We start from the raw sequence: 72,089 nt of genomic DNA, 5'->3' as shown, positions 1-72,089 counted from the left end.
GTCCCGTGGGCTACACCTCCCTCACTTGCTGCTGCCCCTGCTCCTCTGCCAGATGGTACCAATACACACATGGACAGGATGACAAAAGGAGAGAAGGTGGGGGAGAAAGAAAGTGAGCACAGGGTCAATCATAGCACTGACAGCACAGATGGCCTACACATCACAATCACTCCCTGGGACTTACATTGCACCATTGCAGTATGGACCACAGTGACAAACCATCACCTAGGTATTACAGCAGGAAGGAACCCAAACACTTCCATCTGCACACCTACTGGGACAAGCTAAGCCCTGTCTACCATGGTATGCTAGCTACCTAGCAATACCAAAAATGCATTCCACCCTACACAGCTAAGCAGGACCATGGAGGAATGGCTAAACCAGCATATTGCGGCTTCCACTAACTAGAACCCTGCACCTAAACCCCATGGCAGGCAACATATACAAAATACCACACAGTCTGTACTTACCCCTTGTGGTTGATGTTCTGCCCTCAAGCGCCCATCCAACTCAGGATTGGCCACCGCCAGTATGCGGGCGATTAGAGGGGGGTCAGGCTTCAAAGGGCACCCCTCCCTTATTGGGAGGCTGTCCCCAGCTGGACCTCCACGGTCTTCCGGGCCCAGCATCCTAGGTCCTCCCACTGTTTCCTGCAGTGGGTTCTCCGCGGCTATGGACCCCCAGGGTCCGCACTTCCTTGGCAATGGCACACCACAACCCTTTCTTCTGATGGGTGCTGACCTGCATAGAAAACACAGACAGAAGGGCACCATGAACCAAACAATCCAGCCTGTCACATAAATGGCTTACATACTGCATTTGCCCCTCATCAAGCACACACAGGACCTGTACATCTGCATTCACATTGCCTGCAGCCATATCCCCCAAATGGCACACTGCTAGCACACACATACATCAGACATCTACCCATGATGTACTCACCTGTTGGTCTGGAGGCCCATACAACTGCCAATTCACAAGCTTCTCCAACTCCTCCGACATGAAGGCTTTCCCCTGTCGCATGGGCCCTGGCAGGTTCCAGACACAGGTCACAGCAGCACACACAGTGGAGATGTTGTTGAGTGGAAAGTCAGGAATCAAGTGAAGTGGTAGATAGAAAATGGCACTTACGTCTGCTGGTGTTGATCGTCATTGGTTCTTGTACTCCACAGAGCCCCATGTTAGCCAATGAGCAATTGTGCAGCAGTGCAGACCGCCTTCTGCAATGACACCTAATGCCAGTGGAGTGAGGTCACTTCCCCTTGTCCCTGCACACAGGACAGGCGGTCGCCATTTCCTACTGCTAGTACTCATGTTTTGAATTTATATGTGTGTCATTGGTGTTGACCGTACACACCTAGTCAATACTAGTGTCCTACATACATACATGCTCTGTGTACTATGATGTTGTGTGTCCACAGGTCCAGTAGTCATACCCTTATTACTTTCGGATCACTAAGATACCAACCACTGCGGAGCAATAGGAGGAGCAGACAAGCACCCATGTACAGAACCCTTGTGGAATTGGTAGTCTGCTGCATGCTACACAATTTGGCCCTCAGATGCCATGTTCCCTATCTTCAGGAGGGGGGGGTGACAATGCACCTGTGGCAGCAGTGGACACTGAGTACAGTGAGGAGGAGGAAGAGGAGAAGGATGTGGACAACAGGACACACATGTGCTTCCAATGACACGCAGGTAAGACTGTTAATCTATACATGTCTCCATTGTAGTAAAGTGCTGTGTGGCTGTTGTCTTGTGCCAGTCGTTACCTTTGCAATAGAATTGACTGTCACCTATGCCTTCCCTTATTGCAGATGTTGGTGTGGTTACAAGTGTGATGTGATAACTACACACTGCTGAGACACAATGTTTGGATGGATTTACACATTACAGGACATTTCACAGGATAATGCAGTTCAGTACAGTTCAATGCATTGCACATTTCTTTCTGATAAAGCACTATTACTCAAGTTGTGTTCAAGGATGCTTATTTGAATAACATAAAAACAATGGATACTGCAATAGAGTGAGGTGATGGTTGGGCAAAGTCCAGTGTAGTGGCCCAGTCTGTTTGTAGCACAGGTCCAGTATTCATGGGGCCATGGGAAGAGGAGCAATGGAAGTCTAATGTGAACAAGGTGACTCAGTGGAACACAAGGGGGACATTCTGGAGTTGCTCATTTCCTAGTGGTGGTCCTGGTCTTGACAAATGTCTCTGGTGTCTGTCTGAGTCGCAGGGAACATTTGTGGGGTGCTTCACCTTCTTCAGGGGGAGAGGTGCTGGTGGCCTATGAGTCCTGTGACAGGGCCTCCTGTCCACTGGCTGCAGCAGATGTGGAGGGTTGGTCAGTACACAGGCCAGTGGAAGGTGCTCGCTGGTGTGTTGTGTACTCATGCATGATGTTCGCCATGTCACTCAACACCCCTGCAATGGAGGCAATGATGGTAGGGAAGGCCTGCAATTATTGCATGACCTCCTGGTGGTGTTCCCCCTGCAGCAGCTGGTTCTCCTGCATGATATTTATCACCTGCCCCATCCTGTCCTGGGATTGTTGATATGCCCTGAGGACATCTGTGAGTGCCTCCTGTGCAGTCGGTTCCCTGGGCCTGCCCTCCCCTGACGCACAGCTGTCCTCCGACTGTACCTGGCCCCCTGTGCCTGTGTCCCTTGAATGGTGTCTCCACTCTCACTTACACCAGGACCTTCATCGTCTTGCCTGTGAGGTGTCGACTCAGGTCACTGCACAGGTGGGCACACTACAGATTGACGTCTCCTGGGGTCAGAGGTTTTAGGGCATTGGCTAGCTGCTGTAGGGGCCCTGTTGGGGACTGACTACGGGATGTGGTAGCTGACTGACCAGTGGTCCCAGAGGGGCCAGGGATTTCACCCAGATCAAGACCTCCAGAGTTGTTGTCATCATTGTTGGGATCTTCTGGTGGGGACTGGGTTGCCATGGCACCTCCTCGTGTCAAACATTGCCTGGGGCACCTGTGGGGATGTAAGTGATTTGTTAGGGTAATTGTCTGTCACATAATCTGCATTTCTACCTTTCCCAATGATATTGGTGTTGTCCTCCAACCTTTGGGAGTGTATGGTGATGGATTGTGGGACTGGTAGTTCTATATGCTGCCTATGCATTGCTGGTGGGTGCGCAACTGCTGGCCAACCCAGCAAAGCATGCACAGCAAAGGGGCAGTACTCCTTCTCCAGCTCTTCAGCTCCTCTCCTTGGCAGAGGTTCCTCTTGATCCAGAAGTATTCTAAAAATCTCGGTGTTTGGGTCCACTACTTATACTCATTTCTGCCTTTGAAGTAGACAAACATCAAAGGAAAGTCTCTGTTGTGCACAAGATCCTGCCTTGCGCAGACCTGGCCCCAGATACTCACAGGGGTTTGGGGACTGCATTGTGAGAGGACAGGCACATCCCTTTCAGGTGCAGGTGTCAGCTCCTCCCTCCCCACTCTAGCCCAAGAGACTGATCAGGACATGCAAGACACGCATCAGCTCACTTTGGGCCAGATGCAGGAAACACTTAGCGACTCGCAAACAGCAAAATTTGCCGTTTGCGACTCGCAAATGCGTGTTTCCAATGCAGAAATGCATTTTGCGAGTCGGGACCGACTCGCAAAATGCATTTCCGAATCGCAAATAGGAAGGGGTTTTCCCTTCCTATTTGCGATTCGCAGTGGTATGCAATACCATGCGGTCGCAAATGGTGTCGCAGTTACCATCCACTTGAAGTGGGTGGTAACCCACTCGCAAATTGGAAGGGGTCCCCATGGGACCCCTTCCCCTTTGTGAATGGACCACAAATTATTTTTTCAGGGCAGGTAGTGGTCCAAGGGACCACTACCTGCCCTGAAAAAATACCGAAACTAAAGGTTTCGGATTTTTTTAAAAGTGCAGCTTGTTTTCCTTTAAGGAAAACGGGCTACACTTAAAAAAAAAAACTGCTTTATTTAAAAGCAGTCACGAACATGGAGGTCTGCTGACTACAGCAGGCCTCCATGTTTGCGAGTGCCCATAGTCGCTATGGGGCCGCAATTTGCGACCCACCTCATGAATATTAATGAGGTGGGTCTTTGCGACCCCATAGCGACTCGCAGACGGTGTCTGAGACACCGTTCTGCATACCAATTTGCGAGTTGCAAATTGCGAGTCGGAAGGACTCGCAATTTGCAACTCGCAAATTGGATTTTTGCTACATCTGGCCCTTTGTGTCACTGTCTAGAGGGACTTCACACACAGCCCAACTGTCAGTCTGAGCCAGACGTGGATTCCACAGGCAGGCAGAGGCACAAAATGGTTTAGCAAGAAAATGGCCACTTTCTAAAAGTAGCATTTTCAGACAGACAATTTAAAAACCAATTCTACCAAAAGATGCATTTTTAAATTGTGAGTTCAGCGATCCCATACTCCAAATCTCTATCTGCTCCCAATGAGAAACTTCACTTAAAGGGTATTTAAAGACAGTCCCCATGTTAGCCTATGTGAGAGACTGGCCTTACAATAATGAAACTCAAATGTGGCAGTATTTCACTATCAGGGCATGAAAAACACTTGTAAAACACACCAGTACATGTCCTATCTTTGATATTCTCTGCACCCTGTCCATGGGGCTACCTAGGGTCTAACTTAGGGGTGACTTACATGCAGTAAAACGGAAGGTTTGGGAAGGTTTGGGTCTGGCAAGTGGGTACAATTGTCTGGTTGCATTGGCAGTGTTAGACTGCACACACAGACACTGTAGTGGCAGGTTTGAGACATGTTTACAGGGCTACTCATGTGGGTGGCACAATCACTGTTGCAGGCCCACAAGTAGCATTTGATTTACAGGCCCTGTGCAACTCTAGTGCATTTTACCAGGGACTTACTAGTAAATCAAATATGCCGATCAGGGATAACCCAATCATAATCATAATTTACACAGGGAGAACTTCCACTTTAGCACTGGTCAGCAGTGGTAAAGTGTCCAGAGTAGCAAAACCAGCAAAAAACGAAGTCCAGCACACAGTCACAAATACAGGAACCAGAGGCAAAAAGACAGGGGCTACCATGAAAAGGATGCGGAGTCTAACAATTTCAATTCACTAATAGGCTGAACAATGATCATTGCCTCTCTCATTGAGCCAGACAGTACCCCGAGATTCTGCCTTGTATACTTATATCAAATAGTTTGCAATGGTGGCATAACAAGTGCCATAGAACTATGTAGGTAAGCCACCCAGGCTTAGGGACCTGTTATATGGCATCTGTACTATTTCTGCCTGATCCTTCTTTATCTGGATTGGATCCTCTAGAGTGTGTTATTGAAGAGGGTTTTTCAAGGGGTAGAAGAATCTCATTTTGGTGCGTAGATTGTGTGGGTTAAGTCAATTTCCTGGAGTGTATAGTGCTCTATTGTAGCTGCAAATGCTTATTTATTATTACTTCATTTACAGACTTGACCGCTCCAATTAGAGTACTAGGAAACGTGTTTTTCAGTAACCAGATAAGTATTCTGCCTGATCTGTCCCCTTCAGTGTGCTGCCTCACTACGTGTTCCCTGTAGTGCATTCTGGCTGTGCTCTCTAGTAATTTTCACTGCTTCCATTTGAGCGTACTGAACCTCTGCCCTTTAGCTGATTGAGAAGATCATTATTTTCTGTGTGCCTAATAACCTTCCCTGCAATCAGTAGCTCCCTGTTCAATGTATATTTTAGGCTCCAGGTAGTCTTGATCTATTGCCCCCAGATAACCACTTTGAAAACATCTCATTCTAAGAAACCATCCATGGCTGGCTCTTCGCTCTCTGCAAAGTATTGCAGTTTATGTGTGCTTATGGTTTCCCTGAATGGATTAGCAGAGAGTGCCATGGGCTGCAATTTCTAAGTTGGCAGTCAAGCTCTGCAACAGGATATGATCAACTTAAGTTGGATATGGTCAGATAGTACGCGCCCCAAAATATTCTGCATCTGCAAGTCTAATCCATATTGCATGGATGCATAATATCAAGTTTATTCACCTGTATAATTGATGTACTGGAGAATAAAAAGAGTATTACCTGGATTCAGTTTGTATGAGTCTCCACACCTCATGAAGTCACCTGCACTCTACTCATTTTGGAACTGGTGTGTTACTTTAGTGCCCACATTGTTTCAGAATGTGGTTTGATTTACGTCTGGTGCATGAATCGCTATTATTATCAGCAGATTCCCAATCAAGAGCCCCTCAACAACCAAGAATTTGCTCCCTGGGATCAATGTTGGGGCAAGTCACTGTAACTAGGACCCCAGAAGTGATCAATATTACTGTTCCACTTGCATTTGCAGGATATAAAGTACCAAACAAATGTCCCGTCCACCTTTTGGCCAGCTTATTGAGTACTGGCCCCATGAGGTGTGTTTCCTGTAGGCAATCTAGGTGCATGTTCTTAATCTTCATGTATGCGAAAATTGTATGTTGATTCACTGGAGTTGCCTTCCCTGAACATTCCATGTTAAATATTTTTATATCTAGGGCATAACTATTTGGAAACATCTTCCTCGCTGCTCCATAAACTATGGTTCCAATTCTAGAGAAAGACCAGTGCCAAATCCCTATATGCTAATATGTGTCCACTCTTTTTTGATGTTTGTAACCAAAGAAATCAGCAACTCCAACTCCCAGCCCCAGACTAGGAGCACAGCATTGCCCATGCCAACATAATACCGAATGTCGATCCACAATTAAATGTGCCTTTTCCAGCTAGACATTTTACCTACTGCTATGGGGCGCTCAAAATACTATCCTTACAGCTCTGCAATGGGCGTGCCCCCTGATTAAATCTGTGCATACTCTATTCCAGCGCAATAATCAGATCATGCATCCCCCTAGTTACTTTATAACTGTTCCAATCAAAGCTGATCACCAGTAAACATTACAAGCATTCTTGCAGACTGCATTAAACTACATTCTCCCCTGCTATCAGTGTAAGTGCAGGAACGCAATTACATTCAGATCTCGAGTGAATTGAGAGTTCCCTCTCCAATTCTGATCCATTGTGTCATCATATACACACATCTGTAGTTAATGTACATCTTGAGAGAGCACATTTGGCAGCACTTGTTTCTTTTCTTTAGTGGTCTGTTTCTCTGTGGATCTACTATGAGATTACCAGGTCTGAAATCTCCTTGGATGTTAGGTATTTCAGCCAGCTGTCTTCCCTCTCTTATCGAATGGTATACTGACCTCCTTCCACTACAACCACATCCAGGTGGCACCTGGTGTTTGGAAGAAGTTTATTTGGTCTTTTACTATTGTCGCGTGGGCTCTCATTATTCTAAATGAGACTACTGGATTTCTAGGTAGCAGGATCGATAACGGTGTGGGGGACTGAGTCTGACCAACGTGTAAAGAACTCTGTCACCCTAAATCCGGTTTTTGCTCCGGCTAACTAGCAGTGCCTCATTTCTCCCATGTGGAAGGAATGATTTGGCAGCCGAGCGCATGACATCTTTGGAACTTCTCAGGGAAGTCGTGGTTACTCAGATCCAAACCAACTCTCTTATTTCCAATATGATCTCATATACAAATGACAAAGACAGTATAAGTTTTATATAATGTTTTAATAAAACGACTGTATTTTAGATATTAAGGCGTGAGCCGCAATAACCAGAACGATACAACACAGTAGGATTGTAATAGTTACCAGGAGAGTAAAACATAAAAACAAAGCTATCATATTGTCAAACAGTTTCTACTCTCCCTCTGCTTGTTCTATCTAGAGCACAGCATGTTAAGCTTCTAGCTTGCCTATTAGAATCACTGTGGAGATATCAGCCCTCATACCTGAGCAAAGACCTGTGATCTTGGTTCAGCATCTGCAACGAGGCAGTCAGCGTCAAGTTGTGGTTCCCTGGTCGGAATCTCCCTCTTGTGTGTATTGGGACAAGGAAATGATTTTATAACTAACATGTCAACGTGATCACAAAATGTCCCTATGCAGGAATGCCAAGTCTAAACTCTTACCACGTCTATCGGCAATGTACCAGACTGTATCCTTGACTGAAGCACAGAGTAAATATGTTATGGAGAACTCCAGTGCTGAAGTATGCAAAACAGTGTGATATGAATAAAAAACAACACCGTAGAACTGGCTATTTGAAAAATAACAGTACGAAGCCTAATAAAAAGCATGTAGAGCAGAGTGCACAGAAGCTCTAAGCTGTCAGCAAATGAATAAAATATATTCAGGGCAAAATGCACAAAGGCCTAAAGCCTGAAGCTAAAGCGCAATGAATACGTAAAACTAACCACACTACACTATCACCTGTAGCTTTAAGGGTGTAATGTTTGTTCAATGCCCTTAAAAGTCTCTTGACCACAACAAACTTACATTGTTGCTGCTGGACCTCTTTGATGGAGTTCAGGTTAGTGTTGCCTGTATTTCCTTCTATGGCCCACTGTCCCTTGTTGCAAACCATTTGCAGAATCAAGTTCAACATGGCTCAGTGGGGCCATACATTGTGGTGACGACTTCAAGTGTGATATATTGCTTTTAGAAGAGAGCAGTCATGCTGCCTTTGGCTTGACCATTATCATGCATCAGCCTCGGGCCCCAGGATCACAGCTTGGATGGCATTCTGAAAGAAGATGATTGTGTCTACCACCAGAATTCCACACTGGTGACACACTGCGATACTGCCCCATAAGCCAGAGGTCTCCCTTTAGGCTTCACTGCTCTGCCACTCCTGCATTAATTTGTAAGTACTGGTGATCCAACCCGATAGTGAGAGCATGCTTTTGATGCTGTCTGCCCTGCCATCCACACTCAGAGGGTGAGGTGGGTGGCTGTTAGTAATTTTAGGTTGTTTCTAGTTGGCAATGTGTAGTTGGATGATCTGTGGGAGGCTCACAGATTGGAGCATGCTAGTGAAAAACAAAAAGACTCAAGTCCCACTTTCTGTGACTCATTTCCCGCACATTAGGTGTACAGCGCAATCTTCTTTTCCTGGCACCATTGGGTTGGAGATGTGGCAGAATATATGCACACAGATGAGAGAGAAACGTCGGTTGTGCACCCTTATGTGTTCTCAGTTTACACCACATCCTAGTCGGTTTATGCATACTTTAAGTAGCGCCTGTCCAGTAGAAGGCCTATAAGATAGTGTTACAGTCTTGCACAGTGATGTCATCAATAATAATACTAATAATTTCAGATGTCATCAGTAATGTTATAAGTGATGCCATAAAACATCTCATGAGTGATGTATTATGTGAGATCATAACTGGTGTTTCACGAGGGTGTGAGTTATCGTTACTTCCGTCAACTCTAACTGATGAATTTCAGTTTTTTTTTTGTTTAAAATGTTATGTTTAAACTGGCATTTTTACCTAACTGTAACATCACTTTAACCTTTGAGTCCTTTCCGTTAATTTTTTAGTTTTTGTAAAAATGTATAGTAAGATAATATTATCATAGCTAAGGTTAACATTACTTAAACCTTTGTTTTTCTCAGTGAATTCATGGATTTTTTTTAAAAGTAAATTAGGATTTTCATACCATACATAACTAAGCCAGCCCAACAGCCCTGCATCCAAGACCACACATCTTGCCAACCCTCCACCACACACGTCTTAACTCCACTTGCACACCCTTCCACCCCATGTTAATTCCCATAGGGTCTTTAGACATTCCTACAACCTGAATCGCTGGATGGAAGAACACCACATTTGTAATAGGATAGCTTTTGGTACACAGATCATGCTTTGTTTATTTGGTGTAAATCTGTTCAGTAGTTATTGAGATATTGGAGGGAACAGAAATTTGTGTCTTTAGGATCACTGATCCAGGGAGTTCTACTGCGGAAATTCTGATTGGCTGCCAACACTTAAAACAAGAAGTGTTCACAGCCATTCTGTGACTCAGCTTCAGTCCAGTCCTAAAAAAACATAAAGAAAAATAGCCAGGGTAGGGATGCTGTGAGTTCTTACCCTTGGTCCAGGGTACCCCTGAGCCCCCAACAAAAGGTTTTTCTTTAATTCTCAGAGAAATCTGTAGCTGGAACTGAGGATTTTTCAGAGATTTAAAAATAACTGCAGTCTCCCCTGCTTGTAAGTGAGCCAGGTCCTGTGGCCATTGACAATATAGGGGGGCTCACAGGTCCCCTTCTGGGGCTTTTAGAAGCCCTGGGAACTACCACCTCCCCGGGGCTAAATACCTTCACTATGCAGAGGGACGGCGCGGACCCCCTGGGCCCCAGGGACCACCACCTCCCAGGGGGTACAAAATACCATGCATGGGGGGGCTTGCATACTCCCTTGGGCCCTAGGGAGCACCACCTCTCTGGGACTAGATGCAATAATTAAGCAGGGGGGCCGTGCGGCATCCCAAGCCCCAGGACCACCACCTCCCCATGGGTACAATACTAAATTAGGCGGGCCATGCAGACCACCAGGTAGGGCCCGCCACCTCCCCAGGGATATTGTAAACTAAAGGTGCAGGGGGCTGTGCAGACATCCTGGGCCCAGGGGAACACCACCTTCCCTGGACAACATATTGTATGTTGGTTGGGGGTCGTGCGGATCCCCGGGGCCCCAGGACTCCCACCTCCCCAGTGCTCCCAAGAAATTTAAAGAGGGGAGTTGAAGCAGACCCCCTGGCCCTGGGGACCACCATCTCCCCCCCCAGCCATGGAAATTTTGAAAAACGTGAAGCAGCCTCTCCTCCTGGTTCATATATGGTCCAGAGGGCTATCGCCTCCCCAGGGTTGGGCCTTGCCGATCAAAGGAGAGGGGCTGCGCAGCCCCCCTCCGAGAGCCACATATGGTCCTTGGGACCGCCACCCCCCAGTGCCAGCTTTTGCTACCTCCTGAGGTGCCCACCCTGACAGCTCCCACCAAGCAAAAGCAAACAGAACTCCGCTCCCAACATGCAGGAGTGTCAAAAATGCTACCGCTTGCTGGGAGCAGAGTTTTCATCTCTTTCCCTGCCCGCTGTAATGGCGGCAGGGAAAGAGATGAACAGATTGTTCCTGCATACAGGAAGCTGCAGTTTCAGCTACTCTCTGCATGCAGGAGCAATGCCGGCTCCCACTGAAGGTGGAGAGCCACCTAAGACTGCAGGACCCTTGAGGCTCCCTCCACTTCCCTTGGGGTCTCCATCAAGGAGTAGTTATTACCCTGGGTGGGGCCAGGAAACCCACAAGGATGTGGCTGGGCCTTGGGGGATGGGGTTCCTGAACCAAAATTGGCCTAGGGAGGGGGACCACCTGGCGGTGCCACCTGGCGCCCCTCCCATTTTAAAAATAAAAAATAGCCCTGGGAAGGTGGTGGTCCCTGGGGTCTGGGGGGTCTGTGTGTTACCCCAAATATGTTCTTTTTTTTTTGCCAGGAAGGTGGTGGTCCCTGGGGCCCTGGGGGGCCCAGTGGCCTCCGCCACTATTTATTTAAAGTAGCCCCAGGGTGGTGGTGGTGTCCAGGGCCCGAGGGGTCTGCTTAGCCCCCCCTATATTTATTGAATGTAGTGCTGGGAAGGTATATATTGCTGTTCCAGGGAGGTGGTCACGCCCGGGGACTGGTTGGGGCCGTGTGTACCCCTATATATATATTAAATGTTGTCCCAGAAAGCTGGTTGTCCCTGGGGGGAGCATCTGTGAGGCCCTCTAACATTTTGTATTATGTAGCCCCAGGGAGGAGGTTGTCTCCAGGATCCAAGGGGTCAGTGCAAATCTCCATGTATTTATTTAATGTTGCCCCGGTGAGGTGGTGGTCCCCAGTGCCCAGGGGGTCAGGGTGACCCCCTAACTATTTTTAAATTGTTTCTGGGGAGACTGTGCGTGGCGTGTGGTTAGGTGGTTATAGGGGGTCGGTCACAAGGCCTGGTCACGGCTCATGCCTGTGGCCAACCCCCACCGTGTTCCACCAAAGGCCTTGCATGCCATGGGGTTGGGTTATTATAATGAGTTGGACTGGAATATGGATTTGAATGTGGCCCGAGTGATTGCCAGTGACTGAGGAGATTAATTCAAGCCTTCAATCCACCATTTTATTATTGCTGCAGTTGAAGCCCTAAGAGAAACAGATTTGCTGAGATGTGGGTCCTGTGCTCACTCTACCATAGGGCTGAAGCTAAACGCTTCTGAATGCTGAGGTAGGTTGAAAGCGGACTGGATTTGCTTCTTGTATCTTCTGGAATGGGCCTTATCTGGAAGTTTAAGACAATCTATTCCCAGGATGAGCAGGGTCAGTACTGATTTGCATAAAGTGTGCCTTTATCCAGAGTGGCATGGAATGTGAAACCATAGACTAGAATGAAGCCTCAAGCGATTGGCAGATGCTGGAATTAATTCAAGCATCCTATCTATCACCTCACTGTTATTGTAATTATTATGGTGGTGCTTGCAGCACAGCACTCACCCACAGTGAAGTTGGTGCCCTGCCAGGCTGCAAAACTTGCTGGTCCTGGGCATGCCATCAACAGTGGAAAAGGAGATGCAGCACATAAAAAATAGGTACCAAAACCTTCTCTCAGAAAAAGTTTGTGTGCATAAAATACTTGTAGAACCACAGAGAGAGAGATACACTGATCTCCTTAACCTGTTGACGTGATGGTCCATAGACTGGGGAAATGAGAACAGACTCTAAAAAAAAAAAAAAAAAAGGAAATCTAAAGGAAAAATAAACCAACACTGCAGTTGCATTACGCACTAATCTTGCAATATTTTTGATCTCGGAGTGCTCTTTTGCATCTCCTTTTGGACATGAGGTACCACCAGTCAGATATTGACGTGATTATGTGTAGTTTTCAGGAAATTTGATGAAATTAGTTAAAAAAATATATGGATTATGTAATATATTATGTAATGTATTAAATTGGTCATTGTAGCTGTATTCTGCCTTTAGGACTTCTGGGGACGCGCCTGCAGAATCTTGTGGTGACTACCTTGACCAGCATTCCGAGGGGCAGAGAGGAGCCCTCGTACATTACACTTGGCCTGAGTTGAGCGCTTCATAAGCGCACTCTGACACCCACAGCTCAGGATGTGCCAGCAGCATCTTGTGGGGACTACCTTGACCAGCATTCCGAGAGGTAGAGGAGGAGCACTGGTACATCACACCTGGTCTGAGTTGGAGTACTTCATTAGTGCGTTCTGACATACCTGATGTGGGATGCGCCTGCAGCATCTTGTGAGGACTCCTTTGACCAGTATTCCGAGGTGCAAGGAGGAGCCCTGGTACATCACATCTGGCCTGAGATGCAGCGCTTCATAACCATGATCTGAGAACCCGTGGAATTCCAAAATATACCCTCTTTATGTAACTGTGAGAGGAGGCCTCTTTTTGCATGGTTATCCCCCACTTTTTGTCTGATGTAGATGTGTTCTAGGAGTTGGTAGTGCCCAGGGCCCCTGCTAACCAGGTTCCCTGGGCCAGAGCTCTTTCCCTAAATCTGTTGTGATGATTGGCACAATTGGATACACTCTTAAATATCACTATAAGTCCATAGTAAATGGTTACCCTATTACCCAGGGCATGAGATATTAAGAGTAGACCCCTAAGGGCAGCAGCACTGATTGTGCCACCCTCAATGGCCCTGCACCCAGATGCCATAGCAGGCTAAGTGTCTTGGTGCAAACCGAAAATACAAACTGGACATGCCCTTTTCACCCTACACTGCATATGTTATGGGTAAGTCGCCCCTTTAGCAGGCCATACAGCCCGAAGGCAGTGTGCACCATACTCTATGTGAGGGCATAACTGCATGAGCAATAATCTCCTACTGTGTCCTTGCTAAACCTGGGACATGGTGAGTGAACAGAGCAGCCATTTTAAGTACATGTATTGGACATTGGTCAAACACAGGTTCTCCTGCTACATGATGGCCACTCTGCCCCCTGAGTTGTTTGGCATCAAACAATTCAGAAAATTAAATCCAAACTGGTACCAATGTTGGATTTAAACCTAAATGTACCAAGGGGGAACCTTAGATGTACCCCCTGCAAAAGCTAACCCTAACTGGCATTGTTGCTGACTGGTTCCATCCAGCCTGCCACTCCAGATGGCCAATATACAAACCTGAGGGAGAGCAATGGCTCTCTGGTTTGTAAGACAATGCCCTTCCTGGGTGGAGGAGCTAACACCCTCTCTCTCAGGAATGTGCAACACCCTGGTGGTAAGCTTCAAAGGGCTACTGCCCGTGAAACCTGAGCCCCAGGCCTCTGCTAGCAGCAGAGGGCTTCCCCCTTCGCAAACCCCCACTTTTGGAGGGAGCAAAGGTGGGAAACCACACAAAGGGTAGGAGGAGGGATCTCACTGAACATGCACCCCCCCATATGGGCTTGCAGGTGAAGTGGACCCTTTATTTCATTTTCCTCGATATTGGATGGCAGGAAAATAGCCAATTAGGTTTAGGCAAATGACCCTCACCACAGGAAGTGGTCACTGTAGTGGGTGCAGCCACCCAAGGGTAAGTGTCCTATTGGACACTACCAGGCTCCCTAAAAAACGGCCACTAAATTAAGTATTTCATGGGCTCCCCAGACCAAGAGTTTAGATTGGAAGAAACAAAGAAGACCAGCACCAAAAGAAGACCACAGCAAGAGAACTGAGGACCTGCTGCACAAGAAAAGGCACCAAACCCTGACTGCTGCACCCAGGACCCGACAATCACTGCTGTTGCGGAGCTGGATGCTGGACTGACCCCAAGAAACCCAGGGTACCTCCAGGCTTCAAGAATTACCTCAGATCTCCCTTCTGAGTGGAGGCACCACTCAAAAACAAAGCAAGACCCAACAAACTGGTGAGTGTGACTTCACACAATGACTGATATGACTGATATGTCCACGACCGGAAGTTGTAGCTGGACAAAACAACATGTGCCTGTTGGAAATGGCCCTTTTTGCAGGGTTAACCCCAAACTTTTTGCCTTCTTCCTCCTATTTTTTCAGGTCTGTTTTTGCTGGTTTATTGTCTCTGCGCACTTTACCACTGCTAATCAATATTTGATTTACTGGTAAGTCCCTAGTAAAGTGCACTAGAGGTGCCATGGGCCTGTAAATCAAATGCTACTAGTGGGCCTGCAGCACTGGTTGTGCCAACCACAGAAGTAGCTCTGTAATAATGTCTCAGACCTGCCACTGCAGTGTCTGTGTGTGCAGTTTTGACTGTAACTTCGACTTGGCAAGTGTACTCACTAAACCTTCCCTTTTCTTACATGTAAGGCACACCTAAAGTAGGCCCTAGGTAGCCCCAAGGGCAGGGTGCAGTATATGGTTAAGGTAGGACATACAGTAATGTGTTTTCTATGTCCTGACAGTGAAATATTGCTAAATTAGTTTTTCACTGTTGCAAGGCCTGTCCCTCTCATAGGTTAACATGGGGACTACCTTTAAATCTGATTAAAGTGTAGATTCCCTTTGGGAGCGGATTGACATGTGGAGTTTGGGGTCTCTGAGCTCACAATTTAAAAATACATCTTTTAGTAAAGTTGATTTTAAGATTGCACGTTTGAAAATGCCACTTTTAGAAAGTAGGCATTTTCTTGCTTAATCCATTCTGTGACTGCCTGTTTGTGGATTCCCTGTCTGAGTCAGTTTGACAGTTGGGCTGTTCACGCCTCTCCTCTAGACAGTGATACAAAGGGGGCTGGGGTGTAGCCTGCATATCTTGATTAGCCATATGTGCTGGAGGGGAGGGGAGGAGAAGAGTGGTCGCTCACACCTGAAAGGACTGTGCTTGCCCTCACACAATGCCGTCTCCGACCCCCTGGTGAGTGTCTGGGGCCTGGCCTGGACAAGGATGGATCTTGCAAACACTTGAGACTTTACTTGGAAGTTTGCAAACTTCAAAGGCACAACTGGGTATAAGAAGCAGACCCAAAACCCCAGACTTTTAGAAACTTTCAGGAATCAAGAGGAACCTCTGCCCAGGAGAAGAGCTAAAGAGCTGAAGGAGGAGTACTGTCCCTTTGCTGTGTTGCTTTGCTGGACTTGCCTGCAGTTGCTGCTTCTGCCTGAAAAGAGTGCAAAGGGTGAACTTTGCTGTGTATCCTGCTTGAGAAAATTCTCCAACGGCTTGGAGTAGAGCTTGCATCCTGTTGGAAGTCTCAGGGACACCAAAGACTTCTGTGTCCTCGACCTGCAGCACTGGGAACTGTGTGTTTTGTGCTGTCCAAGAGGAGAAACAACTGCGATGCCGCCAATGACGCCGCTGGCCTGCACCGTGACCTGCCGACGCCGCATGGAGTCGCATGGCCCCGCTTCGCACCATAACCCTGGTCTCACCGATGCCATCATCGGACGACTTCACCGAGCCGCTGCTCGCACCGCGACCTGTTGGCCCCGCACTCCGGCGTCACCTGCTCACACCGCAGCCTGGGCATCCCCGACGATGACGCTCCTGCTGACACCGGCGCCGCTGCCTGCACCGTGGCCTGTGGACACCGCCCATGAGGAGCACGAAGCACCGTCCCGCGCCGCAGCCCCGGTCCACCGACGCCAGCACCATCGGCTCCAGTGTCGTCACCAGGCATCCTTGCCTGCACATGGCCTGTGGACACCGCTCGTGAGGGTCACAAAGCACCATCCCATCCCGCACTGCTGGCTTGGGCCTACAGATGACAGCGCTTCCGCAATGATGACGCCACTCCCAGCACCGTGACCTGTGGACACAGCACATTGCACTGCCCCGCTTCACACCGCAGCCCAGGTCTCACCGATGCCGCTGGACGCCATCACGAGCCGTTGTCTGCACCGTGACCTGTGGGCACTGCACGTTGCATAGTCCCGCTTCGCACTGTGGCCCGACGCCATCCCCGCCAGCGCACCTGCTTTCATCAGCCCAGAGTTCGAGCCCCAAGGTGCGTGACTTCAAGGGCCTGACGACTCCTGCACCGACTCCGGAACCAACACCAGCGACGCCGCTCTCCAGAGCTCACTGCGAGATCACAATGCCCTGCGAATTCAAGGTACTGTTTGTGGGTCTTCCCGACACCGCAGTCTGAACTTTTGGTTTTGTTGTTCACAACGCCGTGATAGCCCCATGTGGAGTTATCGACTTCAAGGAACTGTATTGGTAAGTACATCTTGCAGCATTCATATTTGTATTACTGTATGTTGGATTTTTATCGCATTTGGTCTTGTTTTATATAGATAAATATTGGCTATTTTTCTAAAACTGGTGTGGTGTCCTTTTGTAGTGTTTTCACTTATTACTGTGTGTTATGTGCAAATACTTTACACATTGCTTCTGAGATAAGCCTGACTGCTTGTGCCAAGCTACCAAGGGGGTGAGCAGTGGTTATCTGAGCGGGTATCTCCATTATCTTGACTAGAGTGAGGGTCCCTACTTGGACAGGGTGCAAACCGACTGCCAACTAGAGACCCCATTTCTAACAGTGCTCTATGAGTGTGCCAAGTTTGGTGGCACTGCACCCTTTAATGCCTGAGTTACACCAATACTCTTGGTACTGGTCAGCTGACATTGGACATGCAGAAAATGAGCTCCCCCAGAGCTCAAAAAGTATGAGGAGGATGCCCCAGTCAACGAACTTCAGGAACACCCCGGACCTCCAACCAGAGTACCCCAGTTGTCTCGTAAGCAGCCCTCGAAGAGACTCACCTCCAGCTCCAAAGGACTCCATTGTGCACAGCTCCTGGATCTCCAACTCACCCTGCAGCTGGCCACCCTGGGCCTTGCATTGTGGGATCTGCTGTGTGCTCCGGGGCCCCAACCCCTTGCGACATCAACAGACCGAGGGGACCCCAAAGCACAATCTTTAAATCTGTAATCAGCTCCTTTTCCAAGTGGCCCCTTCAGGTGGCCCACTGCCTGTGCCAAGAACCTCTCCAAGGCTGCTCCCACCAGAACAGGGTGCCGCCAAAGACTCTCCCACTAGCACAGTGTGCCCACTGACCACTCCGGCACCCTGCAAAAGAAGATACTGGTAACTCAAATGTGTGATTTTTACTGCATGTTTCAAGGTGACTGTGTATTGATTCCAGTAGTGTGTAATTACGCACAGAAAGAATAACTTTGCCAAAACTTTGAAAAGCTATGACTTGAAAAATACTTAACGTATTCTAAAAATCTTGGTCTTAAAATGTATATAAAAGTCTGAAGTATTTTTATAAATTCTGGTCTCAAGTTATTCATTGAGTGTGTGTGGTGCATGATTGAATTTGTGAGTACAGCAAATACTTAGCACATCTCCTGGATTAGCCTAACTGCTCAACCATCTGCCTTAAAAATTGGAGCATTAGGTGGTCTAATTTTTACATCTGGAAACCAATGTGTGGTTGCCTGGACCCTGTGCATAGTGTACTCGATTCTGTACACTACATAGGGGGCCAGCCTCCCACATTAATGATTCAGATACTTGCAAGAAGGACACTCCAAACATTACTCGCAATGATGGTAGGAGGATAATGTGGCCACAATTTATAAAAAATAGGGATGATGTAGCACATCTATAAATCGCAGTGGAGAAAGTAATTCTCTTACGTGAGAATCCTGGGTTAGAAGTCCAACTGGTTATGGGAATACTTGCTAATTTTGTTAATACAAAAAAGGACCACTTTTTCCAATCAGCTTCTAATTTTATTGCACGTCACAAGGTGGCAGAGTGGTTTAATGAAGATGGTAAGCGAGCTAAAGCTAAACTGGTTCAGGCTATAAGAGGAGGTGGTCGATCGGCATAATAAAGGCAAGAAGAATGTAGAAGGAAACTCAGGTGATTGCTAAAAGGCTGTAGGAGGAGGAGCAATTACCGGATCTGGCCAGTGCAGTTATTAAAAGATTATCGTCATGCTGGCTTTTACTTGCAAAAGGTGTTTCTCATGTAGTATCTGAAGAGGATTTTTACATCATGCCAGACACTTGGATAAAACACTTTACTAAATTGTACTCTTCTCGGATGGACAGCCAGGTACATAATGGGAGGGGCAGTGAGGTAACACCAACTCAGGGTAAGGAGAGTGGATGCCCAGTGATATTAACAATTGACGAGACCCTCCAAGAACTTCTTAACATAAAAAAGGGAAAGATCCAGGATTGGATAGAATCTCAGTTGATCTATATACTTCTGAACCCTTAATTTGGGGATTTATTCTTAATACGCTAGCAAATGCCAAATCCAGGGGAGCTGAAGGAGATAAAGGGGATCCTGCTAACTACAGGCCTATTAGTTTAATTGATTCAGCCCACACAATCTTTAGGAAGCAATTTCTGATAACGATACAGGAGTGGATGATGGAGAATCATATCTTATCCGATCTGCAGGCAGGTTTTAGAGCTCACACAAACCACATTGATCAGGTGTTTTCTTTCCAGTTAATCATCTGGAAATGAGCTCAAATTAATAAAGGTGACATTTACGTAGTATTTGTAGATCTCAAATCTACCTTTAATCTGATTCTCACAGCTAAGTTATGGACAGCTTTAAATAGGCTGGGTATGCCTATGGACTTATTTGATTTAGTAATCTACCTACATATTGGAAACTATGCTAAAGTAAAATTTAAAATTTAGATACAGGGATCTTCCGGTGAATGGATAAAAAACAAAATGGAAGTCAAATGTGGTAACACCGAATTGCCCAGCATGCAATGTCCCTTGTGAAACCCTGGGTCATTTCCTATTTTATTGCTCGGCTTATACAAAAACTAGGAGGAGGAGGATAGTTCCAACCTGTCAGTTGTTATCAATCACTCACCCTGCAGAGGCCATACATATTTTTAAATCAGATTCAACGGAATGGCTTGTGTATGCAATCTCTCAGTACTTAAGGTAAGCTTGGCAAATTTGCTCCATAATGTCTTCTACTATTTGATTATTGATTAATTAATCATGGTAACGTGGAAGTTTTTGTCAATTGCATGGAGCCAGCTGTGTTTTACAGAATCTCCTCACACGCACACAATAGTAAGGAACTCTTCAGCCTCATCAAGAAGTTCGCCCAACCCAACATTGAAACTGTGGACATTCCACCCTCACAGGACCTCTGTGACAGACTGAACACCTACTTCCACCACAAAATCAAGACCATCTCTGACAGTTTCAGCAAGGACAACCATCACGCAGAACCCCCTCCATCTAAACCTGACACCAGCTAACCAATAATCACCACCTGGACCCCCCTCACCACCGAAGATACTCTGAGAACAATGAGGTCCATATACTCTGGGACCACCATGGAACCATCATCCACCATATTTTCAACAGAGCCACAGACACCATCACCCCCAATCTTCGCCTCACCATTAACAGCTCACTAGCTGCCGCCACCTTCCCCGATGACTCGAAACACGCTGAGATCAACCCTCTTCTCAAGAAACCCTCGGCAGACCCTCCGACCTCAAAAACTTTAGGCCCATCATCCTACTACCTTTTCCAGTAAAAGCCAACAGAAAAACAGTCAACAGCCAACTCGCCACGTTGATAGAAGACCAAAACATCCTCGACATCTCCCAGTTTGGAATCAGGAAAAACCATAGCACCGAAACAGCCCTCCTGGCCACAACAGACGACATCCACTCCCTGCTAGAAAAGGGAGAGATGACGGTACTTATCCTACTAGAATTCTCAGTGACCTTGGACACAGTCTCCCATCACACCCTGATAAGAAGACTCCACATATCCAGTATCAGAGACATGGCCCTCGACTGGATCCAATCCTTCCTCTCCGGCAGGACTCAACGAGTGAGACTTGCTCCCTTCCTCGCAGACCCCACACCCACCACCTGAGGAGTGCCCCAGGGATCCTCCCTCAGCCCCACGTTGTTTAACGTCTACATGGCCCTCAGGCCAACCTTGTCAGAAGCTACGGTAATCAACATCATCTCCTACACCGACGACACCCAACTCATCCTCTCCCTCTCCAACAAACCCAACAAAGCCAGACACAACTTCCACGAAGGCATGGAAGCAGTCGCTACCTGGATGAGAAACAACTCAATGCAAACAAAACAGATGTACTCATCATGGGCCCTCATCCCATTGCGCAGAACAACTCTGGGTGGTCACCCTCCCTTGGAAACCCACCCACCCCCACCAGCCAAGCCTGGAACCTCGGAATCATCCTAGACTCCAACCTCAGCATGAACCATCAAATCAACTCAGTCACCTCCACCTGCTTCCGCACCCTTCACCTCCTACGCAAGTCCTTCAACTGGATCCCCTTCAAACATAGAAAGAACGTCACACACACCCTCATTACCAGCAGACTGGACTATGGCAACGCACTTTATGCCAGAATCAGCAAGAAACTCACTTTCAAACTACAAAACATCCAGAATGCAGCTACCAGACTGGTCCTCAACCTACCTCAACACTGCCACATCTCGCAAAACCTGCATACACTGCACTGGCTTCCCATAGAGAAAAGAATCACCTTCAAGATCCTCACCCATGCACACAAAGCCCTTCACAACACCGGAGCAGCCTATCTGAACCAGCGACTCAACCTCCACGTATCCCACAGGACCCTACGCTCAGCCCAGGTCTCTCTCGCAGGAGTACCCCACATCAGGAAAACCTAAACAGGAGGACCCTCCTTTTCCTACCTCGCAGCAACCGCCTGGAACGCCCTCCCTCTCCAAATCAGACAAACCACCTCCCTTCTCAGCTTCATGAAGGAACTGAAAACATCGCTTTTATAAGAACCACCTCACCGGTAAGTGCTACACTTTCCCCCCCACCCCAAGTGCCTTTAGACCCTAACGGGTGAATACTTGCGCTATACAAGCTCTGATTGATTGATTGATTGATTGATTGAAATTTTGATAATTCTTTAAAGGATGGATTGATATATAATAAGCAGTATTTTAAACTTTACATTTTATATATATTGATTATTTTTATGCAGTTTTATGATCCATATTTGATCAACAAAAAATGCCATTACATCTGAAATAGAGCTAGTTCGGACTAAATGAGTTTGTGAACAATTTAGACCATTTTTTAGAAATAGGAACATTAGTTGGGACTCTGATTCAATTATACTCATTTTTTATTGAACAGTGGGAACACATTTTGGTGTTTTGGTGTTTTGTGTTCATTAAGAATGTGAGTTACGAAGGAAGGCTAGCTATTTGCACCCATGAAAATTATAGCTTGCCCCTTAGGTGAAGCTGTTAGTAAATGCATACTATTTGAATCCATGCTATTGAAACTACCACACATTGATGTTACTGTCTTTTGACTAATCGGTTCTTTAATTGCACAAAGAGATAACATTATGTAGTAGATCTAAGAGGAAGATGATATAAAGCCCCACCAGTGACGTTACAGAAAAAGGTAGGACCCCACTGCAGCATGTGACAGGGGACCACGAGTATCCCATATCTCTCAGATACACATTTGTATGGGGCTCAGTGGGGTTCCTTTGAAGGGCTGAGGTACCCTGAAGGGTTGGACCCCCCTGCACAGCAGGGACTGCAGAGACCTGTGCTATGCCCCTGTGCCCCACCATGAACAACACATGACTTGTTCTACTCACATCTTTGCCAGCTCTTCCATCTGTCTCAGATGACTACACCACATCAGTGGAACACTCTGGATTCCACTATCCTCACAGACAGCATGGATGCAGAGGCTAGTTCCAACATTCACACAACATAAGACAACAATACATTGTGATACAAACATACTACTCTGTTAAGTAGTTCACCAAACTACATCATAATTTTGCATTCTTACTGCTTCCACAAGCTGTGGCAAAACATTCTGTGCCTCCTTACAGCTAATTTAAAGAAGAAGTGGTTGGAGATATGACTAGATTATGAAGGGTAAACTGAAGGACACAGTTGTCACTAGTCAGACCAAGTGGGAGAGTGCAGCAATTCTCAGACCTTAAACGCATATTCAACATTTTAAAGACACTCATCCAAAAATACCTTCCAATTCAAAATTTAAAATGAGTGGTCAGATTCCGGCTAGATTACAGTGCACAAAATCGAACAATCTCACATATAATCTCATACCACATCGGACATAATTTACGTGGCACCAGAAAAAAAGCAACTAAGCTTCGTGGTCATCTTTTTGCTATTTCTGGCCAAACTCTTACTATATCATTACTACACAATTTCACAACGTATACTGATAGTCATAGAATAGTACTGATAGTTACAGACATAACACCAAGGCCCGTATTTATACTTTTTTAGCGACGCATTTGCGTCACTTTTTGATGCAAAAGCGGCACAAACTTGCAAAATACAATTGGGGCATATTTATACTCCGTTTGCGCCGAATGTGCGTCAAAAATCTTGACGCACATTCAGCGCAAACGTTGCCCCATATTTAAACCCTGACGCCCGAGCCGGCGCACAAGGAAAATGGGGCTATGTGCGTCAGTTTCTGGAAGCGGCACCCTGCCCTGCGTTAATGACATGCAGGGTAGGCGTTCCCGTCCAAAAACCGACGCACACAGCGGTGCGTCGTATTTATGCTTCCGTGCAAAAATGTCTCCCGCGCGGCAGGCGCGCAAAAAAATTACGCAAAGCACGAATATTGTGAAATTTTAACGCCTAGGTCAGGGCAGGCGTTAAAATGGGGCAAACACACCTGTACTTAATCAGAACACACAGAACAAACAACAGAGCAGCAGAGCAGCAGAGCAGCAACAGGGAGACATGGAGGTGCTTTTTCTTCAGCGTGCACGTAGACGCAGAGCCCTGCAGCAACAACAGCAGCTACAACAACAACAGCAGGGACCCCAAAGACAGCGCAGAAGGCAGGAGAGGATATTCCGCCCAAGAACAACCCTGCATGGCCTCAGGGAACAAGACATCATCCAGAGGTACCAGTTGAACTGGCAGGCCATTCAGCAGCTGCTGACAAATATTGAACAGCAGTTGGCCCCCACTTTAGTGACTCCCCGCACTATCCCAACCGAAACAAAGCTGCTTGCCGTACTTGACCTGCTGGCAAGTGGCTCGTTTCAGACAACTGGTGCCCTGGTTGGTGGAATATCACAACCATCTTTCTCCGCATTCCTGCCTAAAGTACTGGATGCCATCATTCGCCTGACACCCCGCCACATCTTCTTCCCTAACACACTGCAGATGCAGCAGGAAACTAAACAGGGGTTCTACGCCATCAGTGGCTTCCCGCACGTCCTTGGTGCAATTGACTGCACACACGTACGCCTTGTGCCACCTGCTGCGAGTGAACACCTCTACCGCAACAGGAAGCACACACATTCAATCAACGTGCAGGCCATAGTCGATCACCAAGGACTGATCAGCAACATTGTGGCTAAATATCCTGGGAGTGTACATGACGCATTCATCTTCCGTCACTCCAACATCAACCAACACATCCAGGATGGACGGTATGGCAATGGACTACTTGTTGGTAAGGACAAAAAACAAAGTCATATACACACTGCTCAGAAACCCTCTAGGATAAACAACACATACACCACAATAGCAACACCTAGCCAGGAACACACTGAGGTACTCACATCACTAGCCATGTATCACAAGTCACCATTGAACCTCTCACATATTGGAATTTACTCTACAGCTTAGTGTGAAGACATTAATGACTGTGGTTGCCTAAATGTCACCTTGCAAATTGGAAGTCTCACAATAACCTGTACACTAATACAATGCATAAGTTTGAAGGTATGGGATGGCCTGGGTATGTTCATATGAACGTTTCTAATACACTTTCATGTTTCAACTCTACATGGAACTATCATCACACCCCCAGTGAGGACACACGGACACCTGTATCACAAGTCACAATGCAAGGGAGGGCACACTGTACTGGAGAAACCAATACATCCTGCTGACACACAGTTAGCCAACAAACACTTGCTCAGCCAAGGAAAAAAAATCAATGCAAAAGTTTTCACCAACAACCATAGGTTGTCACAGTGCACAAAATAGTCACAGACAACACAACACAACTACTGCCATCAAAGATACGTACAACAGTGCCTCCTACATCTAATTGATACCATTCTGTGTTTCTCTTTCAGCTGATCAGGGGTATGGCATCCAGCCTTGGATAATGACACCATATGGGAACCCAAATACTGCTGCTGAGCGGGCATACAATGACGCCCACAAGAGGACACGCAGCATTGTGGAGCGGACCTTTGGGATCCTAAAGTCAAGGTTCCGCTGCCTTGACATAACTGGCGGTAGCCTACTCTATTCCCCAGAGATGGTCTGTAAGATCATACTCACTTGTGCCATATTACACAATATTTGTGTTAAAAGGAATATTCCCCTTCTTGACCTGGACCCAGACATGCCTGAGGATGACGAAGAGGAGGATGCTGGCCTGCAACAGGAGGGGGAACAACCTAACACGGCAGCAGGAGTGCGTAGGCGCCAACAGCTTGTCAATATTTTTTTTCTTAATTTAATATAATAACTTGCATTCCACACTTGTAAATAAACACAGATAACCAACACCACATCATGCTTTTGCCTATGCATTTCTGACCACCTTTAGTTTGAAATTGCTGAAGAAGAATGTCGTCTCATTGAGCAAGAATGCTATAACAGTCATCACACCAAAAATTAACATCACAAATGTATGCACAGAGGGTAGGATGTGACATGATACATTACCATACACAGAGCCCAACAGGAGTACAAATGTGGCAATTACACATGCCGGATCCAAACACCTGAAACAGTCTCTCATCCAGCCCAAAATTTTAGATCATTTGAAAGTCAAATCACACGTGTTCAGAGACAGGGTGGGACCATCCATGTGTACGTGACCATGTCATCAATGGCTTCTCTCAAGTGTGTGATATGAGCAATACACAATTGGAACAACATCAGCTGCCACTAACTCAGGAGGAGACCTTGAAGTCACAGTGACAACATACACCCAGACAGGTGATAGTGGATCCACATTCCAACACACATGTACACATATGTCATACAATCAACCTAATATTTGAAAGTAGACCATCACAGTTGTGTCCCAGTTTGAACCTAGCAGGAAGAATGTAACATGCCACTTGTAGGAGGCTGGACTGGCTTGTAGTGAGTACCAAGGGGTACTTGCACCTTGCACCAGGCCCAGTTATCCCTTATTAGTGTATAGGGTGTCTAGCAGCTTAGGCTGATAGATAATGGTAGCTTAGCAGAGCACCTTAGGCTGAACTAGGAGACGTGTGAAGCTACTACAGTACCACTTAGTGTCATATGCACAATATCATAAGAAAACAGAATACACAGTTATACTAAAAATAAAGGTACTTTATTTTTATGACAATATGCCAAAGTATCTCAGAGTGTACCCTCAGTGAGAGGATAGGAAATATACACAAGATATATATACACAATACCAGAAATATGCAGTATAGTCTTAGAAAACAGTGCAAACAATGTATAGTTACAATAGGATGCAATGGGGACACATAGGGATAGGGGCAACACAAACCATATACTCCAAAAGTGGAATGCGAACCACGAATGGACCCCAAACCTATGTGACCTTGTAGAGGGTCGCTGGGACTATTAGAAAATAGTGAGGGTTAGAAAAATAGCCCACCCCAAGACCCTGAAAAGTGAGTGCAAAGTGCACTAAAGTTCCCCAAAGGACAAAGAAGTCGTGATAGGGGAATAAGGCAGGAAAGACACAAACCAACAATGCAACAATGCTGGATTTCCAATCTGGGGTACCTGTGGAACAAGGGGACCAAGTCCAAAAGTCACAAGCAAGTCGGAGATGGGCAGATGCCCAGGAAATGCCAGCTGCGGGTGCAAAGAAGCTTCTACTGGACAGAAGAAGCTGCGGTTTCTGCAAGAACGCAAAGGGTTAGAGACTTCCCCTTTGGAGGACAGATCCCACTTGCCTTGTAGAGTCGTGCAGATGTGTTTTCCCGCCGAAAGAACGCCAACAAGCCTTGCTAGCTGCAAATCGTGCTGTTAGCGTTTTTGGACGCTGCTGTGACCCAGGAGGGACCAGGAGGTCGCAAATTGGACCAGGAGATAGAGGGGACATCGATCAAAACAAGGAGCCCTCTTAGCAGCAGGTAGCACCCAGAGAAGTGCCAGAAACAGGCACTACGAGGATGCGTGAAACGGTGCTCACCCGAAGTCGCACAAAGGAGTCCCACGTCGCCGGAGACCAACTTAGAAAGTCGTGCAATGCAGGTTAGAGTGCCGTGGACCCAGGCTTGGCTGTGCACAAAGGATTTCCACCGGAAGTGCACAGGGGCCGGAGTAGCTGCAAAAGTCGCGGTTCCCAGCAATGCAGTCTAGCGAGGTGAGGCAAGGACTTACCTCCACCAAACTTGGACTGAAGAGTCACTGGACTGTGGGAGTCACTTGGACAGAGTTGCTGGATTCGAGGGACCTCGCTCGTCGTGCTGAGAGGAGACCCAAGGGACCGGTAATGCAGCTTTTTGGTGCCTGTGGTTGCAGGGGGACGATTCCGTCGACCCACGGGAGATTTCTTTGGAGCTTCTAGTGCAGAGAGGAGGCAGACTACCCCCACAGCATGCACCACCAGGAAAACAGTCGAGAAGGCGGCAGGATCAGCGTTACAGAGTTGCAGTAGTCGTCTTTGCTACTATGTTGCAGTTTTGCAGGCTTCCAGCGCGGTCAGCAGTCGATTCCTTGGCAGAAGTTGAAGAGAGAGATGCAGAGGAACTCGGATGAGCTCTTGCATTCGTTATCTAAAGAATCCCAAGAGACAGAGACCATAAATAGCCAGAAAAGAGGGTTTGGCTACCTAGGAGAGAGGATAGGCTAGCAACACCTGAAGGAGCCTATCACAAGGAGTCTCTGACGTCACCTGGTGGCACTGGCCACTCAGAGCAGTCCAGTGTGCCAGCAGCACCTCTGTTTCCAAGATGGCAGAGGTCTGGAGCACACTGGAGGAGCTCTGGGCACCTCCCAGGGGAGGTACAGGTCAGGGGAGTGGTCACTTCCCTTTCCTTTGTCCAGTTTCGCGCCAGAGCAGGGCTAAGGGGTCCCTGAACCGGTGTAGACTGGCTTATGCAGAAATGGGCACCAAATGTGCCCATGAAAGCATTTCCAGAGGCTGGGGGAGGCTACTCCTCCCCTGCCTTCACACCATTTTCCAAAGGGTGTAACACCCTCTCTCAGAGGAAGTCCTTTGTTCTGCCATCCTGGGCCAGGCCTGGCTGGACCCCAGGAGGGCAGATGCCTGTCTGAGGGGTTGGCAGCAGCAGCAGCTGCAGTGAAACCCTGGGAAAGGCAGTTTGGCAGTACCAGGGTCTGTGCTACAGACCACTGGGATCATGGGATTGTGCCAACTATGCCAGGATGGTATAGGTGGGGCAATTCCATGATCATAGACATATTACATGGCCATATTCGGAGTTACCATTGTGAAGCTACATATAGGTAGTGACCTATATGTAGTGCACGCGTGTAATGGTGTCCCCGCACTCACAAAGTCCGGGGAATTGGCCCTGAACAATGTGGGGGCACCTTGGCTAGTGCCAGGGTGCCCACACACTAAGTAACTTAGCACCCAACCTTTACCAGGTAAAGGTTAAACATATAGGTGACTTATAAGTTACTTAAGTGCAGTGTAAAATGGCTGTGAAATAACGTGGACGTTATTTCACTCAGGCTGCAGTGGCAGGCCTGTGTAAGAATTGTCAGAGCTCCCTATGGGTGGCAAAATAAATGCTGAGGCCCATAGGGATCTCCTGGAACCCCAATACCCTGGGTACCTCAGTACCATATACTAGGGAATTATAAGGGTGTTCCAGTAAGCCAATGTAAATTGGTAAAATTAGTCACTAGCCTGTTAGTGACAATTTGAAAGAAATGAGACAGCATAACCACTGAGGTTCTGATTAGCAGAGCCTCAGTGAGACAGTTAGGCATCACACAGGGAACACATACCTATAGGTCACAAACTTATGAGCACTGGGGTCCTGACTAGCAGGGTCCCAGTGACACATAACAAACATACTGAAAACATAGGGTTTTCACTATGAACACTGGGCCCTGGCAAGCAGGATACCAGTGAGACAGTGAAAACACCCTGACATACACTCACAAACAGGCCCAAAGTGGGGGTAACAAGGCTAGAAAGAGGCTACTTTCTCACACCACTAAACCAGTTTATGCAGAAAGGGACACAGACACCAACAAAATTATTCTCATTATCACATCGGGAACGCTGAGAGTTTTGCAAACATAGTCATTGGAAAATGGTATGCAAGTTTGCTCCAATTCATCATTACAGCAAACGTCAAATGGGCTAATGAGATGAATGAATGGTCAACAGTCATTCATACCATATGGCCTTACATTAGCCTGCTGCTGCAGGTTTGCCATGATATAATAAATATACTCCATGGATACAGTAGCTATTCTGGATGGTCAAATCCTAGGGTGCTGGGGGCGTAAGTCCACCTCTACCGCCCCCAAAACATACAAGAATCTTGTACTTGTGAACTAAACACATGCATAAGGCACATATGTGGGCTACATGTCAAAAGTCCAACACAAATCTGAAACACAAAATCATAATGGGACATGGTTACCCCCATAAAAACTATAAGTGACTGTTGCACTCCCTGTTAGGACTACAGATAAAAGCATCACCATCATAATTGTGGACACATTTTGGAGAAGGAATACATCATGGTATCCCATCCATCATTTCAAAATAGCCATCAGCAATTACCCCAAATATGTTTACAAATATGGTCAATACATTAGTTAACGTATCCAAAACATGACAGTGTGAATGCCTTCTATACATACAACAACGGACATGTGTCATATCCAAACACAAATGTGTATCACATAGCACCGTTTGACCATGACAAATCACCTTTCCAAAGTTAAAAACATGAAGACATAAGGATAAATTTGCTCCAAATTCTACGCATACAGCATGGGCGTCATAATTTGTTCACGTACATGAGTGCACAGAATGCAGAGTCAAATAGAAATGTATCCAAAAGTGTCACATATTTAACTATCAAAGTATAATTTACATCATCATTTTTTTTGACTCAGCATCATGTGCACTACTGTACGTGGAAAAAAATGACGCCCATGATGTATGCGTGGTAAAATTGACGCTACATGGACAATATGTTGGTCATCTCATGTACATTAAAATTTATTAATATTCATATCATATTTTTTGACTCAGCATCATGTGCACTACTGTACGTGGAAAAAAATGACGCCCATGATGTATGCGTGGTAAAATTGACGCTACATGGACAATATGTTGGTCATCTCATGTACATAAAAATGTATTAATATTCATATCATATTTTTTGACTCAGCATCATGTGCACTACTGTACGTGGAAAAAAATGACGCCCATGATGTATGCGTGGTAAACTTGATGCAACATGGACAATATGTTGGTCATCTCATGTACATTAAAAATTATTAATATTCCTATCATAATTTTTGACTCGGCATCATGTGCAATGTAATGCGTAAAAAAAAAATGACGCACAATTGTGTATGCGTGAAAATATGACGCATAACGGGAAAATAAAAACGGCGGCCATTTTATGCAGGAAGTGATGTAATAGGATATCCTGTTTACAAAATCTGTACTGGGAGTTAACTTTCACTTTCACTTTGCAGTCTCAGATTTATCTAGACTGTGTGGTTGTGTGAAAGGTGTTGTCCTGTGTTTTACTGCTTTAGTGTCCTGTGTCCCTTGTATTTTGTATTTTTGTCAATCTATTCTTGTTGTATAACATTGTCTCAGTCTGTTTAGTCTTGTTTTGTCTATTCCTGTGATTGTTTGTATTGTCTGTGGGAGTCTGTTGTGGGTAGCATAGTTTGGGGGGTTAGTTGGGCTATTTTTCTCCTTTTTCATTTTCTTTCACACCTCTACCTTTCCCCATTTCCCACTTTTACTTTCTTATTTCATTTGTCCATTTTTCTAGCTGTCAATATGTCAGGTAGGCCTTGCCTGTCCAGGATGGGTGAAGATGAATTGGGGGGGTTCATATGGCTAGTTAGCCATTTCCTCCCACTGATGCTGGAGGCTGGGGGCCGTGTGATACAGGGGTATCACACGGAGGCTAGGAAAATCGGGTGGGAGAAGGTGCGCCATCACCTGGTCCGGGTCTACGGGAGCATGCGAAATGTCCATCAATTGAAGCACCGCTGGGCAGATCTGATCACCAGGGAACAGGACCTGCTGGACCACCTGGGACTCAGGATTGGTGGCCATGTTGGTGAGTACAAATCAATTACATGGGAATAATAGAAATCTGTGTGGGAACATGTGATGATTGTTAGCCAATCTGCTAAATAAGTAGCTGACTGTGTGTAATGCTAGGGAAACCTAGGCCCATGTTTATACACATATATCCCCATTTTTGCAACACATTTTCACGCAATAACAGCAGCAAATTGCAACATCTATCTGTATTTTGCTAATTAGCCCCCTCTCTGCGTCACAAAATGATGCAAATGATGCGCTACAAAGGTATCCATATGTGCCCTAATGTGTATTTGTTGCAGAATGTGTAGGAAGACCAATGCTACCAGTCCGATGGCTCATTTTTGCAACACATACCAGATGGCTATAGCTGTATGTAATGTAGTGTTGCATTTGTGTCAGACAAGCAACACGTGAACGGCTCTATTTGTACTCTAGTGGTCATAATGGCCAGTGAGTAAGTCATGTAGAAACAACATACCTACATATGTAGACGCCATAGCTAGACAGAAAATTAGAAACACATGATGATGCTATACATGTGTGTTGCCTTCACATCACATGAAGTTAGTTATGTTGTCCACACATATGTCACATGTGTGTGTGGTTGCTGTGTGTTGAACATGTCCACCTAGCCTGTTTGATTGTGAGTGGTCATGCAGTCCTCATGGAACCAGTTTTGGAATGTCTCTCTGGGATGCACATGCTGACATGTATGGATAACATTATTGTTGGGGCATACTAATGGAGGGTTAACTTGGACGACACATGACTGTCCTGGCCACTGCATGTGTGTAGTAGGGTGTGTCACTGTAGCAGGAGACTCATCCAATGATAATGTTGAATACAAAGTCATCCATGAAGTATGAGCATGTGGGAAAGTCTATCATTACCATGTCATATTCACACAGTGTCATTGTAACTGAAATTATTTGTCAGTTCATCCAGTCTGAGTATATTCTTCCTTTCATGCTTTACAGGTGGACCAGCCCCGTACACCATGGGAGAGGTGGCACATTTTGACGACCCCGATACCTACAGTGAGTGTCGCCTGAGTGCTATTTTCATTGTTTGGTAATGAAGCATGATGGATTACTGTGTGTTCAAGAGAATTCATGATTTGATGCGCTCGCCGTTCATTGGCATTGTTGTTTTAGTGTGATATCAAATAGGACTTATGTTTCTGTAAAGCAATACCTAGCCATCTCTCAGATTGAGGGGCTGTAGGTCATTCCAGTTGTGCGGCAATGGGGAATGGGATGACTCATTTGGAATACACTGGTCAATGTTAGACTTGGTCAGGGACTTGCCATGAACTGAGTCTGCATATCAGACTGACAGTCTCCCAGATAGCTTAGGCACATGGCTCTGATGACAAGTGCTTCTTCCTAGTTGAGGATGGACTGTGTACACTGTAGGTCGGATCTTCTGGGGGCATGTACTTCCACAAGGTGAACTAGAAGTGTGTGTGTCTTGAGTGCAATGGCCTAGGTGTTCTGTCGAATCATGAGAATGGGTGTTCTACCTCCTCTGTGTGTGTTGTAAAACATGCCTCACTGATAGTATGTCATGTTGGCCTAAGTCATATCATTTTGACATGTGTGGACCTGGGATGTGACAATGTTTGGCTGACTACAACGTGTTGCTAGCCCTTCATAGGTGTTGTGTGTGAGGGCACATACTTGTTGAACTTTCTATACACTCCTGGGTGTGCATTGAACATGGGATTGTTGGTTGTTCTTCCCACACCACCCACAAAGACTGGGATGTTACTGTGAAACAGGGTACCTAGGACTGTAGCAACCAGTATGTTACACGTACTTGACACCTTTTGTGACTTGAGTTAGTACCTAGGGCCAGATGTAGCAAAGTGTGTACACGTTGCAAATGGCATAAATTTCTGTTTGTGAGTTGCAAACGTCTGTTTCCTATTCCGAAATGTATTTGGTGGTCATGAACATATTAGCTAAATGCTTTTCAAAATGCAAAATATAAAGGGGTTTTCCAGACCTACTTGCAACTCACAGTGGTAGGCAATCCCATTTGCAACCGAGTACGTGGTTGCAAAGTGAGTCGCAGTTATCATCCACTTGAAGTGGATGGTAACCCACTTGCTAACTGGAAGGGGTCCCCATTGTAACCCTTCACCTTTGTGAGTGGACCGAAATAATCCTGTACAAAACAGCCAGTGGTCTAAGGGACCACTAATTACCGTGAAATATTCCAAGATTGAAGTTGTTGTGATTTTTTACTCATTGCAGCTCATTTTCCTTTCAGGTAAACGGCCTACACTTGGGGATAAATAACCTGCTTTATTTAAAAGCAGTCACGTCCATGGAGGTCGGCTGTTCCCAGCAGGCCTCCATCCCCGTGAGTGCCCATAGTCGCTAAGGTGGCGCAACTTGGAACCCACATCATTGATGTTTATGAGGTGGGTCTTAGCGACCCCATAGCGACTCGCAGACGGTGTCAGAGACACCGTTCTGCATTGCAAATTGCTAGTTGCATTTTCCAAATTCCTATATCTGGCCCCTAGTGTTGACATTTGATTCTGGCCCATGGGTTCAATCTTAGCACACAACTAATTCCAAATGCCATTGAGTGAGGAGTGTGATTGTTATCACATAGAATGACATATGTAGTGAAGTCAGTATGCAGAAGAGGTGCTGCCATGATGTCAAATGCCTTAGGTATGATTTGGATGAGTAGTTTAGGGTGATGACATCCATCATGTAGAGACATGGATATGCTAGGTGTGATATGCCCTTATGTATGCATGTTTCACATGTACTTCCTCTGAGCCTTTCCGTGAACTATGTTGTGACAATTGCTGCAACCAATACATTTCTAGTAATGGACAAATGACCCATTGTGGTATTCCACCCAATGCAAATCCAAAGCTAAATATTTGCCTTTTCTCTTCACAGCTGCAAACCTGAGTGCCGCAGATCACAATCATTTTGAGCGCCGTGCGATGAGATACAGGCACATCCTGCAGGTGCAGTGTGGGTATCGGAGGATGGCCCGCAAGTACCATTCAGATCGGGCCTCCGGGGCGTGGTGGGCCACACCACAGGCTCCCCCTACAGTGCCACCAACAACCACCGACACCACATCCACCAGGTCTGCGCAAGTGGACCCAGCAACGAACCAAGCATCTTCCTCCAGACCTGGACCCAGCCGTGTGGTGGTAGCAGGACTGTCCCGTGGCCACACAACTCCTGCCACAACATCCACCTCCGCCGACCCACAAACCAGCACAGACCCTCCTGTCGACCCAGCTGCCTTCCTGGCATTGTCCCGAAAATTGGACAAGTTGGTTAAAAAGGTGGACAACCTGAGGGAGGACATGAGTTATGTGAAAAAGAAGGTCCACTACATCAGGCGCACACTACGGAGGGCAAATCTGTAGTACTTTTGCCCTCCTGAACTTTTACCCCTCCCCTCTCACCTATTTCCTATTTTATACTGTTAGTTGGGTTTTGGGGGTTAGTTATAGGATAAGTATAGGTAATTAGCTTAGTTAGTGTTAGGGAAGAGGGTGGGGGGTCCTTATTCTTTCTATCTTATATTTTTCTGTGGGTGGGTGGGTGGGGGGCAATGTTGGGATTCCTGTTTAAAAAAAAAAAATATATATATATATTTATTAAAAAAATATTACCAAAAAAATATATGTTTGTTTAGGATAGTATAGTATGTGTGTAGGTTAGTAAGTGTTGTCCTGCATGTGTCTTGTCTCATAATGGTGGGTGGGGGGTTGACGTTTAGATCGTTTCGTTACATGTGTAGAGTAAGTTTAGCTTAGGTTAGTTAGGGACAGTTGTGGGTTAGTAGTAGTCAGGTTAGGTTAGTGTAGGTTCACCTTTCCCTTAGTTGCCTCTTTTATTACTTCATTGAAATAAAAATTTAGTTAACCCTTTACATGATGCGTTAGGTGCTACATTATCATGGCCTTGACATCAGTGTAGCAGAATGTTTTAGTATGACATTTGTGTCCTATGCTCGCTATCCCCAGGATATTGAGGTTTAACATGCCAGCTACCCGTGTGCTAACTTGGTAAGTATCCACCATGTGGGAGACCCACCATTGGTAGTGTGCATTGATCATCAAGGTTTTGGGTTGGCATGTATCCTACTTCACAAAGAGTGCTTCCAGACTTGTTATTGTGGGTAAATAGATAGGTCGGACAGCAGTGTGAAGTTCAGGGAGATCTTTGTAGATGAGGAATTGTTCACACTCTTGTCTTGTTGCTGTCATTGCTGACCTACATCATGTGTGTACTGATTCAGCATGACTTTCCTTCATGGAAGTATACTCCGTAAGGGTGATTGATGCAGTGTAATTTGTTAATGATTCCTTACATTTTACAGCATTATTTCTTATTTAAGTATTGCATGGTGCCTACATTTCTCAGCCACCATTAGTTGTCTAGAATAGCTATAGATGGTGCATCATTCTGTCCAACACAGCATGATTGTGTGTGCTTAGTCCCTTCATCAGTTATTTTCCTCAGTATAGTAAGGCTATGATGCATTCCTGGCCACTGCACAGATGTTTCAGTATACATGAAATCAGGACAGTAGTATAGAGAATCGACATGGTTGCCACACAGCCAATTTGGAGTTATGTACTGCACAGTTGGAGTGTGAAATAACACAGAGACACAATAGGTGTGCAAGTGATATTTATTTATAGGTGCTGTAGTGCAAAATGTCCATTCACAATGTTAGCTGAGTCCGTGCAGGTGCATTCTTACATGGTGATCCTACAGACGGGGTGTGGATGATGCTCCTGACATGCTGGGGTGATGTCACAGACAGTGCAGAGGAACAGGAATTGCCAAGGAGAGAGACATTCACTGGCAATGGGGACAAGTCATACAGTGGATTGCCAAACAGTCATTGAGTGTAGTTGTAGTGAGACTGGCATTTGTCAAAACGTAGGACCTTGGTCAGAGTAGGCCATGGTGCAGGGACTAGGGCTTCCGGGTACTCTTGCGTGTGAATGTTATCTGTTCCATGTCTTCTTCTTCTGATGTGTGTGTTGCCTGGTGTGTCCTTGTTGTTATTGGTTGTGAAGGGGCAACACACACCTCAGTGTTAGAAGACATGGAGGCATACATCCCGGGGGCTGCTCCCTGTCGAGTTATGAAGGGCAGTACTGCAGCAAGGAGGGCCTGCTGGTTTTTCAGAATGGCAGCCACATCACGATGGTAGGCAGCCAGGTCGGCCCTGAGGGGTTCTATGTTGCATTCGTGCACACGTTGACTGGCTTGCAGTTGGAGTTGTTGTGTCAACTGGATGACAGCTGTGCAGATTTCCTTCTGTGTTTTTAAAAGTTCCTCCAAGAGCGATGTTCGGGCTTGCATTGCAGCTGCCTGATCAGCAGTTGACAACATGCACGAACGCACCCCCTCAAGGCTGGCTGCCATAGTTTGCATCCCCACCGCACCTCCTTGGCCAGCTCCCGCTGGACCCCAACGACAATTCTTTCAAAGCTGGTGCCAGTGTCGTCAGAGTCCTCAGTTGTGTTGGAGCTGGCAGGTCTTACAACTGGGGTGGCGGGTGGTTCTCCTGTGGTGGCTGCTTCTTCTGTGCTCCTCCTTGTGACTGAAGGTGGGGTTTGGAGGCTTTCAAGGACCATTTGAATGGTCTCTTGTGGGAGGTTTATGGGCTCGTCATCCATGTCATCAGGGAACTCATGGACAGGCATATCGGCCTGAGATCCGTGTTCCTCTGCAATGAAACAGGGTACAATTAGTGTGTCTGTGTTGTGACAATTTTGCACTAAGATACAAGCCTTGGTATGCCTTAACTTTGTGCTCTGTGTTTGTCTTGGTATCTGCTGTCCGTCATAGGGCATTGTTGTAGGCCTATGGCCCACCTGTGTGTCACATGTATGATATGGAGCTATCAGACATGTCTGCCAGATCGCCTCTAGGTGTTGCTTTGTAATTATTTAGGAATAGGCGTCTTTTGGTCCTACTCCTCCCTCGGTGTTTAACTATTGTTATGGAGGGACATTTTGTTGGGTGGGCTCTCATTATCCTACATGTGATTACTGCCTTTCTAGGCAGCAGGATAGCTAATGGTGTGGGGGACTAAGTCTGACCCACTTGTAAATAACTCTGTCACCCTGATATTTCATTTTGCTCAGACTAACTAGCAGTGCCTCTGGTCTCCCACATCAAAGGAATGTTTAGACATCCGAGCGCATGACATCTTTGGAACTTCTCAGGCAAGTCGTGGTCACTCAGATCCTACACTATTATGTCTTTTCCGGTATGTTACCATACACAAATGACAAAGACAGTATTTGTTTAATATGAGGTTTCATTGTACAACTGACTTGTAGAAATTTAGGTGTGAGCCACAATAACCCAAATAATACACACTGTTAGAATTGAAATAGTCCGCAGGAGAGTAATACATTAGTACACAGCTATCATGGTGCCTAACAGTTTCTATTCTCCCTCTGCTTGTTCTATGTATAGCACAGCATGTTAAGTTTGGAGCTTGCCTGACTGAATCACAGGGGAGACATCATCCCTCACATCAGAGGAATGGGCTGTGATCTGGTTGTGCATCAGCAGCAAGGCAGGCAGCATCTAGTTGTGTTTCTCTGTTTGGAAACTCCCTCTTGCATATCTTGGGACAAGGAAGTGATTTTATAAGTCATATGTCATTGTGATAACAATGTTTCCCTACGCAGGAATGCCAATCCTTAACCCCTACCACATCTATCAGCAACATACCAGACTGTATCCTTGACTGGGGCACAGAGTGAATATGTTCTGGCAAACTCCAGTGCAGAAGTAGGCAAAACAGTGTGATTTGACTAATTGACAACACCTTCGGACTGGCTATTTGCTAAATTAACTGATAGGAAGGGCAATGAGAATCATTTAGTGCAAAGTGCTCTGAGGCTCTTAGATGTGAGCAAATGAGTATAAGTACATTCAGGGTAAGATGCACAAAGGCCTCCAGCCTGAGGCTAATGCGCAAAGTATACGTTACACTTGCCACAATACACTTTGAATGACTGTGGGTGTTGTGACTGCCCTGCCAGCACACTTGCCTCTCAGGCCCTGCCCCATATACTTTTTATTCACATTGCATGAACTGTACATGTTACGTGGCATTACCTATGCATGTCAATGTTAGGATGTGGTATGGATGTAAACATTGTTGATGTTTGAAGATGATGTTGGGTCATGTGTGTCTTACTGGATTGGCCTGTTTATCGTATGAATGTCCTATTTGTTTGTCAGACTTTGCAGGTGTGATTCAGTGACCAGTTGCCTGTGTCCCCTCCTCAATGTTGTTGTCTGAGCAGTATGACATTAGTGATGTAGCCTTGTTAGCCAGGCACGCGAGGGACCGTGACGTATGCAGCATGTGTGTGTCGTTAGTGCTGTGTGGCTCCTATTGCTGTTTACTTAGGCTTATGTATGTGTCAGGTATGGACATTCGGCATTTGAGTGTACTGGTGCCTTTGTCTTATTTCTATGAATAGTTGCGGATGTCATCCTCACCCCCTAATTTAGGTATGTATGTTCCATGGGGAGGTTCCTGACATTTGGTACTATAGCTGCACAGAGATGAGAGGTGTTATTGTCAACTGTTGTGGCAGTTACATTGCAGTTGTTGTTTTGCCTACTGCATTACTGATAGGGACCTAGTTGATGTAGGATAGATTTTGCAATACAAGTGCCTGGATGTGGATTTGAGGTAGTGGCCTCCCACCTGTCGCTGCTTCCCCTTGGCTCTATTGTTGTCATTACAGGATGTCCCCATGGGACTGTTGTTGTTGCTGTATTTTGTCGTGCCCCAGCTTCGGTCTGTGCTGGGCATGCCCCCCTGCCGTGCCCCTTTACCCATGCCACTTCATATATGTGCTGACTTACATGCATTGTGTAGTAGGTATCCCCCCTCCCTGCTTACAGTCCCCATTATTGCATTTGAATTCCCCATGGGACTTACCCTGCATGTGCATTGTGTCGTGGTAGTCTGCGCTGTCCAGTCCTTGAATCCCTGTGACGATCTCCTCCGGGATGACGGCTGCGACCATCTCCTCCATGTGGTCCAGGGCCTCCTGTTGTGCTGGACTCCCCCCTCCAGTCTGCATTACTGCCTTCCTGTTCCTGGCCATTTTCTCTTTTGTCCTACGTTTGCAGTCATGCCAGCGTTTCTTACACTCAGTGACTGTGCGGCGTTCTTCAGCCACACTGTTGATCTTGTCCACTATTTGTTTCCATATGGCCTCTCTCCTACTGAGTGGCAATTTAGAGGAGATGAAAAGTTGGTGCTGGTGTTCCGTCACCTCTTTCACCAGGATTTCCTGCTCCTCTTCACTGAAGCGACACTTTCTTTTTTTTTTTTAAATGTCCTGGTTCCTGTATGGATCCTCCTGGCTGGTTCCTGGTCTGCTCTCATCCTCCTGGGGTCTGTTGTGGCATCTGGGATCCATTTTGGGTCTCCTCTGCTGACAGGGCAGTTTTCGCGCAAAAATTTAACGCAATAGCGTGAAGAAAACCATTTCTTTCCGAATTGCGCTGTCGTAAATCGACCCACAGTGATGTGCGTCGCCTTTACGTTGGTTTCCTTTACGACAGACCGACGCTGTGTGCGTCACGAAATAATGACTCCCACCTGTTGGTTGCGCCGCCATACGTCAAAGTATAAATTTGACGCCCGCACGGCGCTTCAATATGGCGTTAGACTGCGCTAATTTTTTTGACGCAAAACTGCGTTGGCGCAGTTTTGCGTCAAAAAGTATAAATATGGCTCAATTGTATTTTGTAAGTTTGCGCCGTTTTTGCGTCAAAAAGCGGCGCATCTGCGGCGCTAAAAAAGTATAAATACGGGCCCAAAGCTTTCAAAACTCATGTTTTCTAGTTAAGTTCCATATCAGATTGCACTATATTTGATCAAAACCACATTCTGATTGCCCGTGGACAAGATGCAGTTCCAGCATTAGTCACATTCGCGTAGGTTTAATTTGTGTAACCTGGCGGGTGTCCAGTGCAGGAACTACATCATGAAGTATTTTGAATGTAGGAATGACGGGGTAATTTTGTTGCACAGTGATGTTTCACATATTTTCAACCAACGTTTTTCTGTGAGGTAGTCATTGTCACGGGATCCAAATGTTTGTAGAGGTGAGTTTAGTGTTGGAGGGGATTTGAACAGAAATATAAATATTGTTGATGCCATATGTCCTGATGAGTGCCATGCAAGCAGTCGTGAGATGATAGAAGGTTGGAAGCAGTGATTTAATTTAGACAATTTTACTTTAAGTTTTAGGAAGTTATAGAAATCTCGGTTAGGTATGTTGTGAACATTTTGGAATTCTGCAAAGGAAAATGGTCTGTTGTTCATATCATATAGGTCCCGAACTAGTCTTATACCTTTGGAAGCCCACAAGGGTCCTACGTTAGTGATTGATTTGGCCTTCATTTTTGGGTTATGTCAGAGTGAAACTGTAGTGTGGTCAGTTTTACGTATCCTTTGCCCATTAGCTTTAGGCTTTAGGCCTTTGTGCATTTTGCCAAGGATGTATTTTATTCCTTTGCTCGTAGCTTAGAGCCTTCATGCACTTTGCTCTAAATGCTTTTTATTCGGCTTCATACTGTTATTTTTCAAATAGCCAGTTCCACGGTCTTGTTTTATATTTCATATCACACTGTTTGCCTACTTCAGCACTGGAGTTCTCCATAACGCATTACTCTGTGCTTCAATCAAGGATACAGTCTGGTACATTGTCGATAGACATGGTAGGAGTTTAGTCTTTGGCATTCCTGCATAGGGACATTTTGTGATCACGCTGACATGTTAGTTATAAAAACACTTCCTTGTCCCAATACACGCAAGAGGGAGATTCCTACCAGGGAACCACAACTAGACGCTGACTGCCTCGTTGCAGATGCTGAACCAGATCACAGGCCTTTGCTCAGGTATGAGGGTTTATGTCTCCCGAGGGATTCAGAAAGGCAAGTTAGAAGCTTAACATGCTGTGCTCGAAATAGAACTAGCAGAGGGAGAGTAGAAATTGTTAAACACCATGATAGCGTTATTCTTATGTTTTACTCTCCTGGTGACTATTTCAATCCTACTGTGTTGTATGGTTCTGGTTATTGCGGCTCACGCCTTGTTATCTAAAATGCAGTCGTTTTATTAAAACATTATGTAAAACTGATACTGCCTTTGTCATTTGTATATGAGATCATACTGTAAATGAGAGAGTTGGTTTGGATCTGAGTGACCACGACTTCCCTGAGAAGTTCCAAAGATGTCATGCGCTCGGCTGCCCAATCATCTCTTCCCTTTGGGAGAAATGAGGCACTGCTAGTTAGCCGGAGCAAAACCGGATTTAGGGTGACAGAGTTCCTTCCACGTGGGTCAGACTCAGTCCCTCACACCGTGAATGATCCTAGAAATCCAGTAGTCTCATTTAGTATAATGAGAGCCCATGTGACATGGCGCCGCCAACGATTGGTCTGGCTCTAATTATTGGGTCCGGCTGACTCTCTCGGTATCATATATAAATTGACTCCTCGGTTCCGTAAGCGGAGACGTCCGTGGGGCTGAGGATTTCCGCCACCACGTGATAGGTGCATCCTATTGCTTAGTGGTCGGTTGTTCAAGCTTGAACTTTGAAAGGAAAAACCCCGTTATTGGTGTGCCTTCTCTACCCAGGTGCTGTTTTTCTCTAGATGGCGAATCCGGTAGTGGTGCAAGTAGCGCTTAATATGCGCCAACCGCTCACGGGACATCTGTTAGCACATGGTCTGACAGTCCAGGTGGGTCCGGTCACTTTTGTGGTGGATGCCCATGCAGCCTATATAACATAACTTTTTTATTCTTGGGTCGTATTTCCAGCAGTTGATGGGGATTCAAACACTTTTCACGAATACACTGTTGCGAATGTCCCTGGACAGTACAGGGCTTATGCATACTTAGAGATACCTTTATCTTATCAAGAACACCATAATTGGCTTGATGGCGCCCTCCCACACACAGTAGCACAAGTAAGGTTAGGTCCACTGAGTAATGATGGTCCGACCTGGCCTTTATTGGCTACTTACACACCATATCCTGCGGTTGCTAATTTGGCAGTGGCTGACATGCGTTGTTTATATATAGACTTAGCAACTACACACAGAAGACTGGTTCAGTTTGTAATGCAGGCATTAAATACTAATGCAGCGTGTGCTGCTCCGGCGCACCCACAGGCAGTGGTTCCGGGTATCAATCCGGCCACTGTACACTCAGTTATGGGTAAGGTACCGGCTAAACGTGAGGAGACTCCATTTTGGCTGGCGCAAAAAATTAATACGCTGAAAGCAGTATTTCCCCATACGGGACCTCAGGATCAACATAGAATATTGACGATGTGTTTGCCGTATGGAATGGTTCCTCCAGTGGACCTTTGTAATACATGGGGCACGGTGTTTGCCGCGCTCTACACTACAGCGCACGGTACACCGACTTTGGCTAATCTGCCGGAAGTGCTTAAACAAATTCAAGATGAATATGGGGCTGCCCCCGCCTTAGATTTAGGCATGCAGTTGATGGGCAATTTTGCAGCAGTTTCTTCTATTATTTTGAGTAATCTCAAGGGAGAGGCAGTAGCACTAGCAGTGCGTATGCGTCTTTGGGATGTTCCGCAGATTAATCAGGAGCGGGAACTCCCGAGAATAATAGCAGAAACATATTCCAGTATTGGTCGCGATAGCCTAGGGGCTAGACCGCAAAAACCCCAATTACAGGGTAAAAATAATAAAGATAATGCTAAACAACAGCAACCTGAGAGTACTAAAAAGCGCTGGGAAAAGAAACAGCAAACACCTAAGAAGGATGGGGGACAATCTCCGCAACCGAGACCCCGCAGAATAGGTATAATCTCAGGAATAGGGATAATTTGAAGATGCCTGATAGATATCAATATACTGATACACGCCAATCTCGTTCCTTTCAGGACTTCTCGGACAAGAGAAGTGAGAGAGGTGGGCGGTCAGAGCAGAGAACTGAGTATGTGAATCACAACGCTCAACTGAGGTTTCTATTAAACAGGAAGAGAAACCAGTCCAACAAAAGCAACAATTTAAAAAGAAGAAGGTGGCCGCAGTCTCAGTTAGACATACCACTCAAGAAGAGAGTTCTCTTGACGAACAAGACATGGGCGTTGGCACTGTTAGACAGCGCGGCAGAGGTCACAATAGTTCGCCGGAGTCGTCTAGAGCATCTGGAGATGAAAGCAACTGATGACTTCATACAAGTCGAAACTGCAGATATGCGAGTCTCTGATCCTGATAGAGTATATAAAGTAACTCTGCAATTAGAAGGGGACATTGACCGCATTGTACATGCCATCTTTTGGGACCATGTGGTAAAATCATATGACGTTCTGCTGGCCGAACAAGATTGGCCACCTGACTTTGTTCGCGACTGTCCGGTTGGGGAGGAGGTTATTACACCTTCATTCTCACCGCTTGTTCCGAGAGAACTAGTGGAGTCCTATAGTACATCATGGGCTCTAACACAGGCCCTTGCACTATATAGAAATAACGTGGGGTGGGATAGACAATCACCGTATCATGTAATTACAATAAAGGGAGAACCTCAGCCGCAGCCGCAGTATCCTATCAAATTTGAAGCAAGGGCATCGGTTAGAACAATTTGTACAAAATTGGAGTACCAGGGTGTAATAGAACCCTGTGTCTCGCCGATGAATAATCCATTATTTCCAGTTGCTAAACCGGACCATTCATATAGGATAGTGGTGGATTATAGACACTTAAATGGACATACACGCACCTATGCAATACAGAATTCACACAGCGCAGCGCTTATGAATAATATAGTGCGTAAAAAATACAAAACAACATTAGATATCTCGAATGGATTTTTCTGCCAGAATATAGCGCCCAAGAGTCGGGACTATACCAGTTTCAGTGCGTTTGGCTCTCAAAAAAAGTTTTGTCGTTTGCCTCAGGGGTATAAGAATAGCCCAGGACTATTTTCGGCTCGTGTAACTGAAATACTGCACGAGTTAGACCCTGAGGCGTTATCATATGTTGATGACATATATTTGACAGATGATGAGATTCTGCAACATCTAAGGCATGTAGCACGCATTGTTGTGGGGTTTGCTGAAATTGGATATAAGTTTAATTTTAAGAAGTCAAAGATTGCCTTCCCCAGTGTCATTTTCCTGGGATATGAGTTGTCGAATGAGGGCAAGAGCTTAGCGCCACATTTTTTGGAGAAATGTGCTCAATTGCAGCCTCCTAATACGGTTCGGAAGCTCCAGTCATTGTTGGGGTTTCTGAATTTTGGCAGAACTTACATTCCTGACTATGCTACACGTATAAAACCCTTATACGAGTTGATTCGCCCTAATTTTTCAAGTAGATTTTGGACGATTGAGCATACACATATACTTCGAGATTTGCAAACTGATCTCTTAGCAGTTAAGCATTTACACACCCGGGACAATAAAACGCATTTAGTCATCAGGGTTATACCTGGGGCTGTTGGGTTTACATATGTCACCTTTAATGAGGGTGAGACAGTCCCGATCGCATACAAGTCCCACTTGTATTCTGCTGCAGAACAACGATTTGCACAGACTGAGAAAATAATCACTGCTGTACAGATGGCTGTTATTAAAGAAAGACCTCTTGCCCAGGGCCAACGCATTGTTGTCGTTTCCCCGATTCCAGCCTTAGAGGCTGTTACAAAAGCGAGTGTTCCTAATTCGAAAGCTTTACACCCGCGATGGATACAATGGGCTACGTCTTTGACAGCCACTGATGTAGATTACATATTTGACCCTAAGCTGCAGACTCAAGAATTTCTTCAATATGAAATGGAGTACCCAATTCCCGCTGGCACATTGCCTATTGACCAGTATCAGGTGGTCATGTATACCGATGGCTCTGCGCAACCGGCGGTTGGGACTAAACAACAGTATTCTGCTGCCTGTGCGGTGGTGAGCGGCACAATGGAGGGGGAAGTGTTCTGCCCCCGACATACTTATACACAGACCTTGGGAGATTGTACAGCACAGTTGGCTGAGCTCAAAGCTCTATTGTTGGCATTGGAACACGCGGATCCAGCGATACTAACCTTGCTGGTCTGTGACTCCTACTACTGTGTTCAGTCTTTCAATTAATATTTACACTACTGGAGGTTGAATGGGTTCAGAGATTCTAAATGCAACACCATTAAACACAAATTGCTGTGGGGGAAGGTTGCGAATCTGAAGGAAACGCTTCCTAAAGTCCATGTTGTACATACACTTGGACACCAGCGCGTTGGAATACACGTTGCTGGAAATACTTTGGCTGATGAAGCCGCGAAGTCGGCAGTGGCAGTTGCCACTGTGGCTGCAGTGACTCGTTCGAGTTCCAAACCAGACACAGAGATTTCGGCTGCCATAAAAGCTACGGCTGATGGCACGCAATTTCCAAAAGGATTCCCTTCTAAATATAGTTACTGCTTGGGTAGTATGCTAAATGCTGTTGTTAAAATTCCAGGCGTTGGTGTACGTGAAATACCCAATAAAATTGAGAGACCTCGATTAGTATCTGCAGCACATGAGGGGGTGGCATCTGCACATGCTGGTGTGGCTGCCACGATTTCACTTTTACAGGCTTGTTACTGGTGGCCTGGTCTCTATAAGGAGACAAAGCAATATGTCCTTTGTTGTGACGTCTGTCAACAAATTAAAGCTTCGACGGCTAGACGCCTGCAGCAGACGCCCCTTCTGATTTCAAATAAGCCTTTACAGTGTGTGTACTTGGATCATTGTGGTCCGCTGACGCCAGATAGTGCATACAAATATATTTTGGTTGCTGTAGATTCGTGCTCCAGATTTGTGTGGGTCTGGCCACAGCGCTCGGCTGACGCTCGGACTGTTATTAAAGATTTGCTCATCTTTGTCAATACGTTTGCAGTTGCGGCTTTTCATTCGGACCAGGGCCCTGCTTTTCCCTCTAAGGCATTCAGGGACACCATGGCTTCATTGGGGGTCCAACTCCAATTCTCGTCTCCATTTCATCCTGAGGGAAATTCTGTTGTGGAGCGTTTAAATCGTGATTTAAAGCAATCCTTAACGGCCAGAGTTATAGGTACTGGTCGTAGTTGGCTAGCCCACCTGTATGGGGTACAGAGAGCACTTAATAACTTGCCTAGAAGGTCCCTGGGGGGTCGTACTTCATATGAGTGCCTGTTTGGAACACAAATGTATGTTCCTGATCTAGATGGTCCTGGTGTGGAGGCGGCAGATACGCCCTTTGACATAAATGATCGTGTCACTGTTTTGCAGGATTTACAACAATTCCATGAAGATAACTCTTCTGCAAGTGCTGCCTCCACAGGAATTAAGGATGAGCCAGTAATGCCTACTGGTTGGATACCCAGGATTGGGGATCTAGTGCGTGAAAAGGTCGCAGTAAAGAAAGAATTTGGTTCTTCTTATCGATCACCAGTCCCTGTGTTAGGGGTTAGCGGCACGAGAACTGTAATTTTACCGCCGCTGCACGGGGCCAAAGGAAATCGCTTGTTTCCATTGATAATGTCAAGTTACAACATGTGGCCGATTCTGCACAGCAGACCAAGGGGGACACCCAGTAGTTCCGGAATCCCTCTCACTACTGGGGAAGAAGTCCCGCTGCAGGTGATTTGCACCGATGCTGTTTCCTCTCCGAGCATGGGGAGGGTGGAAGATGATCTTGCGATTGTTCCACAGACAACGATTAGTTTGGAGTCTTTTGATCAAGTTGCTGTACGTTCTACTGATGTTTCTGAACATGTGGTTTATAGCGTGCCTAGGCGAGAGCCACCATCTGCTTCTTTGTTCACGATTGCACCTTTTGCAAGAACTGGTTGCTTCAACGACACTACTGATGCAGTGTCAGACTCGTCCTCACTATCTTCAATCCGGGGTCCACGTAAGCTGCTGTGTTGGCTTAAACGCACATATTTTGTTTTTCCTTGGAACTATTTGTTGCTTTTTATGGCTGTAATGACTATTTTTTTGTGGTTGGGATTTGTGGTTACTTTTTTTTTAGTAATACATGGTCATTTTCTTCCTGAACGATCTGACATTGAGCACGTGGAGACGGTGTTGAAACCACATTTTTCATCTCATGTGGTTCGAAGAGACTTGTCCAATGTGAACATTTCTGCAGTACCGATTCCAGATGGGATTGTGTGGGATAAAGTGATGTTTGATATATATGGTCCCACTGAATTGATTCAAATACCATATGTCCTCAAGTTATCAATGAATGATATTGTTATACCAGGCATTGTTTGTGATGATTGGGATGTGAAGACAGTAGATTCTATGCTGACGGATTTGCAATATTATACTGTCTATGACGATGAAGATGCTTACCTATTTAGAGATAATCATGGTGACATGTTTTGCTACAATTATTATGGACACCACTTTATTCATAAAGTAAGTAGCCCTAAATCAATATTTGAATATGTGCAATGGGAACATTGCCCGACTCCTCCACAGGGGAGTTCTAAAACGTATTATGATAAATTTGCATATTTTTCTGGGCATAATCAACAAAATGCTGTGTCTTACTATTTTAAAGTTACTCCGTATGCTAATAAGCAAATGTTGTTGACCGATACTAAATTACTGTATTCAAATTTGTTTGTATCTAAACTTTCGGTTGAGGGGTATGACTATTGGTTTAAGACTGTGGATTTAAAAAGTGTCTGGGGAACGAAAAATTGGCAAATGCGAGGAAGGGACACATTATTTAGGGCATGTATTATCCCTGTGCAGATGATTTTCCTCAATGACACAGTACAACAGACTAGCTGTTTGGGCTTAGCAACGATTAGAGAGTTGAATTTGCCTGGTATACCTGTCCCTTCCAAATTGAACAATTGGCAGCAATATGTTAATGCCACGTTTAGTGAGTTTACACACTGGGTCCAGAAAGGTACGCTTAACACTTCATTGATATATCCGGGCGGGTGGTTATTATGGCCCGTAGATACTAATCAGTGTCATCAACGTTTTGTCACCTCTTCAGGGGGGTTCAGGACTAGTAGGGCAGACCCTCGCTACATATCACCAAAACATGCTGATATCATAACTACATACAGCGTGAGAAAGCTTTGTCAGCAATGGTTAAAATCAACCACGCTGGTTGCAGTTAAATCACATCTCACGTTACTGTCTAATGATACTGACTTACAAGTTTTTTTGTCAGGACCAAAGGTGCCACGGAAGAAACGTTTTTTATATGAAGTATATAATGAGATTTGGAAGCTTTCACAGCAGGAGGCTGCGGCCCGGTTGAGACAAATTGATCAGGAAAATCTGATACAGGCTTTGTCTGTTGTGGATAATGGGATACATACCCTTTCAGACCGTGTTTATACAATTGACAACATTGTTTCCTCTGCTATAGACATTATTAAATCAGATATGTCTTCTTTATATCATGGGCAGAGTCAGACGCAGTCCATCATGCAGCTGGGTTGGACTCTACAGACCTTGAAGGCAGGTTGCGTTCCGTGGCAGTACATTCATGCCAGGGAGATATTTGTTTCTTTTAATTTGACTCGTCAACAACAGCTGATGGCTAAAAAGGAAGCAACGTATGTTATGTTAAATATTGAAATACTGGAGAAACTGCCTTTTACGGTTGCTGAGATTCCGTCAGCTGAGTGGTTAATTCATGGGGTTATTAATCTGCCTATCTCCACTCTGCAATTTACTTCTTGTTTGAAGTACATTCCGGTGGGTAGATACGAACGGTTGGGAGACAGTTACATACACGAGGTGTGGGAGCTTCCCTTTCTATACAGATGTATTAATGGTTTGAGGGAGGTTTTTCTTAGCGGTAGCGAATGCGAAACTTCTGTCAGCCATTCCATGGTTTGTAAACAGCTGTCCTTGCACGGGGCGTGTAATGCTTCGATTGCTAACTTAGCTTGTTATCTGAAGGGAGTTCCAGTCCCAGTTATTAAAAACACTTTCCAGGTGCTTTCTAACGGCAGTTACGTTATTCTTAACAGTGAGCGCTGTTGTGGCATGCGTGCAGGAATAGTTTACGTAGTCGTTGTCACCAAGGCCGTTACGTGCTGCGGGAATGTGTTATTTCCCCCACTCAAATTAGGGAGGTAGCAGACATCTGGCCTCATATTGCTACTTCCAAGGTAAATTTCGACAACTTGAGTCGATTCAAAAGCATGTGGCCCTTACATCTGCTAGCGAGACCTACGCACTCCAGGTGGCGAGGTCATCAACGGAAATACAGTCCCTTTTGAATACTAACTTTCCGAGTCACTTTGGTGAACTTGTGGGACGTATATTTAATGCATCCAGCACTACTGGAATTGCACATTTTTTCAAAGCCGTTGGTGTTGGTTTTGCTCACACCTTCTCTTCCATATTCGGTTTAATACCTTTGGCTATACACTCTATTTTCGGAAGCATTTTTGGGGGTTTCCCGATTACTTTGGCTTTATTGGATGGAGTCTTGCTATTGCTGCTGTTCTTCCGCAATGGCTGTCCCGCCACGTCGAGATCCCATATTGATGCTCCTGTCAGCGCAGCTGTGTCGTGAACGCATGATGCAGCATTTTGGAGCAACACTCCTGGGACATTTGGAGTGTAACTGGTCTTTGACATTCCGGCCGGTTTTGGATTGTGTGCAACCCGTGTTTCGGTGCCTTTGGTGCTCGTTTGAACATGCACTTGCTCTCTGTCTCTCACTGCAGCGCCCTCCAGTGGTCGATGCTGATCTGTTGATGTTCCTGATTAGGGCTCATTCCCAGACTTGTGCACTACGGTTGTGTTTGCTTCGTGAGGCAGTTTATGAGATTCCCTTCCTGGAGGAAGATGGTATTGTCTCATTCATAGGCCCTGCACGGGGTGCCGCCCTGAATGGTTTTGGGGCTTTGGAACACACCTGCTCCATGGTACCTTTTGGCATGGATCTTCCAATTTTGACATATATCGAAGTGGAGGAACTTCTGCTTTCTATTGCTTCTGTCTGACAATTGGATTTTTTTTTCTTCTCAATGAAGCAGAAATTGACATTACATTGAATTTGGCTTTATCGTCACATGCTTCCCAAATTTATGACTTTGTTATCCTCTGACCTTGTCGAAATGTATCTTGTTCTGTTTTGTTTATATGTGGGGCATATTTTTATTTTTTGCAACCACTTGCTACCGACAAGGGGAGGGTGTAGTGTGGTCAGTTGTATGTATCCTTTGCGCATTAGCTTTAGGCTTTAGGCCTTTGTGCATTTTGCCCTGGATGTATTTTATTCCTTTGCTCGTAGCTTAGAGCCTTCGTGCACTTTGCTCTAAATGCTTTTTATTCGGCTTCATACTGTTATTTTTCAAATAGTTTTATATTTCATATCACACTGTTTAGCCTACTTCAGCACTGGAGTTCTCCATAACGAATTACTCTGTGCTTCAGTCAAGGATACAGTCTGGTACATTGCCGATAGACGTGGTAGGAGTTTAGTCTTTGGCATTCCTGCGTAGGGACATTTTGTGATCACGCTGACATGTTAGTTATAAAAACACTTCCTTGTCCCAATACACGCAAGAGGGAGATTCCGACCAGGGAACCACAACTAGACGCTGACTGCCTCGTTGCAGATGCTGAACCAGATCACAGGCCTTTGCTCAGGTATGAGGGTTTATGTCTCCCGAGGGATTCAGAAAGGCAAGTTAGAAGCTTAACATGCTGTGCTCGAAATAGAACTAGCAGAGGGAGAGTAGAAATTGTTAAACACCATGATAGTGTTATTCTTATGTTTTACTCTCCTGGTGACTATTTCAATCCTACTGTGTTGTATGGTTCTGGTTATTGTGGCTCACGCCTTATTATCTAAAATGCAGTCATTTTATTCAAAACATTATATAAAACTTATACTGCCTTTGTCATTTGTATATGAGATCATACTGTAAATGAGAGAGTTGGTTTGGATCTGAGTGACCACGACTTCCCTGAGAAGTTCCAAAGATGTCATGCGCTCGGCTGCCCAATCATCTCTTCCCTTTGGGAGAAATGAGGCACTGCTAGTTAGCCGGAGCAAAACCGGATTTAGGGTGACAGAGTTCCTTCCACGTGGGTCAGACTCAGTCCCCCACACCGTGAATGATCCTGCTGCCTAGAAATCCAGTAGTCTCATTTAGTATAATGAGAGCCCACGCGACAAAGCAAATGTTGAGTTATGAATGGGGTTCGGCAATTGCTCGTCTAATAGACTTGGTGCGTTTGAAGTGTCAGTAAAAATCTGTTGAGAGTGCATAGGTTTAAACTTTGACGTTGTAATCCCAGAGATGATGTTAAAGAGATCACAAAATGAGTGTTACATCTCAACTCAGTGGTGTATTCAATAGTGTCTGGTATGCACCTTGTGCTGCTAAAAAGGTGGACTGATAGAGGTTCTAATATGGAAGGTTGCAGCCACCATTTGTAAAATTTAGTCTGAGAGATTTGTAGGAGATTCTTCCTCTTTTACCGTTCCAGAGAAAGTATGATGTTAGTTTCTCAATTGAGTTGAAGAAAGAGGGGGACAGTTTCAAGGGCAGCATGGATGTGATGAAGCTAACTGCTGGGATAATCATCATTTTAAGTGTTTGGAGTCTGCCCAACTGAGATATGTGTTTAGGGGACCATGACTAGAGAAGGTCTTTGACTTTAGATATAGTTGGGATTCATTGTGTTGTACTGTTTTGGATGGGTCGCTAATAAACAAGATCCCAGATATTTGAGTTGCAATTTGAGTCCTGAATCTCCCAAGTGAATGGGTAAGCAGTATTGGTTAAGAGGAACAACCTCAGTTTTGCCTTTGTTTAAGGAGTATCTAGATACTTGGGAGAAATCTTGGATGATGTTAGTGATTGCTGGAATGGCTTTCCCAATGACACCAGAAAATATGAGAATATTGTCTGCATGTGCAGCGGTGTTATTTGACTTAGTGCCAAATTGGAACCCATTAATTTCAGGAGAGGCACTGATTGTTTGGATAAGAGGGTCAAAAGAAAGTAGGAAAAAGGGGGAGAGAGGATACATCCTTGTTGTGTACCTTGGTGTAGGTCGAAGGGAGCATAGAGGGCGCCATTGATTCAGATTTTTGCTTTGGGGTTAGCAGAATGGAACTGAGGAATGGCCACAAGACCTTATCAAAGGCCTTTTATGTGTAGAGTGCAGTAGCCGTGGCTGGTAGGGTGGATTGGTGGGGATTTCGCCTATGTGGCAGAATGTGCATATTTTATCTCTGGCAAGCCTCCCTTTAAAGGATCCCATCTGAGGGCTGTGAATGAGTTTGGTGATACAAGGTTCTAATCTTTTGACTAAGATTTTGTGGGAGATTTGGAGGTAGTTTTTGGGGTGGATATGGTATTTGCCTTCCTTAGGTATCACTACAATTGTGCTGCCAGAGGCAGTACCTGTGACCTCGCAGTCAGGCACATATGTTTTTTAGCTGCCCCCCTCCTGAATTATTTTGGCCCTTGATCCAAGACCAACTAGCAATGCTATTTGAAATGCCAATTCACCTTAGCTACCTAATGATTGCTCAAGGCCCTTTGGCATCTCTGGTAGCTCTAAATCTCGAGTCAACTAACATGGCTCTGCTGGGCCTGCTATTGGCCATTGCAGTAAAGTCATTCTAACAGAATGGAAGCCATTCGCCAATATAACCCATCACACGTGGTGGGCATGGGTCTCTTACCTTAGAGCAGCCACAGCTCACAGGAGTAATACCCGACTAATCCTAAAATCTCACAGGGAGTATTGCGACCTTTGGTTAAATATATAAAATGCATCAGCAATACCCCTTTATCTCAGTTACAGAGACCGACATCTAAAACAGCTAAACAAACGAGCTACCGTCACTCTGGCACAATTCTCACTAGGATACCCATCCCCTCCACCTCCCTTTGTTCCGCATCAGTAGATATAAAATGTGATAAACACATGATGTACATTGTGCAAGATGATAAACATAGTTTATCCCTGATTACACGAGGCACTACTCCCCTATCAAACTGACCACAATTTGTGGTCTTTACCAGAATTTTTGTTTAAAGGCGCTAGTTTGTTTGGTACACCACGTCGCTTGGGAGCATTCGTATTAATTTATTTCTCTCTACCAATAAAACCAATCAACGAATGCACTATATGGTAGTGGACACAATGCTCCAACCTCTGTTCCTGATGCGTCATATGTTTAATGTATACTTTTGATATTGAACACATCCTATGTTTGTGTGTCACATGTTCTTTCACATGGATCTTTCTTGGTTGTATGAAAGCTGCTTTAGGATTGGATGCAGGGCAGGCTGGAAGCCTGTGTCCATAGTGAAGGAGCGGATCAGCATGGCGACAAAGGTACGTTTTTTTTATTATTGTATATATTTTTCTTTTGTCGTCTCGCCCCTCACCCCTGCCATGCACCGGGCTGCCCCACCCCTTTTCCCTCCTTCGAACCGCAACTGCATAGCAGATCAAGCCTGTGACGCTGCTTTTGACAAAAATAATATTCTCTATAAAACACTCTGCTGTTCCTATGAGATACGTTCATGTTAAATAAAATGCCTACCATAAAATAAAAATGCCACATTGACACATTTATGCAGTAGATATCTTTACCCACCCAACATCTCATTGTCAATAGAACCTGTGATCTCACAGTTGCACACAGATTGGTACACCCTAATTACTTTACAAGGATTGGACCTTTAACCAGCAAGTGGGCACAGGTTCTGTGGCATGCTCTTAACTTTTTGCCTGCAGAACTATCGCAAGTTTGATGGTTTTCAAAATGCTGTTCATTTTTCATGTGAATGTTTTCCTACCACCTACTGCCATTCCCCTAACCCTGCTCGCACATTGACCTTCCCTCTACCCACACTCCAAAAACCTGTGACACTCAGTGCACCATAACGTTTGTCAGGAAAACTCAGACTCTCAATCTACCCGTTACCCCCCAGTTACCCTGACTACGATACAGCAATGTCTCTCAAGCCAAACAAATCAAAGGCCCCGAGAAGCATGGATCCATTGCAAAAAAACATACAAGCATAATTGCAAGTGCAAATATTTTGTCTATTAGGTAGGGGTATGTGAAACTGTGAATTTGTTTGGTAAAATACATGCATTTGTTTTCAAAAAATTGTAAAATGATTTGTATTTATCCAAAATGTGTTTGGCTGATATAGTGAATAATGAGTAATGTGAGGGCACACTGCATGTAATACAGTCATTTCAAATACCGCCAGCAGACTTGAACCAGCAGAATATGTCTTTGATTGAAATTTTACAGTTTCCATAATATATTTTCTGCTCCAACGCATTTTCTGTGGGAGAAAATAACATAAGATATCATGGTGGAGAAAAGGCAAAGTAATTCAGATCGTTTAAAGGTGCAGTAATTCATGAAATTCCCATAATAGGAACTATGTGAGATTTTGCATGCATAATACTTTTTTCACCAGTCCAATTATTAGATTGATATCATGCCTTACAGACTTCACAAAATCGAATATTTCAGTGGTATTGAATAGAGGAGCTTTTCCTTCAAGTCCAAATGCATGCTACGGTCAGAACCTGGAAATGACATCGATGGAACCAGTGCACAAAGTGCAGGAGGCACCCAGTTGGTGACGTTATAACATTCCCAGTTGAGCTCATGAGACTGGAAGGAAACCGGACCCACCAGGCTTCTGTTTAAAAAGAACAAAAGTAAGAACATCACTGTGGCAGATTTAAGTGCCCCTTGCGCCGTCTTATGACACATTAGCGTCATTTTGTTTACGCTAGTGTGGTGTTAGATGGCCAAAAACGCTGTGCCAAATTTACAAAGTGGTTCATTGCATGCTTTACGCCATGTAAACCATGAAGTGTCCCACAAAAAGCACTGAAAATAATGCCAATCATCCCGACTGACAGCTATCTTTAACCCCGTACATTTGGTGGGCTATAATTTTTCAGGAGCTCCGTCTACCACTGCGTCATGGTGAACTTACCGTAGTAGCATTTAACTGCTGCCCCCGAGGCACCTGTCCTCTGTGAATTTGGTATCTGCTTGCTGGAAAATAATGCCACTCCTCACATAAAGAGCTGATTATGTGCCAGTCCTTCTGCAGCTGGTGCTGTCGAGGCAGAACCTTCTCTGCACTGCTTGTGCGGCAAACTTTGTATCACGCACAAAGTCACTTTTCTTTACAGAGTTTTTAACCCGCATATTTATTGCCATATTATTTGCGTTTTCTTAATATTTCCCATACTAAATGTAATAACATTGCCGACTTAATATATTTTCTGTTATTTGTGATTGCTTCCAGTTCTGCATTTGAAAATGTCATGCCGGCTCTCTATATGTGAGTCCCACCCACCTCCACTTTCTGCGCTCCCCGTGTGAACATTGTATTCTCCATAATGCCCCCAAGTTATGTTGTGCTTCACTGGTTTGCTCAGCTTGCTTAAATAAAAGGTCATTACCTGCTTCATGGATTCCTTTTGTCGCCATTACATTATTTAATGTTCTTATGCAAAAATGTTCAAGGGTTCGTTCATGACTCAGGGGGCTTCAGTGTGCATGGCTCATAAAAGGCTGTGTTGCCCCTGCAGCTGCGGGCACCAATTTAGATCAAAGTTGATGAAATGTGAATAAATACAGGGCAGAGTGTTACACCGAATTAAATGAAAAGAGAAAGAATGTTTCTTAGAGCTTAGAATATAGAGCTTGTTAGAGGGGTGGCACAGGGGACTTATTGATGTTAAAATATTAAGGGACAGCAATCATGGGTTTTGCCAATAGGACTTGGAACATACTTTTAGAGCTGCTAAAATCACCTAGTTTTAGGACACCCATTCATGTTAATAATTTCAATGTGGTTTAGTGCTCCAGATAATTTGAATGGTTACTGTCCCAGGAGGCTTCTTATAGTTTGTAGAGTGAAAGTGTAACTGACCTTGGAGAGGTGGGTTCATCTCTGGTGCATTGCAGCTGCGATCAATCATGACACAACTGTACAGTGTACGCCAACAGTTCTGAAATGCCACAGGGGAACGGGCATTACACCTCAGATTTAAAACACACATTGGATTATGAGAGACCGCAGAAGAATGACGTTACGCGGACATACATTGGGTCTTTCTGGCATTTAACAAACAAAAAAATGATTTCTTGTCGTATATTAATGGTTGGATGGTGTCCAAATAACCTGTGAATCTGAGCTTGAAAAAACAGGGGCGTAGGAGACAATACATTTCTGGGGGGGGGGACGACAGGGACAGCTTCGGGGACTTTTCAATCGACCCTTTACAAATCGCTCCTTGTTTTCGAACTGCAGGCTTTGATAAATTTACACAATCATATATATTGGAAGTGAAATAGGGAGAAAAGAAGGCATATTGTTACAGTTTGAAGGTATCTTTTATTGTTCTTTACATTCACAAAGTAATTAGCTCAAATGTGAAAATAACATGCTGATAAACCTTTCATGTTTGTAAGCCAAGCAAAAAAGGTAGGAGGGTAAAAAGGAAGAAGATACCCATTATGTCTCTCGCTTCATGAAATTGGAACCGCACTGGAGATATCAAAAGCGATTAGGTACAACAGTCATAAACTGTGGTCAGAAGCCATAGTTCTGATATCACATTTACTACTGTGTGTGATCTTGGGCAGCTCAGCTCCACATCAGTCATAACTGGGAGCATTTACACTGAAGACGCTCTTGGAGTTACAGGCTATATAAACATGGATTCTTTAATCCCTGTGTAAACTGCAGTCACTAATTTCTTTTCAATCAGCTACATGTGATGCACCAAGTCACTCAGTATAAAGAGAAACATCCACTGATTATAAAGAAAAGACATCAGGAAATGATTATGATGAGGTTATTGCACTTGAGTTCTGACATTACAATGCCTTCTGCCAGAGCTAGCAGCCAAGGTGAAGGGCAGATCATGTCACAAAGCATAATTAATACAGCTGTTTAAAGCAACAAATGGAATGTTGCTTTTCTTTCTTCTGCTCTATTTTAATAGCTTGCAATGACAGAAGCTATGCACTAAGGTTTTAAGTGGTTTGTGGGAAAGCTGGTGGTGTGACCATGTATTATGTCGAGTAAAATACCCCCTGCGTACATAAGGATATTGCAAGTTACCTCAAAGTTCATACCTTATAAACAAGCATTGGCAAAGCCAATAGGTCTCGCCTATGCAAGATCTATTGCCTTTGCCAATGTGTTTTAGCCATGCTGTACACTAGTAAGACTACTATTCTGCATGACTAAAAGTTAATGGCATAAAGGAGAATGATGTGTCATCGACTGGTAGGACGTAGTATCATTGAGTAAGCAGAGTGTAATAGAATGGAGAAGTAAACTAACTCTAAAGGAATAGGGGTCTCTTGAGTAAAATGCAACACCACTCCCATAAACAATGATATTAAAATAGTATCCAAATGGAAGGTTTTGTGCATGTATTCAATAAAAATATAAAAGATCAAGGCGGTCATTACATCATTGGCGGTAAAAGCCGCTTACCGCCGTGCAGAAGACCGCCAACACACCACCCAGTCGCGGAATTCCGCCACAGCTATTATGACCCACATCTCTGAATCCGCCAAAACTCGGACACCCACACAAGTCCGCCACACCAAAGGTCAGTGATAAACTGGCAAAAACAAATCCTCCACCGTCACGCCAACAAAAATACGCCCACACTATCACGACACACGAATCCATGCGGCGGTCTTTCATCCGCGGTATTCCATTGGTGGTACACACCGCCGCGCTCAAAATACACACACTCTTACAAAACATCCCCACATTGGACAATTCAAAATACACACACCTGAGACACATACACACACCACTCCCACACACCCATTACAATATAAAATACACACCCACATCACCCACAAACCCCCACGACAAAAAATTCAGAAAGAAGGCCAGAGAGAGACACCACCAGCAAGAACAACAGCATCCACAGGCACACAACACCATCACCCACACAACTTCCACGCACCTCACACAACACACCACTACATATCACCACACTTATCACCACACACTCTACCCCACACATCACCTACACCACCCCATGGCATGGCAAAGACACCCCAGGTTCTCGGAGGAGGAGCTCAGGGTCATGGTGGAGGAAATTGTCCGGGTAGAGCCACAGCTATTCGGAGCACAGGTGCAGCACACCTCAATAGCAAGGAAGCTATGGCGAAGAATAGTGGACAGGGTCAACGCAGTGGGACAGCACCCAAGAAATCGGGAGGACATCAGGAAGAGGTGGAATGACCTACGGGGAAGGTGCGTTCCGTGGTCTCAAGACAAAACCTGGTGGTTCAGCGGACTGGCGGCGGACCCCCACCTCCTTCCCCACAACTAACAACATGGGAGGAGCAGGTATTGGCGATTCTGCATTCTGAGGGCCTTGCAGGAGTAAGTGGAGGAATGGACTCTGGTAAGACAAATCTTAATTATTACATCGACCACCCTACCTGCATGCCAGCACACACCCCCACCCTCACCCTCATCCCCAGCACCCCAACTCCTCACATATGTCCCAACATCACAAACCACCCATCCCAACACCAAGCCCTGCATGCAACAACAAAGCATGGACACACATCACCAAAGTATGCCCACTGCACATACCCATACAACACCCTAAACCATCATCACACTTGGTCCCACACAGGAATGGAAGCACTGGGATCAACGGTCACCCACCCATTGCACACCATGACACACACAGATGTAATAACCATCCTTTTACACCCCTGCAGGACCCCTACCCAACGTCACCGGACACGAGGGTCCACACATGTCCACACCACCAACAGAAGAGGCCCACAGTGATGACAGCAGCTCCGTCCAACTGGATCTAGATGACCAGCCCAGCCCATCGGGGACCTCGGGACAGTCATTTCCCCTCACCCAGTCACAGGCCACCACAGAGCTTCCCCCCTCTGGAAACACCAGCACAGCACCCACCCAGCGGGCCCATACCTCCGTCCCTAGGACACGTCAATCAGTTGTGTGTGCACCACTACAGGAAACCCAGGATAACCCACCACCCCAACAACAACAGGGACCTGGGGGCAGTGGCAGTGGGCACACGGTCCAGGGGACGGAGGCCCAGGAACACAGGGGAATTGGGAGGGCTGCTATGCGACAGGGGGCGGACAGGCCAAGGGAACCCACTCTCCACGAGGCCCTCTCCTCCATCATGGGAGCCTACCACCACTCCCAGGAGACGATGGCAACAGTACTGGCCAAGTTTCAGGGGACCCAGCGCCTGCAGGAAGAACAGTATATGGGCTTCAGGGAGGAACTCAGAACCATCAGCTCCACCCTGGGCACCATCGTAGGGGTGCTGAAGGAAGTACTCAACACCAGGAGGGACACTGTGGCACTACAAGGGGCCCCTGACACTAGCATGGATAATGAACTGCCCACCACTTCTGCCGGCGCTAGTGGACAGGATGCCCCGCCACAGGACCACCACACCAGCACCCCACCCCCTGCAGACGGAGAACCACCCCGCAAACGGTCCCTGAGATCCAGGAACAAGACAGAGAATGATGCCAAGACCCCCGCCAAGAAATGAGACCACCCTGATTGTCATCCTACTGTCCCACTTTGTCACCCTGTCCATAATTAAACTGCCCCAGCTCCACTTCCTATGCCCATATGGGCAATGCACCTGTGAGACTAATAGACTGGACTCTGCCATGGACATTCCTCCGCCATCACCCCTCACCATTTAACTACCCCCTCCAATATTTTGCATTTAAATAAACACACCTAAAGCACAAAATGATCTGGAGTCTGTCTGTGATTTCGAAATAGTGTATTAGCAATTACAGTGGCAAAATGTTTTTGAAATAGTAATGTCAACATACCTATGTCACACAGATCTAGTCCATGAGGAATTTAAGCAGATGTCACACAGTGGGAACCACATCTGTGAAACCGTAAGGGAAAGTGACAACTCAGTGACCATACACTGGGTGAAAACGACAGACAGGAGAGAGGTAGTAGTGTAAAAGTACATGTAGTAGGCAGGATTGTATTCTTACCTGTGTTTCACTGGAAATATTGCTGGATCACGGAGTCGATGTTGTGCATGTCTTCTTCCTCTGCTTCCTCCTCATCACTGTCCACAGGCTCCACAGCTGCCACAACACCGCCATCTGGACCATCCTCCTGCAGAAAAGGCACCTTTTGTCGCAAAGCCAAGTTGTGAAGCATACAGCAGGCCACGATGATCTGGCACACCTTCTTTGGTGAGTAGAATAGTGATCCACCTGTCATATGGAGGCACCGGAACCTGGCCTTCAGGAGGCCAAAGGTCCGCTGGATCACCCTCCTAGTTCGCCCATGGGCCTCATTGTAGCGTTCCTCTGCCCTGGTCCTGGGATTCCTCACTGGGGTCAGTAGCCATGACAGGTTGGGGTAACCAGAGTCACCTGCAAATGGTGAGGGGAAACTGTTAGACACATACTAACCTGGAGGGATAACCCCAGACCCAAACAACCATCACCACTGACTTGCTTCCAGGTACTCACCTAATAGCCACACACGGTGCCTCTGGAGTTGACCCATCACATAAGGGATGGTACTATTCCACAGGATGTAGGCATCATGCACTGAGCCAGGGAACATGGCATTCAGATGGGAGATGTACTGGTCTGCCAAACATACCATCTGTACATTCATAGAATTATAACTCTTCCGGTTTCTGTACACCTTTTCACTCCTGTGGGGGGGGGACCAAAGCCACATGGGTCCCATCAATGGCGCCTATGATGTTGGGGATGTGTCCCTGGGCATAGAAATCATCTTTCACTGTAGGCAAATCCTCCACCTGAGGAAAAACGATGTAGCTCCGCATGTGTTTCAGAAGGGCAGACAACACTCTGGATAATACGTTGGAAAACATAGGCTGGGACATCCCTGAAGCCATGGCCACAGTTGTTTGAAAAGACCCACTTGCAAGGAAATGGAGCACTGACAGCACCTGCACTTGAGGGGGGATTCCTGTGGGATGGCGGATTGCTGACATCAGGTCTGGCTCCAACTGGGTACACAGTTCCTGGATTGTGGCACGGTCAAGCCTGTAGGTGATTATCAAATGTCGCTCCTCCATTGTCGACAGGTCCACCAACGGTCGGTACACCGGAGGATGCCGCCATCTCCTCACATGTCCCAGCGGACGGTGCCTATGAAGGACAACAGCAAGCACGGAGTCAAACAACTCAGAGGTACGTACCCACAGTTTACACAGAACACCAATCATACACAAAAGGTGGCCTGTATGTGTGTTGAGACTAGGCCTAGGTATGTGTGACGCAGTTGAAAATAAAGCCATGTGGGCCCCTGAAATGGCGGCTGCCTGACCGGTAAAGTGGGACAATGGGATGTGAGGTAACTGTGCTGGCGTTGTACACTGTCGCGGTAGGCGGTCGGAGACCGCGGCACAATGCTGCATTGATTAACATTGGGCCCTATGGGTCCCAGGAGCAAATGACGATGTACGCCGGCGGTGACGGTACGCACCGCCACGGACGTGACTGCTGCGGACGTGACCGACATTTTCTATCTGTTCAATCACTCGATACCTGGTCTTCGACAGGAGAGGACCTACACTGCAAGTGCTGCTGTGACCTCGGTCTGGAAGAGACAATGGCTTGTGCGTCTGGGGAAAGGGCCCCTGCCTTCACATCGGAGGAGTTGGAGAAGCTCGTGGATGGGGTCCTCCCCCAGTACACTCTACTCTCCGGTCCTCCAGACAAACAGGTAAGTACACAGGGAGCATGTTGTATGGGCTATGCCTGTGTGGAGAGGGCTGGATGTAAGAAGGAAGGAGTGCTGCATGCATGAAAGACGGTGAATGCATGTGCCACATGGCAAGGGTAGGGATGGGGGCAAATCACTTTGACTGTACAGTTGGTAATGACTTCTCTTCTTCCCCTGTACATTTCATGTAGGTCAGCACCCACCAGAAGAGAGATATTTGGCGTGCCATCGCCAATGACGTCCGGACCCTGGGGGTCTACCACAGACGGAGCACCCACTGCCGGAAAAGATGGGAGGACATTCGCCGCTGGAGCAAGAAGACGGCGGAGGCTCAGTTGGGGATGGCCTCCCAACGTGGGAGGGGTGCCCGTCGCACCATGACCCCCCTGATGTTCAGGATCCTGGCCAAGGTCTACCCGGAGTTGGATGGGCGCTTGAGGGCATCACAGCAGACACAAGGGGGTGAGTACACTCTCATTCTGCTGACTTTGCGCGCAGTGGAGTTGTCTGGGTGGGGGAGGAGGGCTGTGGGTTTCCCTAGGCCAGGGCGAGTTCCGTGGTCAAGGCCCCTCCGTAAGGCAGGCCATGTGGCACCCCAGCCCACCTCTGTAGACTGCCAAGTACAGCTATTCATGCCCCTGTGTCATCTATGTGTGCAGATGTCGTCCATAGGCTTGCAGGCCATTTCCCAGGAATTGAACAGTGCAGCCCAAGAGCGCGGCATAGTGCAGGGGACTTCTGTGTCTGTCTTGTCCGCCAATGGTAGCAGTAATCCATGCACTCAACATGTCTTTCTTCTGGCGTCCCCCCTCCTTTTTGTGGTCTCCCTGTTCTTGTGTGCATTAGCATCATCAGGCGGAGGAGCAGTGGCACCGGAGCACGAGGGAGCTGCATCCCACAACGACCTGGAGGGCGAGACTACGGACTCGGAATTCACCAGTGGGACGGAGGGCGAGGGGAGCTTCACGGCGGGGACAGGAGCTGACACCAGCGACACAGACACGTCCTCTGATGGGAGCTCCCTTGTGGTGGCGGCAACATCTGTGCCCCCCGCATCTACAGGTACAGCCGCCACCCCCCCTACCAGCACTGCCCTCCCAGAAGCCCCTCTACCTTCGCCCCGTGCCCGCTCACCCAGGAGGGTGGGCATCACCTTCGCCCCAGGCACCTCAGGCCCTGCCCCAGTCACCCCTGCTGCCCTCAGTGAGGAGGCCATTGACCTCCTCCGGTCCCTCACTGTTGGGCAGTCTACCATTTTGAATGCCATCCAGGGTGTAGAAAGGCAGTTGCAACAAACTAATGCATTCCTGGAGGGCATTCATACTGGTCAGGCAGCCCTTCACCGAGCTTTTCAAACTCTGGCCTCAGCACTGATGGCAGCCATTGTCCCCGTCTCTAGCCTCACCCCTCCAACTTCCTCCACCCAGACCCAATCCCCTGTACCTCTGCCTATCCCAAGCACACCATCAGACCAGCCTGCACACACCTCACCACACAAGGGAAGCTCAGGCAAACATAAGCATCACACATCACACAGGCACTCACGCAAGCAACACACACATGCAGACACACCAACATCCACTGCCTCCACTGTGTCCCCCTCGTCGTCGTCTCCCTCCTCCTCCCAGTCTCGTCTACACTCACACCTGCATGCACTACCTCTACAGCCACTACGTCCCTCACCAGCACACCCACCAGCACACCCCGCTCACGTGCAGTCACCACCCCCACTACCATTCACACTTCCCCTGTGTCCTCTCCCAGTGTGTCTGTGATGCCCCCTCCCAAGATACACAAAAGCAGCCACTCACCCACCCAACAGCCATCCACCTCACGACAGCCTCCAGTGCATGCACCTGCACCCAAAGTCACCAAACATACACCTCCTACTACCACCACCTCTTCCTCCACTCCCAAACCCCCTCCAGCTACCCGTCCCAGTGTGCCAAGAAATATTTCATGTCCAGCCTTGACCTTTTTCCCACACCTCCCCCACCCCGTCCATCTCATAGGTCCCGAAGTAGCACCTCAGCCACAACATCTCTGGGACCAGTGGTGCCTGTAGTCACCAGTATGTGGAGTGCACCGGCCACCAGGACAGCCAGTGTGGTATGGAGCCACAGCACAGCCAGTCCCCCACCTGTGAAGCATCAGAAGTTGGCCAGTGCCTGGCGGGAGAGGGGGAAGACTCCAGTCACCAAAGCCGCTCGCAGGGGTCCCGGTGGGAGTGTGGATTCAGCTGTGACACCTCCCAAGGTAGGGAAAGGCCACAAGAAACCCGGCAAGTCTGGGAAGAGCTGCACGGCGGAGAAGACCGACATCATCCCTGCTGTCCAGGAGGCCAGCGCCAGCCCCAGCCCAGCTGCCCAGGAGGCCACCGCCAGCCCCAGCCCAGCTGCCCAGGAGGGCACCGCCAGCCCCAGCCCAGCTGATCCGTGAAGGACCGCCAGCACAAGCCCCGCTGAGCCATGAAGGACCGCCAGCACAAGCCCCACTGAGCCATTAAGGACCACCAGCACAAGCACCGCTGGGCCATGAAGGACCGCCAGCACAAGCACCGCTGAACAGGGCACCACCAACTCAAGCACCGCTGAACAGGGCACCGCCAACTCAAGCACTGCTGAACAGGGCACCACCAGCACAAGCACCGCTGGGCCATGAAGGACCGCCACCACAAGCACCGCTGAACAGGGCACCGCCAACTCAAGCACTGCTAGCCCATGAGCGGCAGGGGCACTGCCGCAACTGGGTCCGTCACGGGGTGAGTGATGCACTCTGGGCAGCAGTACCCCTCCAGAACCAGTGGCGACATCCATCCACTACCTCTGTCCCTCACAGGATGAAGCACTCTGGGCACCAGTCCCCCTCCAGAACCAGTGGAGAGATCCATCCACTACCTCTGTCCTTCACAGGATGAAGCACTCTGGGCACCAGTCCCCCTCCAGAACCAGTGGAGACTGTTATCCACTTGAGAGACTGTGGCTTTGTACTCCCCAGGATTGAACAGTGGGCAACCCACCCATTGTAGAGACTTGTGAGACTGAGGCTTTGCACTCCCCAGGATTGAACAGTGGGCAAACCACCCACTGTTGAGACTTGAGAGACTGTGGCTTTGCACTCCCCAGGATTGAACAGTGGGCAAACCACCCACTGTAGAGACTGTGAGACTGTGGCTTTGCACTCCCCAGGATTGAACAGTGGTCAAACCACCCACTGTAGAGACTTGTGAGACTGTGGCTTTGCACTCCCCAGGATTGAACAGTGGGCAAACCACCCACTGTAGAGACTTGTGAGACTGTGGCTTTGCACTCCCCAGGATTGAACAGTGGGCAAACCACCCACTGTAGAGACTTGAGAGACTGTGGCTTTGCACTCCCCAGGATTGAACAGTGGGCAAACCATCCACTGTAGAGACTTGTGAGACTGTGGCTTCGCACTACCCAGGATTGAACAGTGGACAAACCACCCACTGTAGAGACTTGAGAGACTTTGGCTTTGCACTCCCCAGGACACATCAGTGGGCATTGAGCCCCCTCGTGGATCTGGCGTCGTGCACACATCCGGCTGAGGTGCCCCCCCTTCCCTTCCCTTCCCCCTGAGGTGCCTGTTGTATTTCTATCTGATGCCCCTGCAGTGTTCTCTCTGTTTTGATCGGGTATCGAGTGTGGGCCTCGCCCATGCATTTTGGGCCCAGTGGTCCACAGACTATAAATGGTGCAATACCTGGACTTGTATTATTGGTGTATATATTTGTTTATAGTGTATATATATTTTGGAGTACTGGATTTTAGTAGATTACAATCATTACAATAATTTCCTTTTGTCTTTTCATTCTTCCAGGGGGCTCGGGGGGTGTAACTGTAATGTATCAACATGTATTAGTGTGTGTGTTGTAGTTGGTGAGGGTGGGGGTGTTGCGTGTGTGCGTCCCTGTTTTTTGCCTCCCCCCTCCCTTGTGTCGTAGGTGCAGTACTCACCGTGGTCTTCGCCGCCAGCGTTCGTGCTCCTGGTAGAGGAGCAGGAAGACTATCGCAGGTAAAATTTGGAGTTCCGGTTCCATGCTGTCCTTGTTCCTCGTGGGGTGTGTAGAGGTGAGCTTTTTCCCTTTGAAATTCCTGTTCCCGCTGTGTTTTTATCCGCGGTGAATCCGCCCAGTAAAAGGTGGCGGATTGGCCTGTCATAATAGTGTGGGCGGTACATTGTCTCCCGCCTGTCTGTTGGCGGTGACCGCCAAGCTGTTTGTTTGTACCGCTGTGGCGGTCTGAGTGTTAAAGTGGCTGTCTTTGTTGGCGGTTTCCGCCACGGTCGTAATTGCAATTTTTTTGCCGCTGGCCTGTTGGCGGTCTTACCGCTGCTTTAACACCGTCCGCCAGGGTTGTAATGACCACCCAAATGTAGTGGGAAAACATCAATAGGGGAAATCGAGAAAGACTTTGGTACTCGGGCATTTCACAAGTTACCTGGATTACCCAATCTCACCAATTCTGAGAAAAATTTAAAAGTGGCCCACATAGCACTGTGGTCAGAAGCCACAATAATGATTTACAAGCTTTTATACACTGACTTTTACATGAATGACTCAAATAGTGAATCAAGAAGTAATTAGCTCATACTACCTATGCATATGTCAACTTATATACAATATCACAAATTCAAGTCAAGGTACTTTGTCCGACGATGTTTTGATCCCCTAGACGAGTATCATGATTATCCTACGCATTAGTTTACCTTGAGATAAAAGGGTTACAGAGGGCTTGTAACCAAAAAGGCCAAGATAAATCTGACTCCCGTCTCACATGAGTGAGAAGGCAATCAATGGAGATCTGAATCTCTAATCAAGCCCCGATGCCATAAAGCAGTAGGAGAATGGAGTAGTGTCAGAGTGTAGTAGAGTGAAGTGGGATAGAGAGAAGTAAAGTGTCAGACTCTAGTATCATGGAGTGTAATGTCAGAGTGAAGTGTCAGAGAGGAGCTGAGTGGTCTAAATTGAAGTGGCATAGAGTACAGTGGTGTAAAGTAGATTGTCCTAGGGTGAAGTGGTGTAGAGTGCATTGGTTTTGAGTTAAGTGGGGTAGAGTGCATTGGTGTAGAGTGCACTGGTTTAGAGTAGAGTGCTGTAGCGTAGAGTGGTGAAGAGTAGAGGGGCGCAGAGTGGAGTGGCACAGCATAGATTGCAGTGGTGAAGAGTGCAGTGTGCCTTGTCAGAGTGATGCGGTGCATGGTAGAGTGGAGTGGTGCAAGGTAGAGTAGAATGGTGTAGAGTACAGCGGTGGAGTGCAGTGATGAAGAGTAGAGTGGTTTAGAGTGTAGTAGCATAGAGTACATTGGTGTAGAGTGCAGTAAAGTGGCATAAAATTGAGCAGTGCAGAGTAGAGTGCCTTGGTGCAGAGTACAGAGGAGTATAGTTCAGTGGCAGAGTGCAGTGTTGCAGATTAAAGTGTCATAAAGGGCAATGGTGTAGAGTAGAGTGGCATAGAATGCATTGGTGTAGAGTGCAGTGACGTAGAGTGATGCAGAGTAGAGAAGAGTGGTGTAGAGTACAGTGGTGCAGAGTAGAATAGAGTGGCATAGAGTAGTTTGCTGAAGAGTAGAGTGATGAAGAGTAGAGCTTAGTGATGTAGAGTGCAGTCGCATAGAGTGGTGCAGAGCAGACTGGAGTGGTGCAGGGTGCATTGGAGTGGTGCAGGGTAGATTGGACTGGCATAGCATAGAGTGGAGTTGCGAAGATTGCAGTGGCATAGAGTAGATGGTTTCAAAGAAGAGTGAGGTGACCTAGAGTGGAGTGGTATAGAGTAAATTAAATTGCAGTGGTGCAGAAAAGAGTACAGTGGGGCAGAGCACAGTGGCATTGAGTGCAGTGTAGAGTGGCGTGGAGTTCAGTGGCAGAGAGTGCAATGTTGCAGATTAGAGGGTCGTAGACTACAGTGGTGTATTGTAGAGTGGCGTAGAATGCATTGGCATAGAGTGCTGTGGTGCAAAGTACAGTGGCATATAAAGCAGTGGCATAGAGTGCTAAAGTGCAGAGTAGATTAGCATAGAGTGCAGTGGCATAGAATTCATTGGTTTGTGTAAAGTGGTTAAGAGTGCACTGGCATAGAGTGCAGGGGTATAGTGCACATTGGTTACAGTAGAATAGCATAGATTGCAGTGGCATAGTGTAGAGTGCTGCAGAGTAGAGTGTGTAGAGTGGAGGTGTACACCATAGATTGCAGTGGGATATAGTGCAGTGGTGTAGGGTAGCACAGAGTGGAGGAAAGTGGTATAGGGTGAGGTGGCATTGTTTCAGAGTAAATTGAATAAAATATAGAGAAAGGATGATATACTTCAATATGCTTAAGTGTGTAACGACAATAACAGCATAAATAATAATGCTAGGCATAACGACCCAAAATGAAATATGGCTTCTCCCTGTCATCTATGCCTTAATGAAGTCCTTCATTACATAGATAAAAAAAAAAACATGAAGCATAAATGTCAGAAAAAGATACTCTTCTAAATGCTAAATTATGTAGTTAAAATAGGTAAAATCTGGGCTCAATCTCGACTTCCCTGGTTCACCAACTGGTGTGGTCTTAGGCAAATACAAATATTGTGTTTCACAGAGTCTCCTTTCTAATCTGCAGGCATCAGGCTGAGAGGGACTCTGTTTCCTCTTTCGATCTTCCTCATTGTCCTGCAGCTCCTCTTCAAGGCAGCAGGTGATGCAGACAGTAGTCATCAAAAACTCTTTTCTCCTTCTTGCTCCCTTTGTTTTCATGTGCGCCCTTAATGCACACAGCTCTAAACAGGACAAATAAAAGTCGTGCCTTTGCGCGCTAATGGCCCTGTGAATAATAGAAGTGAGAGGGGAAATTCTATTCTCTCCGTGTCCCCAACCCTCCAAAATATCAGGGGGATACGTTCCCCTCACTTCCTACGCCCATGAGAATAAAGATGAACATAAGTATTGTTTGACAGCCTTTGTTACTGTTTGTGATGGTTGTGCATTGTGCTCACAGACTGTGGTTTGAGGTGCGCTTTTAGGTAGAAGTGTGCATATGTCATGTAATTACGCAAAATTCCGAAGAAATTATGCGAAATTACGCGTAATTACTCCAAATGCAAACATTTTAGCGTGAAATGCCGCGTGTCCGTTTTTGATACAATGACGCATTTTATGCTAAACATATCACAAAAAACAATAGCCCTGAACAATAACTGCCCCAGTTCTGGTTGACCATCGGCTCAGTTTAAGCATTGCCTACTTGGACTGCTTAGAGGAGCTGAGATAAAGTTTGCAGAGTTGTAAGAAAGTAAGCCGAAGGGAAGCACTGCTGTAGATGCCAAATGGCACTTTGTCATGCAATATATATTTGGCCAGTTACGCTTTCAAGCTTTCAAGCCTGGAGTAATTTGCAGTCTGGCACTTGCTACGTCAATTTTAAGGATATACATAAGCAGAAAGAGACTTGCAGATCCCATGCCAGATAAAGGGATGTTAGCTAAAATGCCAGACTGTCTGGAGCTCTCACCATTGGTAAAAGGCCGATTGGAAGTTACTTGCTGAGAAAGAAAGCCTGTATGGCGTTTGAAAGTTTGGGGCTAAAGCAAGCTGGGTGGAGGGCTTATATGGGGTTGACATGAAATAGGAAGTCCCTTGGAACCGCATTTAAGGATCCGGGGACTGCACATCAGAACCTGCCCTGAAGCCCCTAGGTTCTGCATGCCAGGCGTGGACAGTAGGGGGCTCTGCATTGAAACCTCTGGATTGCTGAAACTACGGTGTCAACGTGGCTCTGTACTTAAAACTCTGCAGAAATCTTTTAGCATAAACATATGGCTGATACTGCTATGAGTAAGTAAATAAGTTAACATCTCTTTAGGCCATCATCATTTTGCTGGGACACCATATAAACTACAGGTCAGGTTTTCTGCAGACATATCTTTATAACTCCACACCTCACATTCCAAACCAGTAAAATTGCTCACAGTGCGGGATTCTTGCTGCAGAGATATGTGTTCACTCTCCCTGTAATAGGTCTGATTAATACTAATGTGTCCATGCAGAATAACTTTCAAAGAATATGATTGAGTGTCTGTAATATTGCTCATACACAGGGAAGGCAGGCAACTACCAAGAGTGGTGGGACGGGAAAATTGGTGGGTGTGGGTACATACATGAAAGGAGAGGGGGCATAAAATAAATAAAATACAAAATAACTCTTACCTTGCTTTCAAGAAGCTGATTGACACATTCTCCTTACTCCATTTTCCTCTATCGCAGGCCCAATCCAATTCCCTTAATCAGTCCTGACGTTGTTTTCATGCTGTTAACCAGCATGAGAGAAGTGCCAGGATTGGAGGTAGCGCCCTCTCTCGGTGCTCCAGTGGGTACTAGAGGCCTGTGCTTGCTTCAACCACAGCTGTCTAAGACAGATGTTTTGAGATGTTTAATAAAGTACGCATGTCTGGTTGGCAATCGCAAGACAGACACCCAAAGAGATATATGCACTTTAAACATGTGCACAGGCAGTCCACCACTCCTCCTTGCTACTGGAACTGATTTAGCCACGCCCGTCATGACACTCAGTTCTGGACTGTTGATGAAAAATAAAATGGCCAGAAATTACCTTTCTTACCATTTTATTTTTCATCTTTGGGCAGTGTCTGGGGGCATTTTTGCCAGTGGGGTGACGCTCCTCCCCTCTAATGGAGGAGCCACCCCTGCTCATATAGCAAGTTGGAATGTGCATGACATATGTTTTCAGCCCAGCAAAATATCTGAGGGGGTAAATGTACATGCAACATACATCTACTTGTAATCTGCTATTCACCCATTGAAGGGCATCCACGGCAAAAAGAACAAAGTGATGAGTGGAATGTATGAGATCATCCCAGACACTAGCAATCACTCAGGGCCATCAATTTTCACCCACCATGCCACTCAAGACAAAGATTAGCCATTTGCAAATCATTATCAATATTGCTCCTCAAAGGAACAGTCTGTACCAAACTGCTAGCTAAAGCTTCCTCCAGAAGGGACAAGAAGAAACCTCAGACCGGTTTCGATCTACTTAGGTCTGACCATAAAGTTATTGCTTGAACCCCATGGCATGATAAGCACCTGACCCATATCTGGGCATACCTGTTGCACTTAGGGTGTCAAGTGCAAAAACAACAAAGCAAAGTTTTGAATACTTAAATAAATTCAGCCTCTAGCAATTGTTAGAGACGTGTTCTAATCCATCGTTTTTTGCCCACCATGACACTCTATAAAAAGGGTTGCCTTATGCAATTCACTCATCCATTGAGATCACTGTAAAGTAGATGGATCAATGAATACATAAATGATTGAATCACTTATAGAGCACATTGCTGTCTAACAGATGTCCTGGTGCTATATATGCTCTGAAAGAGGAGAGAAATCAGGTCTGGTTACAGGGATTGGAACAACCAGGTTATCAGTTCAGATTTGTTTACTAAAAAGCATATGAATTTTAAGCGGAAGAGCATTCCAGAGCCAAGGTGTCCTAAAGGAAAAAGACCACCCTCCCAACAGACGAACCCTGTACTGTCCGGATAACTATTAATGGCTGACTAGAGAATCTGAGATATCTTGTAAAATGATATGCTTGAACTCTATTTCTCAATAAAGCGGTTCTCTTTTATGAAATGCTCTGAAGGTAATAAAAAGGCATGTAAAATGAACATGTAGTCAAAGTGAAAGCCAGTAGAAGAATCTCAGTTGTTCCAAACAGATTCTTGTCTGGGAATACATAACAAGAGCCTAGCAGTATTCTGTATAAGCTGCACACGTAACTGTATAAACTCTGACCTTGCTAGCAGAGCTGATGGTGTACCATGGCAAGGTGTGAACCCAGCCTGAGAACTGTGCAAGAGATTATTTTAATCCAGATAACAAGTACTTTGTCCATTCACCAATTTCTACAGCGATTTAGAAAATGCTGGCAGAGTGGAGATAGGTCTCAAATTTGCCATGACCTCAGGGTCAGCTGGCAGCTTTTTCAGTAATGAAACCAATTTTGCATGTTTCCATCCTGTTAACGCAAATGACTTAATTAGAAAATATTAATGAATGTTTATGTATTTTGAATAAACAAAATTAGTAGAAAAT

The sequence above is a fragment of the Pleurodeles waltl genome, chromosome 11 (genome assembly GCF_031143425.1).
Source record: "Pleurodeles waltl isolate 20211129_DDA chromosome 11, aPleWal1.hap1.20221129, whole genome shotgun sequence".
NCBI classification, from domain to species: Eukaryota; Metazoa; Chordata; class Amphibia; order Caudata; family Salamandridae; genus Pleurodeles; species Pleurodeles waltl.
Note: the sequence above shows the minus strand (reverse complement) of the source record.